The sequence below is a fragment of the Lycium barbarum genome, chromosome 2 (genome assembly GCF_019175385.1).
Source record: "Lycium barbarum isolate Lr01 chromosome 2, ASM1917538v2, whole genome shotgun sequence".
Classification (NCBI taxonomy): domain Eukaryota; kingdom Viridiplantae; phylum Streptophyta; class Magnoliopsida; order Solanales; family Solanaceae; genus Lycium; species Lycium barbarum.
The window spans coordinates 143686504-143758592 of record NC_083338.1 but is presented as its reverse complement, the minus strand read 5'-3'; the positions used below and the strand labels follow the sequence as shown (position 1 = coordinate 143758592).

Below are 72089 nucleotides of genomic sequence, written 5' to 3'. Positions count from 1 at the left end.
TTGTGCCTAATATCACATTCTAAGGCTTGGAAAAGCTTAGAGTGAAATTCATTGATTTGGTTGGAAGACTTTCAATGAGATTTGAGAAATCATTATTTATTGACACAAACCCGCTCTTAGTTGTAAAATCATAAAATACGTTGGATCGTTACTTGAGTGTAATTTCCTATTATCCAAACTTGTGGCCATTGATCATTTTACTTGCTTTCTAGGTTAGTTTATATTTCCGCTTTAGTCATATTTTTCTCAAACAAAAACCAAAATACCATTTATCGTTTGGCTTTAGCTTAGATGGTGAAAGTTCCTTACTTTCTTAATCGCCTAGCATATTGTTCCCTGTGGGATCGACCCCGACTCATAGTTGGGTAAATATATTGCATACGACCGTGTACACTTTCTCTTTGAGGAGTGTATTTGGACGTTATCAATCATCATCATCATCGCCGCATCACCGCTACCCTATTCTCCACTCACTTCTGTTCCCCACCACGTCTGTTTCTCCACTTCCCCGTGTCCCCCCACGTTCTCTGTCACCCACTCACCTTTGTCCCCACGCGCCTCTGTCTCCTCCATCCCTCTCTGTCTCCCGCTCCTCTCTCTCATATGCTCCTCTCACCAAACGAAGTCCTATAAAAATCTGGGGGAATTGAACGAAAAGAGGACTCTGGTCTCTGTTTTTTTTTATCTGGTTTGATTCATAAAAAAGGGATAATTCACTATCCTCAACATTTCTACTTTACCTACTCTAAATCTGGGATTCTGTTTAAATTTCGCTCTGTTTTTCGAGTTCGTTCGAGTTCGAGCGTGGATTCGAGACATCGACACCCATTTCACTGTACCCACAACAGGTCAGTGCGCTCTTTTTATTCCGAATCTAAAGTCTGTGATGTGCTCATGTGTTATTGTTTCAGTCGGGTTAATTTCAGTTTAGTAGCTTAATGATGTCATGCACGTTCATGTTTAGTGGGTTCAGTTTTCGATTTAGCGAATATTCTTTCTTTAAGTAGTTTCATTTCAGTTTCAGTAGCTTAAGAAATAGTCACATGTTCTTGCATGTTTGTTTCAAGTGATTGAACTTCAGTTTAATGATTTGTAGTATTGGGTGTGCTCAAGATTGGTTAATTTGGTTTTGGTTTTAAGTATGTTTGTATGTTCATGTCTTAATTTAGTCCGGTTCTTTTCTTGCAGTTTAATAGTTGGTACAATTTATATGTTTATGCCTTATCTAGGTTTGGTTTGATTTCAGTTTTGTTAGTGTTTAGATGTTCGTATGAGCTTAAGGGTGTACGATTATATCGACAGTGTTTAGTTTCTCTAATTGAACATAGTCACACTTGATAAACTTGTTGGATTAACTTAGTCATCTGCTAGTTTTCAGTTAAGATAATTTCGTGTCTAAAATAAATATATCCTTCAATCAAGTTCATGTTGATTCAATCCAAATAACTTGATATCTATCTACATGTGTGATCATTGCGTTGTGGTTACCCAACTCTGTTTATTTCCCTACCCTTTTGAATCTGTGTGCGTTTATTTTTCCTGCAAATTTGAATAATATGAGACTATGTTACCATTCCACATATTTAACTCTCAATCGAGTCTGAAGGGTTAAAGAAATAACTGACTTAGGTAGAGTACAATATATTGGTTAGTTAGTGCAAGATTTTATTAAGCATAGGGTTAGTTTATGATCATGTTTAATCAGTCAATCATGTCCTAATCAAAATCATGCCATAGTTGTCATGCTCAGTTGGCATCTGAGATCTATCTGCACTGTGAATCTGTTGAACATGCTTAGCCTAATGAGCTATGAGCTGTCTACTTATGCTGTTCGAGAGGGATTGGAGTTTGTCACAGAAGAATATTATGTCAGTGTGGTTTCTGTCCCGTCTCACTTTCCTTAAAACTGTTTGTTTCTATGCTTGTGTCATTAGCAGTATATTTTGTGATTTGATAATATTATGCTTGCTCTCACATGTCTGCTGTGGTTAAAGTCCCTTGTTGAAGTGGTTTAGCAAATATCATATATACTCTGTTTGAAGTGCTGTTGTGAATAAGAACTTAAGATGTGCTTTACCTACCACCTGAACTATGTTAAGAAGGATATCTGATCACATTACTTGACTGAGAGCATGTTAGTTCGTGGGCTCTAGGCTATGTAAGTAAGGACTGCTGAGTCAAAAAGATTTTAATCACTTGTTGGTTTGCTGTAAAAGAATACTTATAAACACCAATAAGGCCCAGGTCAACCTGCATTCTTAACATGAACTTGGCTTTTTGTTATTTTTAGTTTGGGCAGCCAGCTACTGGTTTTGGCTGTGTAGTTGCAAACTGAGGCAATGACTGTTAAGCCTGTTTTGGCCATTTTCTATTGATTTTTCTGGGACAAATGTTCTTGTTTTAACTGTAGTTTTGGGGTGTGGATAGCACTTAAGCAAATGCAATTTTACTGGGATTCTGGTGCTACATTCTTGAGCTGCTATTTTGTTACTATGTTGTCGCCAACAGTTACTGCACTTTGGCGATCTCTTAGGCCTTTGCTGCCTGCATTTTGGAAATCTTGCTGTTCTATTTCGGGCCATGAATTGCTGTTGTGTTCTCTGAGAAATAATGTTATTTGTTGGGTTGAGTTTCCATTACATTTTGATGCCACATAATAGAGTTAACATAAGCTACACTTGATAAAGGGTAAAACAACTACTGTTGTCATTGTGTTCTTTCAAGGGACAAATTGCCTATGGATATTTGACAATGCTATTCGGGAAAAAAAAAATAAGAATCAAGCTTATCCACAGAAATTTTCTTTGTTTGCTCGTTTGTCGTGTTTGATAAGAAACTGAACTGATCGTTCTCGCCTTATATACTTGGTCATGTATACATTTGCATTGTCTTCCCTGATTTATATGTTGCTGGGAATTAAACGATAACATTGCTCACTTTGTTTTACTCGTGTTATATATATATGCAAAGAATCATACCGCTATTCTAATCTTTGTTACTTTTCTTTATTTTGCATGTACACCGGAGCTGAAGAGTTTCACTTTGAAACTCAACGGCATCACTTACGAAGCCCAGCAGCAAACAGATCACAGCAGTCCAAATGGGCCAAGCCCATTTACATTATATCTGCCCTTCTATTTTTATTTTTTGTGTGCATTTAACTTGTATTGTATGACTAACATTTATGCTTGTTAATTAAGATAAACTTTAGTAACATTAAGGGTTTTAGTTTAGTAATGGGTAGTTAATTCCACAAATTACATTCACTTCTATTTTTAAAACTATTTATAGTATCTATAACATTTATTTGAGTAATTGATTTTTTTAAAATAGCATGACTACATACTTTGAGAATCAAGATTCACTTTTACTATCTTAGCAATTTAAAGCGTTACAAATTTTGCACTGACGTTAACTTATTTTGAGAAATAAGGAAAACTAACTATTTTCATGGATAACTGTTCTAATTTAAGCTACCTTCCCAACACTTGAAATACGTATTTGTTAAACAATCTTTTCACAGCTTATATTGAACTAATAAGTCTTCCTACAAAACCTTTAAATTTTTATTACTATTAATCTTATAATAACTCTTTTAATTTGTATAACTTATTTTCTCCAATGTTTATAAAATGCTATACAATCCCACACTTTCTCAGTTTACCTACAACTAAACCCTTTTATGCAAATCATTATTTTCTACCAGTCTTACTTTAAATAGTGTTCTTATACACCTATCCAAACTATAACAATTCTTATAAATATGTTTTCTTAGCCTAATTAATTAAGCCCGGTTGGTTAACAATTGTTAATGGGTCTTAAAGGATGCCTAATACCTTCCCTTTAGACTAATTGAACCCTTACCTGGAATCTTAAGTTTCGCAGACCTTAAACAGAGTTAACTTTAAATGTAACTTTAATAAACTTTAGGTGTCCTAATTCACCATAAATAATTAGGTGGCGACTCCTTAAAACATAAACAAAAACAAGAATCTCCAATATGTCGTACTTCTAACTCTTAACCCGGTTAAAAAGGGGTATGACAATACATGTTTGGTTTTAATGGATCTTACAGTTTATCTGAAAATGTATGATTAGTGTATTAATATTGTATGAATAATGTATTAAACATACTGAGTGTTATACTAAATTGACTGATATGCGTATGAAAACTGTCTGTTATTGTATGACTTAATAAAAACTGTTTGTTGTATGAAATCTGTATGGACACAGAAATATATGTAACAAATCCATGAATATTTAAGAAACATAATTGCATATCAATACATCTTATATTATACACACACCAGTGCACTGCCCTAATACAAATATTTAACTTACATTCTGTTAATCATACAAGAAATAAGTACAAAGTATATATAATCTTGTGATGCCAAATTTTATGCAATTTGTATCAAATGTGATTTATTAAACTCAGAAATTCATGAATTACAAGATTTAAATAAGAAAGAAAACAATAAAAAGTTAAGATAGAAGCAATTAAAGTGTAGCATAATAAGGTCAGCAACAAACTATCTTTTTACATCAAACACTACAATTAGCTTACTAAATTTTATTTTTTATTTTTGCACTTGTCTTTTGGATCTAGATAATAACTCTCATTGCGAGATAAGGTCCTTGCAAATTCTTATACCATGTGATGTAATTTACTGGTAACCATTCCAGTGACTTCACTTTCACTAACGGCTCCAAAATCCTACTTTTGCCTTGCGTAATCCCACATCAAAGCACCATACCTACTAACGGTGAAGACTATGATCGAAGTTGTCCTTCAAAATTTCCGAAATGTCTTGGGCTGATATTCAACAAATGAACATACATAGACTCTAGAGTCACTGAAAAGAAAGTGAAGATAGAATGTAAGAGATATTTCTTTTTTATGTATGAAAACTGCTAACACATAAATATCTTATTCCATAGAAAAAAAAAAAAAGCATACTTGGATTTAGGATGTTGTTCTAGCAAAACATTTATCAAGATGCATCCCAAAGAATCACAAATGCCCTTCTCAATGTAGGCTGATTTAGTATTCTAGTCTATGCCATTCCTTTTGCATAACATTCAGTACTGTTGAATAAGACGGGTATGATTTTTGTCAATTTGTCAACAAGTTCTCTAACCACATCAGTGTGCGCAACACCTCCCGATAATGAATCATTAATATAAAGACACATGCTTTTTATAGACAAAACACTCAGTACTCAATGATATTCCTTGCCTACATTAATCGACATAATTTATTATACAAGAACTAGGATTGAAAATCAGTCAAAATTAGTTCAAATCTTACCCAAAAAGCCCCAAATTTTAGGTTTGATCTCCTTTCAACATTCTAGTTCTTTTGACATATCACCCACTCAAAACGAAGTTCATTTGCTGCAAATTGATTTTTCAAACTCGTGCTTCGATCTCCTTTAATGGCTGACAATGGAGTTTTTTTTAAAAGTTGATTCTTCTATTTTCAATTTCTTGAAAAAACTTAAAGTGAGAACTGAATGAAATCATGGGTGAAGTTGAGAGATCTTTTTTTTAGATTCTTCGCACAACAAATGAAACCCAAAACAGAAATAAACTAGACCACTGTTGAAAGTGGACTCTTACTAAACTGAAAATGGGAGATGACGTAGCAACGAGGAATTCATGGGTTGATGAAGATGAATTCATGGTGAAGTTCAAATCTTTTTGATAAAGATGGGGGAATAGAGAGAGAATGAAAGAGAGAGATAAATCTTTTTGATAAAGATGAGGGGAAGAGAGAGAGAGAATGAAAGAGAGCGAAAAATCTTTTTTAATAAAGACCTTGAAAGTAGAAACTAAATTGTACTAAATTAATCTTAAAAAAAGAAGAAGGGTACTATGCTATTATTAAGCCAACAATTAAAATCCAGATTATCTTCCTAAAAAAGGGCCTAAAATCATGGAAAGTCACATTAATCTCAAATCTGGTATGTTTAGTAATTAAGTTGTTATATTTTGTAAATAAGGAAAAGTATCTTCATGTTTGTAATATATAGTCTTAAAGTAGTATTATTAGGTCATTTTCCCGTAAAATATTGAGTATGTTGTTGCTCCTTCTAATGGGTTGATACGCATGTAGCAATGAATCCATCATTATTGATTTAATTGTTTGATTTTCTAAGCACTTTTTTTTAACATTATTTTTTTTAATATGGGATTCACTTTTTTTTCTTAATATTGCTTGATTTTGTTAATATGGGGTCCACTTTTTTTCCCTTGAGTTTGGATGTGGTGGGTTTCACTTTTTTTTTTATTGGTTGGTGTTTAATATGGGGCATGGTGTTTAATATGGGGCCCACATTTTTTTTTTAAATATTAGTAGTTGTTTAAAATATACACTATAATCCAAAGCTTTGCTGCGCACGGGCCCAACACTTTAGATTATAATGCATCTATGTATATGTAGTTGTCTTTGAATAGTGATTATATATATATATATATACATATATAATGTTCAAAACACGATTAATATAACATTGTAGTTTGTGCTCCGTATCTAAAATTTTATTATATTAATGTTTGCTACGAATACAAAATCGGAAAATTTATTAATATTTTTTAAAAGAGAAGACTTGTTTTAATGGAAACTATTTTCCTCTCTTTGAGATAAAATAATAGCAATATTTAAGCATTAGTTGCTACTTTCTATTTTAATTCGATTAATTTAAAGGTGTAAAATAGTTATTATTTTTTATCAAATTTTGATTTGGATAATTCTAATTCAAATTATTAAATTAATTTTACATGTTTAAAACAAAATAAAGTAGAAATTGATTTTCTATTTAAACGAAGAAATACTATTTTTTAATTTTTGGTAAATATTCTCGGTTTAGCTCATTTTACTTGTCATGTTGTCTTTTGTATGGTTTTTTAAGAAAACGTCGATTAGAATTATAATTTGACTAATTTACCTTATTCATTATTTGATCTCCATTTGATATTCTTTTTACGACATTAATGTCTTTTCACATTTATTAGAGTAAGAATAAAAATAAAAAAATAATTAAATTCTATCTTATTTTAAAATATAAGTATTTTAAGTATATTTATTTTAGTAAACATAACAAATAAATGACATGGCGGAATAGCAGAAACAACAGTTTAATATCTAGATTAGATCTCAGGCTAATAAAAAAAAAATCGTATGGTTTGACTACTTAATCTTTTGAAGAAAAATAATTTCATTTGCTCCCACTAATGGATTGATACATACGTGGCAATGAATCCATCATTATTGACTTAATGAGATACTTTGAAAATTACATGAATATTGTTTAATTTTTTAATATGGAGTGCACTTTTTCTTTGGACATTATTAATTTGCACTATTTTTATGCATATATATATATATATATATATATATATATATATATATATATATATATATATATATATATATATATATATATATATATATACAAAACACGATTAATATAACATTAGCTTGTACTATTTTTATGCATATAATATATATACATATACTATGTTCAAAACACGTTTAATATAACATTGTAGTTTGTGCTCCGTATCTAAAACTTTATTATATTAGTATTTGCTACGAATACAAAGTCAGCACTTTTTTTTAACATTATATTTTTTTAATATGGGGTTCAGTTTTTTTTTTATATTGCTTGATTTTGATAATATGAGATCCACTTTTTTTTTCCCATGAGTTTGGAGATGATGAGTTCCACTTTTTTTCTTCCTTTTCTTTATTGCTCGGTGTTATTTAGTATGAGCCCACTCTTTTTTTAAGGGACAACGGAGGACGAAACATCGGTCTAAACCCATGCTTTATATAGTTTTTATTTTATTTTTTTTATATTGCTTGGTGTTATTTAGTTTGGGGCCCACCCTTTTGGACATTATTAGTTTGCACTATTTTTATGCATATAATATATATATATATATATATATATATATATATATATATATATATACACACACACTATACTATACTATGTTCAAAACACGATTAATATAACATTGTAGTTTGTGTTCCTTATCTAAAACTTTATTATATTAGTGTTTGCTACGAATACAAAGTCTGCACTTTTTTTTTATATTGTTTGTCTTTTTAATATGAGATTCACTTTTTTTTATATTGCTTGATTTTATCAATATAAGATATTATGTTCAAAACACGATTAATATAAATGAGACTTGGGTGGGACGAACACTGCATTCATTCATGGTACCAAAAGTAATATGAATGGTGCTTTTATGTTTGGCCCATCTATTTAGTACATATCTTTGACCTATTTCTATTAAACACGTGTATTGCTCTTTATTTTTTATCAAACCACACGTACTACTCTTCTGTTGGTGCTCTAAAAAGTGAGCTTAGTGTTGACGACGAAAAAGGACGACGAAAAGTGCCCAACCCACCTTTCTATATAGTACTAGATGGCCTATATCCGTGTTGCGCACGAGCCCAATAATTCGGATTATAGTGTATCTATGTATATGTAGTTGTATTTAGATAGTGATAATATATATATATATATATATATATATATATATATATATATATAGACACACACACATACACACTGCGTTCAAAATACAATTAATATAACATTGTAGTTTGTGTTCCGTATCTAAAACTTTATTATATTCATGTTTGCTACGAAAATTTATTAATATTTTTTAAAAGAGAAGAATCGTTTAAAAGAAAACTATTTTTCTCTCTTTGAGATAAAATAATAGCAATATTTAAGCATCAGTTGATACTTTTAATTTTAATTCGATTAATTTAAAGATATAAAATACTTATTATTTTTTATCAAATTTTGATTTGGATAATTCTAATTCAAATTATTAAATTAATTTTACATGTTTAAAACGAAACAAAGTAGAAATTTATTTTCTATTTAAACGAAGAAATGCTATTTTTTAATTTTTGGTAAATATTCTCGGTTTAGCTCATTTTAGTTGTCATGTTGTCTTTTGCATGGTTTTTTAAGGAAACGTGAATTAGAATTATAATTTGACTAATTTACCTTATTCATTATTTGATCTTCATTTGATATTAATCTCTTTTCACATTTATTAGAGTAAGAATAAAAATAAAAAAAGTAATTAAATTGTATCTTATTTTTTAAATATATAAATTTTAAGTATATTTATTTTAGTAAACATAACAAATAAATGACATGGAGGAATAGCAAATACAACAATTAAATATTTTGAAGAAAAGTAATAATATGGGGTCCATGTTTTTTGCTTGCAATAATTTCATTTGCTCCCACTAATGGGTTAATATGCATGTGGCAATGAATCCACTATTATTGACTTGATGAGGATACTTTGGGAATTACATGAATATTGTTTGATTTTTTAATATATGGGGTGCACGTTTTTTTTTTTTTTTTTACGTTGCCTTTTTTTTTTAATATGGGAATCACATTTTTTTTTTATGAGTTTGGAGAGGGTGGGGTCCACCTTTTTTTTTAAGAGTGACTCACGACGAAGCATGGGTAAACCGATACTTCTATATAGCAGAAAAATAGAAATATAATAAAGTATTTCTATCTACCTTTTAAAAGAGTTGGTAATATAAAATATAAAACGTCATTTTTTTACCCTTAAATAAAAAAGTGGGTGGGACCATAAGGAATTTTTTTGCCCTTAAATAAAAATGTAGGACTGAACACCAACCTTTAATACTGGTTGGTGTTTAATATGGGTCTATGAAGAAATTCTATTTTTTAATTTTTAATAAATATTTTTTGTTTAACTCATTTTACTTGTCATGTTGTTTTTTACACGATTTTTTAAGGAAACGTCAATTAGAATTATAATTTCACTAATTTACCTTATTAATTATTTGATCTCCATTTAATAGTATTTTTTCTTTTATGACATTAATCTCTTTTCACATTTATTAGAGTAAGCAAAAAATAAAAAAATAATTAAATTCTATCTTATTTTAATATATAAGTATTTTAAGTATGTTGCTGTACAATAATTTCATTTGCTCCCACTAATGGGTTGATACGCATGTGGCAATGAATCCATCATTATTGATTTAATTGTTTGATTTTCTTTGCTTGATTTTGTTAATATGGGGTCCACTTTTTTTTCTCGTGAGTTTGGATGTGGTGGGTTCCACTTTTTTTTTTTTTTTTTTTTTTTTTTTTTTTAATACTGATTGGTGTTTAATATGGAGCCCAATTTTTTTTTTTTTTTTTTTTTAATATTAGTTGTTGTATTGGCCCATAATTTTTATGGGGCCCATAATTTTTTTTGGTGGAAAACGGACGACGAAGAGACGACGAAGCATGGGTGCCAACCCATGCTTTTGATGGAAAACGGACGACGAAGAGACGACGAAGCAGGGGTGCCAACCCATGCTTCTATATAGTAGTAACTAGACGGCTTATGTCCGTGCTGTGCATGGCCCAACACTTTAGATTATAGTGCATCTATATATATGTAGTTGTCTTTGAATAGTGATTATATATATATATATATATATATATATATATATATATATATATATATATATATATATATATATATATATATATATATATATAGAGCATATGTTATGTTTAAAATATGATTAATATAACATTGTAGTTTGTGCTCTGTATCTAAAATTTTATTATATTAATGTTGCTACGAATACAAAATCGGCAAATTTATTAATATTTTTTAAAAGAGAAGACTTGTTGTAGAAATTGATTTTTTATCTAAACAAAGAAATACTATTTTTTAATTGTTGGTAAATATTCTCGATTTAGCTCATTTTACTTGTCATGTTGTCTTTTGCATTAAATTCTATCTTATTTTAAAATATAAATATTTTAAGTATATTTAGTGAACATAATAACTTGATTTTGTTAAGATGGGATACTATGTTCAAAACACGATTAATATAACATTGTAATTTGTATTCCGTATTTAAAACTTTATTATATTAGTGTTTGCTACGAATGCGCATGGTGTTTAATATAGGGCCACCTTTTTTTTTTTTTTTTAACATTGTTTGTTTTTTAAATATGAGATTCATTTTTTTTTTAATATTGCTTGATTTTGTTAATATGGGGTCTACTTTTTTTTTTCCAGTGAGTTTGGATGTGGTGGGTTCCACTTTTGTTTTTAATACTGAATGTTGTTTAATGTAGGGCCCACAATGTGGGATTTTTTATTTTTTTTATATATATATTGCTTGATTTTGTCAATGTGGGATACTATGTTCAAAACACGATTAATATAACATTGTAATTTGTGCTCTGTATTTAAAACTTTATTATATTAGTGTCTGCTACGTATACGCATTGTGTTTAATATGGGGCCCACAATTTTTTGTTTTTAATATTGATTGATTTTGTTAATATGGGGTTCACTTTTTTTTCCCGTGAGTTTGGATGTAATGGGTTCCACATTTTTTTTTAATACTGGATGGTGTTTAATATGGGGCCCACATTTTTTTTAATATTAGTTGTTGTTTAATATATATAGGGCCCACAATTTTTTTTACAATTTTTTTTAATGGGCCTGTTTAATATGGGGCCCAATTTTTTTTTTTATATATATTATGTTCAAAACACGATTGATATAACATTGTAATTTGTGCTCCGTATCTAAAACTTTATTATATTAGTGTTTGCTAAGAATACAAAGTTTGCACTTTTTTTTTTTTTACATTGTTTATTTTTTTAATATGAGATTCATTTTTTTTTTATATATTGCTTGATTTTGTCAATATGAGATACTATGTTCAAAACACGATTAATATAACATTGTAGTTTGTGCTACGTATTTAAAACTTTATTATGTTAGTGTTTGCTATGAATACGCACGGTATTTAATATGGGGCCCACAATTTTTTTTTAACATTGTTTATTTTTTTAATATGGGATTCACTTTTTTTTTTAATATTACTTGATTTTGTTAATATGGGGTTCACTTTTTTTTTCCCGTGAGTTTGGATGTGGTGGGTTCAACCTTTTTTTAATATTGAATGGTGTTTAATATTGGGCCCACATTTTTTTAAATATTAGTTGTTGTTTAATATATATGGGGCCCACATTTTTTTTTTACAATTTTGTTTTTTTTATGGGCCTGTTTAATATGGGGCCCAATTTTTTTTTTTTTTATATGTACTATGTTCAAAACACGATTGATATAACATTATAATTTGTGCTCCGTATCTAAAACTTTATTATATTAGTGTTTGCTACGAGTACGCATGGTGTTTAATATGGGCCCACTTTTTTTTTTTTTTTTAACATTGTTTGTTTTTTAAATATGGGATTCACTTTTTTTTTTTATAATACTGGTTGGTATTTAATATGGGGCCCACAATTTTTTTTAAATATTAGTTTTTGTCTAATATATAGAGTAAATGTTATGTTTAAAACATGATTAATATAACATTGTAGTTTGTGCTCCGTATCTAAAATTTTATTATATTAATGTTTGCTACGAATAAAAAATCGGCAAATTTATTAATATTTTTTAAAAGAGAAGACTTGTTGTAGAAATTGATTTTCTATCTAAACGAAGAAATACTATTTTTTAATTGTTGGTAAATATTTTCGGTTTAGCTCATTTTACTTGTCATGTTGTCTTTTGCATTAAATTCTATCTTATTTTAAAATATAAATATTTTAAGTATATTTAGTGAACATAATAACTTGATTTTGCCAATATGGGATACTATGTTCAAAACACGATTAATATAGCATTGTAGTTTGTGCTTCGTATTTAAAACTTTATTATATTGGTGTTTGCTACGGATACGCATGGTGTTTAATATGGGGCCCACATATTTTTTAACATTGTTATTTTTTTAATACGGGATTCACTTTTTTTTTTTTAATATTGCTTGATTGATTTAATATGGGGTCTACTTTTTTTTCCCGTGAGTTTGGATATGATGGGTTCCACTTTTTATGGGGGGCCCAAAATTATATTGCTTGCTTTTGTCAATATGGGATACTATGTTCAAAACACGATTAATATAACATTGTAGTTTGTGTTCCGTATTTAAAACTTTATTATATTAGTGTTTGCTACGGATACGCATGGTGTTTAATATGGGGCCCACAATTTTTTTTAACATTGTTTATTTTTTTAATACGTGATTCACTTTTTTTTAATATTGCTCGATTTTGTTAATATGGGGTCCACTTTTTTTTCCCGTGAGTTTGAATATGATGGGTTCCACTTTTTATGGGGGGGCCCAAAATTTTTATTTTGTTACAATTTTTTGAAGGACGACGAAGAGTGAGCAAAACTCACTCTTCTAAATAGTAGAATGTTTTTTTGACATTGTTTATTTTTTTAATATGGGATTAACTTTTTTTTTTATATATATATATATTGCTTGATTTTGTTAATATGGGATACTATGTTCAAAACACGATTAATATAACATTGTAGTTTGTGCTCCGTATTTAAAACTTTATTATATTAGTGTTTGCTACGGATACATATGGTGTTTAATATGGGGCCCACAATTTTTTTTAACATTGTTTATTTTTTTAATACGGGATTCACTTTTTTTTTTAATATTGCTTGATTTTGTTAATATGGAGTCCACTTTTTTTTCGCGTGAGTTTGGATACGATGGGTTCCACTTTTTATGGGGGGCCCAAATTTTTTATTTTTTTTACAATTTTTTATTTTTTATTTTTGTGGGCCTGTTTAATATTGGCGGGGGGGGGGGGGTAGGGGGATTTTTTTATTTATTTATGAGGGGCCCAAATTTTTTTTATGGAGGGCCCCACGACGGCAAGAGTGAGCAAAACTCACTCTTCTAAATAGTAGAAAAAAATACTAAACTAATTTGCATGATCTACTTTTTGTTATTTCTTACATTTATCACATAATTTCCACAATTTCTTCCAAAATAGTTAATTCTTAAGTTGATAATTCTTCTAAATTTAGCTTATTGCTGTTGAAAACAATTCCCAGTTCTTAATTTCCTTTTTCATTTTTTCTAGTGTCATGATCGTGTTTTTAACTTGAAAGTACTAATAGTTTGTACCAAATGCTTTACCATATTTCAAACTTCTTGTTTGTGCTCTTTTTCTTTTAAAACTTCCAGAAATGCATGTAAATAAACCTCTATTAATTAAACAAAACTAGAGGAATTTCGCAAATCATTAGTTCATTGTAGAATAATAGAAAACACACGACTCTTCTTTTCTCTCATACCAATTGTATGCGCCCACGACAAAATGTCCAGAATATACATCTTTTTTTGGGATGGAGGCACGTGTGCTCAAAAAAACAGTACTTGAAAACGCCATACATAGGAGCCGTTTGAACATGATTTGAAACGAAATCATGGTTTGAAATCATGTTTGAACATGTAATTTGGATATCTTAAATTGGATTTTCTCTTATAGACATAAAAACCCATAAGTTATAAAACTATCAGAACATTTACAATTCTTGTACAATCTTACCAAATGAGCAAGTCACAGTTCATAACAAAATTAATACGCTACTAGAAGGCCTTTCTAAAAAATACAATATCAATTAATCAAAATTTAGTTCAATAAAAACGAAAATTTAATATGAATAGTAATGTAACTCCTCTTTAATATAATCCTCCCACGTGATAGACATAAATTAAAGTTGGTGGAAGTTAATGAGGTTGGTAAACGGCTGGTGGGAGTAATTTGAGGTTTCAAATCATGATTTGAAACCACGAGATGAAATATATGTCCAAACGCTAATTTCATCTCATAGTTTCAAACCGCATGTCCAAACGCCTACATAATATAATAGTAATGAAAAAGAATGAATTTACGGGTTCACCTTCAAGTTGCCTTATATTGCACCCAACTTTTTGGTGGTAATCTTAACAACAGCTTAACACAAAAGATGCAATCACATTTCTTCTAACAAATGGTTGTCCTTCAAGTCACATCACTTGAAAAACTTATCAGTTATCAATGACGCTCGACTTGGACCTCCTAAAGTCTTTGCTCCTGCGAGATTGTTCGCCTGATAATGATTTACTACCATCCGAAGGATCTCTCATATGTCGCAGCCTGAAAGATGATTTTCCAGAACTCTTATGATCAGCAACCTCAAACATCTGATTCAGTGAATCTTCTATGTACTCGGGTGAAGGATAGGACTTGACATGTAAAGAAGACGCGAAATTGTTCAAGAATTCGGTATATACAGGCACGACAAGTTTCACAGTGGCCTCTCTCATTTGCTCTCTTAAGTCTACATCAGGGATATGATAAAAGCTTTTATGCCTTTGAGTAATGTCATCAAATCCTTTAGTAAACGCCTCCATTTTCCCTCGTACCATAGCAGTAATTCCGTCTTTGTCAACTCTCTTAATTTCTTCTCTATCCAGCAGCCTCACTAGAGGACCCCATGCTTGTTTTTGATACGAATAAGCTGATTCTTCAGCCACAATTTTGTATGCCTTCTTCATATACTGATCTCCCATGAGCTTCCCGAGTTCTGTATTTCTAGTCCTCATGTAAATGTACCAATAAGTATTCATGACAAACACGTGAGGCAATACTTTATCTTTATACCTCAATCTTTTAGATTCAACATTCCTCCGTATGGCGTCCATGATGTTGAACATTGCATCTTTGAGCAAGTTTTCATCCGTTTCGGGTGTTGAAAGTATTCCAGCTTTCCATATTTGTTCAGTCCTGAGGACTCTGATCATTGTTGCGCTATAGGCAGCCGTTAGTAGGTATTTGAGATAGTTAATGGCATAACGAACAAGTTTTGGAACTGAACCATCTTGAGGGGGAAAAACATCTTGATTAGCCTCAATTTGAAGGCCAAGCTCGAAAAACACTTTGGTAGAGGAATGTACTAGAAGTTTCTCAAGTTCTCTATATCGCGAACAGACACCAGCAGCAGCTTCATCAGCGAAAATCTCTGAGAATTCGTGTTTCAACTTTTCCAGCGATTCGAACATGTCTAAGAGCTTGAAGAGCTTTTGGGGTTCTTTCTTGCTTCGTGCAACTCCTTCGCCAAATCGAAAGAAGACAGCCATTATCTTGTCGGCTATCTTGACGAAACACTCAGGCCATATTACTCCATCCATTATTGTGCCTAAAACTTGGCAGCAGAGTTTCTTTTCTGATACAAATACATTCTTGATAGCAAGTTTAAAGTGTTGGATCCAAAGGGATATCGCTGTCTCCAGGCTCTCCCATTCAATCTCGTCGATTTCTTCGGGGCTGTATGTTTTTAGGTACTCTGGATTCAGTCTCATCAATGCTTTGGCTGCTCTTTTATATCTTACCTGTGGGATGAAGCAGAACACCATAATCATTATTAGTATCCAACAACAACAACATACCCTGTTTGATCCCACAAGTGGGGTCGCACAGACCTTACCCCTATTTTTGTGGGATAGAGAGGCTATTTCTGATAGACCTCGTCTCATAATTAGTATCCGTATACATTAAATCTTAAGCCATTGAGAAAACTGGAAAACTGTTGGAATGAAATTATAATAACTATCATCAGATAGTTTTGTTGAGTCATTCTTGATGAAACAATCTCGGAGAATGTAGATAGTCCCTGTTGTAATTCATTGGATCAGGAAATATTCCTATTTATTTCACTTTCTCAGTTCATGCTTATCGAAAGAGCATAAGTAGATAGAAAAAGTGATCAATGATAAATCAAGCTAATATCTACTGAATAAGACATAAGTTACTAGAGCTTTTTAAGTATGATTTCAAGGCCTATCTTTAGTCCAATAGCCACCGAAAGGAATCGAGTCATATATATAGGGTTGAAGACTTAGTTAAGTAAGAAAAATGTGTGTTCTCTGTAACAGATTAACCCTTTAGATGAGACGATCACATTATATAACATATAGACATCAAGGATCAATGGTTCTGTGAGATAGCAAAAGGCTAAAACTACTACAACAACAACATACCCAGTGTAATCCCACAAGTGGGGTCTGGGGAGGGTAAGATGTACGCAGACCTTACCTCTACCTTTATGGGGATAGAGAAGCTGTTTCCGATTGACCCTCGGCTCAAACAGCAGAAGGCTAAAAATGCTGCTAGAAAATAAAAAAAGATTTTTTTTACCTTCACAAAGATATCAATACATATGTCAAGACAGTTATTTGCAGCCAAAGTCTCAGAGATTCTTGTAAGCACTTCAACCTCTAATTCACTTCCCAAATCTGTAGGCACCATATCTGCAGCCAGATCATCTTGATTATCATCACAATCACTTTTTACCTCCATAAAACTCCTATGCCTCATTTTATTCAACAAACTCTCATATTCATCTTGCAAATTCAACAAAGCGTCATCAAGCAGTCCATCAAATCTCATAGCATCAACTTCAGTTTCACAAAGAGCTTTAAGTGTAATCAAAGTCTCTCTCAACCGATGCGTCCTGAATTGATCAGTAGCTTTAGTCCTGCTTAAAAACTCCACCACTTCTTGCAACTTTTGAATAGCTGGTTCACACTCTTTGCTTATTGAATTAATTGCCTCATTCAAATTGTCCACTGTGTCCACATACTTGATCAGTTTTTCGAGCCTTTTATTCGATGATTTCTCGTTAGCTAATTTAGAAGCAAGTTCAAGAAGCCTACGCTGGAGGGATTCAGAGAGTTTGAAACTTTCAAGAAGTGAAAGAGCTGGAGAAATTGCTCTGTTGATCCTTGTATCAAGGGCCTTGTTGGCAATAGAAAGAGATTGTAATGGAGCTATTCTTCTTGAAGTTATTGATAGATTTTCTTGCATACCATCAAATTTCTCTTCTATTTCTGCTAAACTTGTTTCGACGTTGTATGAGAGTTGAAGAAGGTTCTTGAGATCAGAACAAGCTTGTTTAAGTTTGAAAAGGATTTCATCATCTTCTTTTAGCTCATCCATTGACATTGTGATGATTCTTGATTTGTGGGGTGTAATTAATTTATTCAAATTACTTGGGCAGCTTTGAAATGGAACATTGAAGGTATCAAAATGGTTGCAAAAAGAGGAAGAAGACAGGAGAGAAATAACCGAGGACCCAGTCTCGATGAGAACGAAAGAACAAATGGCAATGAGCAGGAAGATACATATGACAAAAGCGACACAATTTGGACATTCCTAATTGAATTTGCCGTCTGATCATATTCTATATGTCTTTGCTTGTCGGAAGTGAACCTTTGGTGACTTCCTTTTTCTTTTTAATAATAATGGTGTCTAAAATCAGTTTGCATACACTTCATGATTTTACCAATACTTGTCAACACCCACTAGCAAGAGACCTGGTTAACTATCTCAATTAATCTTTTTTTTTATTTTGTTTATAAATTCTGGTGGATCACCAGAATTTTCTGATGGACGGCTTGCCATAAATCCTCTCCCAAGGAGTTTAGTATACCCTATGTCGTAATTTTGAAACAAGTTATTTATAATTCCTACCGGATCAGCAGAGGTGATTATTTACAGGAAATGACGTGGCATCCCCAAAAATGTGCGGGTCTTGAATTTTTGTCTCCACTTAACAAAATCTTTAAAAAATAACTTTAACTTGAAAAATTTGTTGGGAAGAATTTTTGTTGCTCATTAGGCATATATGTTCTAGCTTTTGTCTATAAGTAGAAGTTGTGATTAATTGAGCAGGTTCACTGTCTTGGAATATCCTGAACTTCTGCCTTATAGACAAAAGCCGAAACTTATGCCTGATAGACAACAAAAGCTTTGCCTCTGTTGTTCATCAGGCATAAGTTCTAACTTTTGCGTATAACACAAAACTTATGGTCAATTGAGCAGATTCACTATTTTGAAATATCATGAACTTCTTCCTTATAGATAAAACTAATTTATGTCCACAAACAATAACTTTGCTTAGCAAATTTCTAATTTTAGGGGCCAAAAAATCAAGAGCACTCCTTATGGAGACCATTTGTGAACGGGTCATTTGCACGATTTCCCTTCAAGGGCAATGGTCCTCAATTTTTGCCCCTCAAATTGGTGGTGTTTAATGTTTGCCCTTCGCAAAAAATCCCTTAGTTTCGGGTTCGAACACCGCTCAGTCAATTTTTTTTTTTTTTTAAATCGCAAGGTAGAGTTTGTATTCGCATGCAAAACTCTGCCTTGCAATTTTTTTTACTGAGCTGGGGTCCGGATCCAGAACCGCGGGTAGTAGGCGAAGGACAAAAAAAATTAAAGACCAGCGCCTTTGACGGATAATACGCACAAAAATAACTGGATTATTTATGAATTTTACCTGAATTTTTTGCTTGGCCCAAAACACAGAATAGGCCCAATTGAAGCCCAAAAGCAGCTAAAACCGTTTTATGCCACCAAGTATATCACCTGCCAGAAACTAACTCGCCCATTTCAACAGTTTCCCACTCATTCGTAGCGCTATTTCACACAATTCTGATTTGGGTTATGCTATGGCGAAAACTCTCTTATCAACCTTATGCCACTGCGAATCGTTGATGTTGCTCTTTATTCGTGCCGAATATATCTATATTACTCTTAATTGTTTGTACGGCCGTTACCCGTTAGAATTTCAACTTCAACAGTTGGAACTACGTACTTAGGTCGTTTTATGATGATAATTCTAGATTAAATTAAACTAACACAACGAGTATTTTATGTTTCATTGAGAAGAAAAAATGTGACTTGCTTTCATGAGCAGATACTGAGCTAATTGACCACTAATCCTTATACTCTTTTTACTACACTTTTCAAGTATTTTATATAGTTTTAAATATGTTAAAATTATTTTAAAAAATTAATGTCTGAATGTAAACAGAAAACTGACATACTTTCATTCTTGTTTATTCTTTTTGAGATAGAAGAAGTATTATAATTTGAGTAGTTAGTAACATCAACCTGTACATAGATTTCGATTTCATTTTAAGGAATAATTAAGGGCATATTCTATATTACATATCAAATTTCTCTAATATGTGCCTCAATCAAGAATGAATAAACACTAAAGACTCCACGAGAGTTGTACAGTTTGTTTGCCTCAAGTTATACCCCGTGCCGTCAAGTAGAGAGCTTTATAGACTAGGAATGCAGCGATCTGAGTTTTCTTGATTCAATTAACTCACAGTAGCTAATGAGGAGATATTAAATTTTAAGGGATTTACAAGGTCGAATCACATATAAAAGAAGCGTAGTGGATGAAGACGTTAAGAAGTTAGACTTGGTACACTTTTTGGACCGATGTTGTATGTCTCTCTAGTATCTATAAGGTGCATATAAAATGTACGGAAAATGGCCTAAAATACCATCGAACTATTAGAATTGGTACAAAAATACCATCCATCCACCTTTGAGCCCCCAAATACCCATGTCATTCACCTTTGATCCCCCAAATACCCCTGACATTCACCTATGGAGTCTAATATATTATTTCTAACAGTCCCAAGTTGACGCCCAATTTTGTCCATCCTTTCGTCCAATTTTCATCGTTGAGCTTCTATTTTATTAGAATATTAATTATATTTTTTTATCACAACCTATAGTTAAATTTCTTGATGATCTCTATTACTATTGTTATTATTATTACTACTACCTTTTCGTTTTACTAGAAAAAAAAATCACTCATGCATTTATTCTCCTTCCGGCTTAATTGCAGTGTTAATCCTATTCGTATTCTCTATAAATATTTATTTAAACATATTTTTTGTATTAGCGTCACACTATAGTTGTTGTTATGTTTCTATGATTACTTTACTATTACAAGTGATAAAACTATTTATCAAAATATTTTGTCCCTCTACTTTTATTATCATTATGAAAATCGAGAAAATCTATTTAAAATTACTATATTCCCCAAATAAACCAAATAAAAATTTTCACCCATTTTCTAAAGTTTCTACCCAGCCCATAATCCCTTTCTAACTAAAAATCCCCAAAGGCATCAGGATACCCCCAAAACAAAATATACATAACTCATTGTTATTTACTCAAAATTCCTAAGACCCCGTCATCTCTAAATTTCCTTAAAATCAAACATTCCCCGATTCTCGTCGAAATTCCACGGCTACAAAATCCATTTCTTTGTGCCGTTTATATTCCTTCATTTATTCTAGTTTGATTTCTCTTCTCTTCTCTTTTCAATTCCACTTTATTTCCTTAATTCATTCACCTTAATTTCTTGCTAGTAATTGTAAAAATCATAGCTTAATATCCGCCTTAATTGCGAAATCAAAACTTTCCTCTTTTCATCTAATATGCCAAGAACAAAATGACAGAAGTTTGGACCAGAATCTATTTGAAAAATACGTCCAAGTTCAAGATTAATAATAATAATAATAATAATAATAGTAGTAGTAGTAGTAGTAGTAGTAAAAGTACTAATAGTAATAGAGATCATCAAGAAATTTGACTACAAGTTGTGATAAAAAAAAATATAATTAATAATCTAATAAAAATAGAAGCTTAACGATGTAAATTGGATGAAAGGATGGACAAAATTGGGTGTCAACATGGGGCTGTTCAAAAAAAGGGTATATTAGACCCCATAGGTGGATGAAAGGGGTATTTGGGGGCTCAAAGGTGAATGACAGGGGTATTTGGGGGCTCAAAGGTGAATGACAGGGTATTTTTGCACTAATTCCAATAGTTCGAGGGTATTTTAGGCCCTTCTCCGTAAAATGTATAAGAACAAGTTTTGGGTACTGTTGTATGGGAGATTATGATAACCTTTTGCACTGGAGTATATCTGTAACTTGGATTAATTGACAAACTACATTTCCACTAACCTAAAAGCCCATAACGGAAATGTCAAGATAAAGTAGGCAGGGATATAGAATTTTGCATATATTTATAAACTTCATTACTTACATAGCTTGATTTCTTCAGATCTTGGAATCTTCCATATAAAAGTATATAGATGATGCCAATTGTGCCCTTCTCTTAATGTGGATCAGGATGCTTTCCAGAAACATAATTAAAATATTTCATGTTTGTTCTTTATTTCTTCCTTTTTCTTTTGACAAAATAGAGAAGAGATTGGGATGCTTATTCTCAGAGGTTTTTTACGTTTACTATGTTTGAATGAAAAACATGGGAACACTGTAATATTTTACTAAGTATTGTTTACTGTAAATTACTGTTCTTATTCTGCCAGATGATACTTATGCCTTCTAAAAAAAAATGTGAATGAAGGATCCCGCTGAATTGAATTGGGTCCATGAATCTTAGAAATGGTGAGACTTCTTGATCTCAAGGTGATTTGTGTATCTAACCCAACGATAGTATTGTTCCGTACTGTAAGAGAATGTTTTCTTTGATTATTCTGTTCCCTTGAATGGGTTGATATACATGATTTACAACATAATTGTAGGCTACAAATTAGGAACTAATTTGACTAAATAATTCTAACATATGCTATCCTAAAATAAAAGATTACAAAATATATTTGACTAAATAATATTACATAATCTAACACACCCCCGCAGTCGAAGCGGGAGGTTTACGAACGGTTAGACTGTCCCGAAAGTCATCAAATAGTACGCGCGGAAGACCTTTGGTGAAGATGACAGCAATCTGATAATGGGACGGAACATGTAGGACACGAACTTCGCCACGACTAACTTTTTCACGAACAAAGTGAATGCCCATTTCAATATGCTTGGTACGTTGATGTTGTACCGGATTTCCAGACAAGTAAATGACACTCACATTATCACAATAGACCAAAGTTGCTTTATGAATAGGACAATTGAGTTCAAGCAACAGATTACGAATCCAACAAGATTCAGAGATAACATTAGCAACCCCTCTGTATTCTGCTTCGGCACTTGACTTGGATAGAGTAGGTTGGCGCTTGGAAGACCAAGAAATCAAGTTATCCCCAAGATAGACACAATAACCCGATGTGGAGCGTCGAGTGTCTAGACATCCTCCCCAATCAGCATCTGTATATGATAGTAGTGACTGTAGAGAGGATTTGTATAGATGTGTGCCAAAGTCAATCGTACCCCGAATGTAACGCAAGATGCGTTTTAATGCTTCCATATGCTGGACTTTGGGGTCATGCATAAACAAGCAAACCTGTTGAACGGCGTATGATATGTCCGGCCGAGTGAATGCCAAGTATTGCAAAGCACCGGCCAAACGATGATACTTCGTAGGATCCTCATACGGGGCGCTGGAAGAAGCGCTGAGTTTGCCTTTTGTGTCAACTGGAGTGGGGCAAGGCTTACACTGTGGCATGCCTGCTCTGTCAAGAATATCCTCTGCATAAGAACTCTGAGACATAAAGAGACTATTTTTGTCCCGGGAGACAGCAATCCCAAAAATATAGCTCAACGAACCCAAGTCTTTCATTGCAAATTCCGTAGCTAACTTGGACATAATACCGAGTCTGAGAGAGTCTGAAGATGCAGTTAGAATAATATCATCCACATATAACAAAATGTAAGCAATATCTTTTCCACGACAATAAGTGAAGAGAGAGTTGTCAGATGTACTATGCGAGAAACCAATAGTTGCCACATACTCAGCAAAACGCTGATACAAAGCCTGTGGTGCCTGCTTCAAACCATAAAGAGACTTACGCAAGAGACAGACATGATCAGGACGAGCCGGATCCCGGAATCCCAGAGGCTGATACATATAGACGGTCTCATTCAAGTTTCCATGTAAGAAAGCATTCTTTACATCAAGCTGGTGAATGGGCCAAGAATGAGATAAAGCAATAGTAAGAACCACACGAATAGTTGCCGGCTTGACCACCGGACTGAAAGTCTCGTCACAATCAACACCTTCCCGTTGAGACCTGCCATCACCTACAAGACGGGCTTTATGCCTCTCAAAAGAACCATCAGATTTCTTTTTATGCCGAAAAATCCATAAAGACCGAATAATATTAGCATTTGGAGGACGAGAGACCAACTCCCAAGTCTTACTATCAATAAGAGGAATGGGTGAGATGGAATTGTTGGTGACACTTAAGGCTTGATTATGGTATTTCAAGTTCGGCTTAAAAATCCCATGTTGACTACGTGTAGTCATGCGATGGACGGGTGGGGGCTGGCAGGGAGGGTGCTGCTGCCGTGGTGGGGCAGCGTGGGAGAGGGAGGGGCTGGCAGTGGGGGGACTGCCGTGGGGGCCGTGGCAGTGGGCTGAAGGGGCTGGCGGGCAGCTGGGGCAGTGGAGGTGGACTGTTGGGCAGTCGACGATGACGGAGAGGAGGTGAGGGGGGGGTGTCGGGTGGTGGGTTGCAAGAGAGGGAGGGGGCTGCATTGGCGGAGCAGTGGCCCGGTCATGCAACAATTGGATTCTCAATGGGGAATTATCATCATCCAAAAATTCATATGAGGTAGGAGATGGAGTGTTTATTTGTGAAAATGGAAAGGAATTTTCATCAAACCACACATGCCGGGCTATGATTATTTTTTGGCTTGCGAAGTCATAGCATTTATACCCCCGATGATTGGGAGGATATCCTAGGAAGACACACGAAGTGGACCTAGACTGTAACTTATGAATTTGTGTGGAGGGAAAGAGAGGAAAGCATAGACAACCAAAGACTCGGAGATGAGAGTAGGATGGATTCTTTTGATAAAGAATGTGAATGGGTGTCTTATATGCTAAGAGTTTAGAAGGGAGAATATTGTGGAGGTACGTTGCCATGGCCAAGGCGTGATGCCAATAGGAAGGGGGCATAGATGCATGGGCAAGGAGTGTACGAACAATATTATTGATGGATTTAATTTTCCGTTCCGACTTACCATTTTGGGGGGAAGTGTGGGGACAAGAAAAGCGGAAACGCATCCCGTTTTGTTCACAAAACTGATGAAAGGACCATTGTCAAATTCACGCCCGTTGTCACATTGAAAGGTTTTGATTTCTTTTTCAAACTGAGTGCGAATGAAAGTCCGGAAAGACAAGAAGCTATTATAAACTTGGGACTTTGTTTTGATGGGAAAAGTCCAAAGAAAATTAGTATAATTGTCAAGAAATAAAACATAATATCTGTGACATGAAGAGCTAAGAATAGGTGAAGTCCATAAATCACTGTGAACAATATCAAAAGGCATAGTAGTAGTTGAAAGAGAGTCATAAAAAGGCAATTTAATTAATTTCCCCAGAGGGCAAGAATGACAAACATTGTTTCGAGCCTTATTACATTCAATCAAATTACTACTACGTAAAGAACTAAGAATAGCATCCCCTGGATGACCTAAACGGGAGTGCCATATATGAGGAGAGATGACACTAAAAGCAGATGGTGCGGAAGACGAGATGGCTCAAAATTTTTTGAAGAATGGATAAAGGTCACCCGAACTCTCACATCTCATGAGTTTGCTCCCCGTCCGTAAATCCTTCACATAAAAACCAAAAGGATCAAATTCAACAGAAACCATATTATCGATAGTAAATTTACGAACGGAAATAAGGTTTTTGATGAGTTTAGGTGCATGTAAGACATTTTTCAGTTTTAAAGAGGGATTTTCTTGAAGGGATGTATGACCATAACCACGAATTGGAATCATGTTACCATTACCAACAACAATGCCATTATTTTTGCTCAATTGATAATAAGACGAGAGAGTACCTTGGGAGTTGGTCATATGAGATGTGGCTCCGGTGTCCATGTACCAGTTCTTGTCATCAGGCGGATTCAACGACATTGTGTGCATAGCTTGATCAATATCTGTGGGCGCATACCCACCATGTGATGACGAGGCTGACGAGTAGAACGACTGTGGAGGACGAGGACCAAGAACTCCCTGCTGCGAAGGAGCTGGACGCGACTGCTGCCAGCCGCGGGGCTGCTGCCACCCAGCCATGGGGTACGGGCACGGTGGAGTGGCCTACGGCTGTTGCCCCCAAGCTGCCCACGGTGGAAAATACCACGACGGGGCAGCGGGTCCCTGTTGATGTGCCGTGGCGGGCTGGTATGCCTGTGCATTGGTGCGGCTGCCCCCACCGCTGCTTTGTCCATTGCCGCTGCGACCACGGTTGTTGCGGTCGCCGCCGCTGCGACCGCGGTTATTTTTCTTTCCACGATTGTTGAAGTTATTTGCAGAGTTATTGGGTTGTCCATTTCCTGAGAAATTCTGAGGAGTAACATTGTGGGAAACAAGAGCAACATTCGAGTCGGAGTCGTGAATGGCGTCCTCGGCATGGCTATCCTCCTCAAGCTCAAGCATCGACCGGACAACGTCAAAAGATGGGAGAGGAGTACGGTGCTGCACCGTCGTGCGAAAAGTTTTATATTCCTCCGACAATCCTCGCAGAAGACGAAGCACAAGTCGTTCGTCGGAAACTTTGTGACCGACGTTGGCGAGATTGTCTGCAAGAACTTTCAGCCTGGTGCAGTATGCTTTCACATTCGGAAAATCCACTAATTTTGTGTTGGTGAATTTTGCATCAAGAGCAAGAGCCCTAGCCGATTTGTTGTCCTGAAAGAGATGAACAAGCCGGTCCCAAGCTTCGGCTGCGGTGTCTTCTTGATGAATGATCGTGTTGAGAAGATCATTCGATATCGTACCATATATATCCATTGCCGAACAATGTCATCCAGCCGTTCCCATAGGGCCTTAGCGGCAGGTTTTTCGGCTGCAGTTGCCGGTGGTGGCACGGTGGGGGAGGCAGGAGGTAGGATGTGGTCAATGACCAAGTTTGCACGATAATGGAGCTTGAAGAGGGTAGCCCAGTTATTGTATTGGCTTCCTTCGTAGTCAAGCACAATAGGAATGCATGATTTGATATTGGTGACGGTAGTCGCAGGATGCAACTTGGAGGTGTCAACCATGGAGAAGAGGAGAGGGAATAGCCGAAGAAGAGGAAAACGAAAAGAGAGGGGGGGGGGGGGGGGGGGTCGGCGGCCAAGGGGAGGTTGGTGGCCAAGGGCTAGGGTTTTAGGATGCTAGGGTTTTTAGGAGAACCTAGTCTGATACCATGTAAGAGAATGTTTTCCTTGATTATTCTGTTCCCTTGAATGAGTTGATATACATGATTTACAACATAATTGTAGGCTACAAATTAGGAACTAATTTGACTAAATAATTCTAACATATGCTATTCTAAAATAGAAGATTACAAAATATATTTGACTAAATAATATTACATAATCTAACACGTACCATTATGGAAGAAGATCCGGGCAAGATATGCACCTCTTCAGGAATGAAAAAAAATAAATCAATAGTTATCTATCCTCTTTTTTCATCCAAAGAAGTCTATAGGTCATACCTCGAGTTCATTAACAAAGACGGTTAGTTCTTTTTCAGGATAGACTAACTTTTTGCTGGGGATATTTGTACATTGCATCTTCAGGTCATTATTTATTCACCTGCAAGAACTGCAACTCAACATGGCTATGGAAAGGTAGGAAAGTGGAAAATATATTTCTTGTCTACTCAGAAGTATGCACCACCCTTTACCTTTTTCATGACACAAATCCTCGCAACTTGTATTTCTGTATGAGAGAACTTATTTTCTAAGTTCGTTTTGGACAACTCGTTAGCAGTTCCAGCATCTCAGATACCTGAAAAGAGCAATTCAGAAAACTGCTTCGTTTTTGCCAATGTAGATTTTTTATTTCTGATCATTTTTAGTTAATACAACAGCAGTCAAGCATTTCTTTGATTGCATCTTTTAGGTGGGAAAATCCATTGATGGGATGGACATCTATTGGAGACCCTTTATCATACGTTGGTGAGGCAGGGTTATCATTTGATAGTGAGACGCAGCAAAGGCGTTTGCTGAGAAACATGGTTGGGAGTACACTGTAAGTCCTTCTGAGAGCTACTAGTCTACTACTGTCCATTTTTTTTTTCCATTAATATATTGCATCGTAGCTCCTCTTATGCTGTTAGACAATTTGTTGCTATTTCCATCTAACAAACATGTTGCATGCATGCTTACAAGATTATGATGTAGAAAGAGTACTATATTATGGATAGTACTTCTCTTTAGAGTTCCTGAGGTATTAGTTAAATTAGTGAAAGAGAAACAATGGTAAAAGAAAAAAATGATCAGATTTATAACAAAGAAAAAGAGAAGGAACCGAAAGAGAGCTGGCCAGGACTAATCTTCTGTAATGACTAATAACTTTAACGCTGAAGTACTGATTGCATAGAGGTTGGCTTCACTGGAACTTGAACATCACATCGGTTTTCGTACTAATTGTCACTACATGATATGCAAGCTTGACTATGTTCCATGGCCAATTTTGTTGGTCTTGTTTGCAGTCTGATGTACAGAGCTTTGTTTAACATTCACATTATAAGCAGGCATTGTCACTACATAATACACTTGCTCGACTATGTTCCTAGGTCAATTTTGTTGGTCTTGTTTGCAGTCTATTGTACGGAGCTACGTTTAACATTCACCTTGAGAACTATAAATGTTATTCATTCACAGGATTGACCGCTTTTTAGCCGTAGCTGATACCTCCCCTGTTCACTTCAGCATGAAAGGAACAACATTTGGGAAGAATCAAATTTTTTCTAGGCACACTGTCACTACATGATACACTAGCTTGACTATGTGATGTGCCGTGAATTTTGGCACATTTTATGCCTTTGTAACTAGAAATATTGCTTGATTTTAAGTGTTTTTATATTGTTTCTTATGTTATTTTTGTGTTTTATAGGGTTGATTAACTAAGGATCGGAAATGAGAAGTAATGCTGGAAAAACGGACAAATTTGAGCTAAGCGACGGTCCGTAACTCATGTTACGGACCGTAACGGTGTCCGTAACTCATGTTACGGTTCGTACCTTTGAACCGTAACAAGGCCTGAATTTCCAGAAAGTTTCATTGAAACCATCAGTGTTACGGTGAAGTGTTACGGTCCGTAACTCATGTTACAGTCCGTAACATGTCACCGTAACATGAGCTAAATTTCCAGAGAGTTTCAATAAAATCCTCAGTGTTACGGTTTAGTGTTACGGTCCGTAACTCATGTTACGGTCCGTAACCCTTCACCGTAACATCATCCAAAATTCCAGAGAGTTGCCAAGTAATTGTCACCACTTACGCTTCAGAAGGACGGATCGTAACACAGGGTACGGTCCGTCGCATGGTGGCCGTAACGTCGAAGTGGTCAAATGACGAAATGAAGGACGGACCGTAACCTGAGTTACGGTCCGTAACAATGCGGCGTAAGGGCATTTTTGTCCAGAAACTTGGCGCGATTTTTGGCTCTATAAATACATAATGTAGGGTTTTAATTCATCATTCAGATTTTATTTTAGAGGCATAAACCCTAGATTTTTAATCTTGAAGTGATTGGAGCATTTAAGGCAACAACTTCACTCTCATTCCATCTTGTATTAGTATTGTAAGTGTATTATGTTAATCTTTAAGCTTTTTCTGTCAAGAAACATTATGAGTAGCTAATTTCAATTCTAAGGTTGTGAATCCCATGATGGGTATTATGTGAATGGGTTTCTATTATTGATATATGCATAATGGTTGTTGTTATTTATTCTATCTTTGTGTTGTAACGTTGGGTAATGATTGCAAGCATTAGCCGAAGCCATTATATTGACTTTTCTTGGGAAAGAGAGTCAATATTGGTAAGATTGAATAACAATGACTCGAGGCGTTAACCCTCGTTTAATAGACTAACTTAGGAATAAGAATAAATCTAAATTGGCATTATTGGTCGCTCTTCGATTGTAACTCTTTTATATTCGGAAGAATCATAAAGAGGAAATACTGCTTAACTGTTGGGAAACATTAAGAAGTCTTTAAGAGATCAAGTGCATATTCTTAGAACAACCATTAGAAGTATATCACATTGAAATCTGAAGCATAATATCTAATCAAATTGGGAAACACAACCTTAGTCTCTCTCTCATATTAATTACATTCTAAGTCAAAGTATTCAATTACATTATTCAACAATCAATTCAAACTATCCGGAATAGGATTAAAGCATTTAAAGATTGGTATCGCATACGATTAGTACTCTTTTCTCTCCATATTCCCTGTGGGATTCGACCCCAACCTTGTTGGGTTACTATATTTGACAACATCCGCTTTACGCCATTAATAGGTGTAATTTGAGCGTATCAAATTTTGGCGCCGTTGCCGGGGAATACGGTTCAGAAATTACTAATTGTTGTGTACTATTCTTTAAAACTTTTTCTATTCCATCACACCTCGTTTGCTGTTTTAGTGAACCAGGTGAACATGGCTGGAAGACCCCATCGCAATCAAGGGAACCAAGGGGGGATCCAAGTGAACCATCCTGCACCAGAAGAAGAGGAGGATGAGAATGTATTTGCAGAATTCATCGACGAAGCTGATTATGCTTCTGCTGTAGTTCCCCCGAGAACAGGAAATGCTAATTTCAAAATTGATAGTTCTATCTATCAACTATTGAAACTTGAAGGCTATTTCTGAAATTCTTCGGAAGACTGTCCACTTCAACACCTAAAGAATTTCGTGCATGTATGTTCCCAACAATCTCAAGGTGCTGTTCCTGCTGATGCACTGCGACTGCGGGTTTTCAAATATTCATTAGCTGGCCAAGCTAGGGAATGGTATGAAAAGCTCCCGAGCAATACTATTCATACCTGGAATGAGCTGGCCAATATCTTTCTAAAAAAATGGTTCCCACCCAGCAAAAAGGCTGAGCTTCGGGATAAGATGTTTGGGTTTAAACAACTTCCAGGGGAACAACTATATGCTGCATGGGAGAGGTTCAAATATTATCTAGCTCAATCTCCGAATCATGGATTTCCAGATGCAATTCTCACAGAGAAGTTCTACAAGGGGCTAGATACAATGAATCAAATAGCTGTCAACACTGCAGCTGGGGGATGCTTTATGGACAAAACCTTTGTCAACATCACCCGGTTGCTCGACAAGCTTACTACCCATAATCAAGCCTGGAATTCGACTGATAGCGAATTCCTATCATATGGTAGTCCCTCTGTGGCCGCGGTGGCCAAAGAAAATCATGAGCGAGATCATGCGTTCGCTCAACTGCAAACCACCGTGGATTTATTATCCAAAAGGCTTATGGAGAAAGAGGAAAAATGTGTAAACGTTATCGATGAGATGCCACCTCATGCTCCCGGAATGTATCAAGTTTCTGACGAAACTTATCTTGAGGGGCAGCCACAATATGAGGATGCGAATTATGTCAATAACTCGCAAGGGGGTTATCAACGGTAAAACTACCAAGGTTCCGGTAATCACCCATGGCAAAGGCCTCAACAAAATTACCAAGGACAGAATTATGGAAGAACTGATCAGGGTAATCCCAATCAAGGGAATTGCAATAACAATAATTATGGCAACAAGAGCTCTAACCCCTACATTCCACCTAGGGGGCAAGCATCCAATTCCCAGCCATGGAAAGATAATTCAGCTACTAACTCTGCTGGTAACACGTCTAATGATTCTGCAGAACTGAAGAGTATGATGCAGAAAATGCTGATGAATCAAGACAGAACAGAGAGCACAATCAAGGGAATGTCCCAGGTCCAACTATCGCATTCAGAAGCTTGAAGCGCAATTCAGAGACCTTTCCCGAGAAGTGCATACTCCTCAACGGGGACAATTACCGAGTGATACAGTTCCTAATCCAAAAGGTAGTGGAGTGAACTCTGTGGAGAATGTACTTGCCATTAGCACCAGAAGTGGAAAAATACTTCAGGGTGACAATAAAAAGCCAATTGATCAGGAACCAATTGTTGAAAAAGAAGCGCAGCCTAGTGTATTGGAAGATATTGTCGAGGAAGAAGCAGGCGAGGAAGTCCCATTGTAGTTGAAGAAGAGCTGAATCTTAATAAATCAAAGGAACCGGTGGAAAACCAGGAAAAGGGGAAGGCAAAACTTTCCGGTGCTCTTCGCCCTTTGAGCCAATTGTTTAAATCTTCACCGCATTTTCCTCAAAGGTTGGTGAGAAAAACAGAAGATGAGAAGTGCTTGAGATTTTATGATTAACTCAAGCAGTTGACGATGAACATTCCTTTCATGGATGCTGTTAAAGAAATGCCTGGCTTTGCTAAGTATTTGAAGGATCTTTTAACAAAGAAGAAAAAGCCATTGAAACACGACACTGTGGGTATCACTCACCGCGTTAGTGCCATTCATTCCAAAACCACTGTGCAAAAGAGGGAAGATCCTGGAGCATTCACAATTCCATGCACCATAGGGCAGCAAAATTTTGCCAGGGCTTTGTGTGATAACGGGGCTAGCATAAATCTTATGCCCCTGGAAATTTTTAAGAGATCGGGGCTAGCTATGCCAAGGCCAACTACCATGAGGTTGCAGATGGCTGACAGATCGATAAAAAGGCCAGTTGGAGTAGTTGATGATGTGCTGGTTCAAATCGGGGAATTTCTACTGCCGGCAGATTTCGTGATTCTTGATTGTGCTATTGATCAAGAAATTCCTATTATTCTGGGAAGACCTTTCCTTGCCACAGGGAGGGCTCTTATGGACTCCGAAAAGCACGAAATAAAGTTCCGGGTGAACGATGAGGAGGTGACTTTTCACGCTAGCAAAGGCATGAAGTTACCTAGTCCTTATCAAAGCATTTCAGTCATAAACTCTGTTGACAAGGTGGATGAAGCAGTGGAATTTAAAATGGAGGAAGAATGCTTGAGCGAAGCATTGTTGGCCATCTTGGTGAATTTTGATGCCGACCAAATGGAGGGATATAATGAGACAGTGAATTCACTCACAGGTCTGGGGTCTTACTCTTATGAGCCCAAGAAATTGTCTCTTGATCTAGAGAAACGAACAACTCCTCCAGCAAAACCATCAATTATTGAGCCACCGAAACTGGAACTCAAGAAACTGCCATCACATCTTAAATATGTATTTCTTGGAGAAAATGCTACTCTTCCAGTTATTGTGTCATCGCTTCTGAATGAGGGCCAAATTCAAAGACTCATCGTAGTCTTGAGAAAGCATTTAAGAGCTCTGGGTTGGACTATTGCAGACATCCGGGGGATTCCCGCCGGAATTTGTGAGCACCGAATACAGTTGGAGGAGGAAAGTTCACCGAGTGTTGAACATCAGAGAAGATTAAATCCACCGATGCAAGAGGTGGTGAAGAAGGAGATTATTAAGTGGTTAGATGCTGGGGTGGTTTACCCGATTGCCAACAGCCCTTGGGTAAGCCCTGTTCAGTGTGTGCCAAAGAAGGGGGCATCACTGTTGTCCCTAACTCGAAAAATGAGTTGATTCCAACAAGGACTGTCACCGGTTGGAGAGTGTGTATGGACTACCGGAAGCTGAATACCGCATCTTGCAAGGATCACTTCCCTATGCCTTTTATTGATCAAATGCTTGATCGGCTAGCCGGAAGATCTTATTACTGTTTCTTGGATGGGTACTCAGGATACAACCAGATCAACATTGCGTTGGAAGACCAAGAAAAGACTACTTTCACTTGTCCCTATGGGACATTCGCGTTCAGTCGAATGCCATTTGGTCTTTGCAATGCACCAGCTACCTTCCAAAGATGCATGATGTCCATATTCTCTGATATGGTTGAAAACTTTCTTGAAGTTTTCATGGATGATTTCTCGGTGGTGGGAGATTCATTCGATGAATGTTTAGGTCATCTTGATCGGGTGCTGCAACGGTGTGAGGAAACCAACCTCGTGCTCAACTGGGAGAAGTGTCATTTTATGGTCAAGGAGGGCATTGTCCTTGGCCATAAGATTTCAAAAAAAGGGATTGAGGTTGATCAAGCTAAAATCGATGTGATTTCACAACTCCCTCCGCCCGTTTCAGTAAAAGGAGTTCGGAGTTTCTTGGGGCACGCCGGATTCTATAGAAGGTTTATCAAAGACTTCTCAAAAATTGCAAATCCCATGTGCAAACTCTTAGAAAAAGAATCCAAATTCAATTTTGATGAAAAGTGCATCAAGGCGTTTGACGAGTTGAAGCTGAAATTAACCTCCGCACCGATTGTGGTGTCCCCAGATTGGTCACTTCCCTTTGAATTAATGTGTGACGCCAGTGGTCTTGCAATTGGTGCTGTGCTTGGTCAGCGGCTAAACAAAATCCTACACCCAATTTATTATGCCAGCAAAACATTGAATGGAGCCCAGCTGAACTATACAGTAACGGAGCAAGAATTACTTGCTATTGTTTATGCTTTTGAAAAGTTCCGGGCTTATTTGTTGGGTGCCAAGGTAGTGGTTTACACTGACCATGCTGCATTGCGCTATTTGATGGCGAAAAAGGATGCTAAGCCTCGGTTGATAAGATGGGTGTTGTTGCTACAAGAATTTGACTTTGAAGTCAGAGACCGGAAAGGGTCAGAAAATCAAGTAGCTGACTATCTTTCCAGACTGGAAGCACCAGGGAGACCGAGTGATGTGCTAGATATTGATGACACTTTCCCGGATGAAAGAGTTTTGGTCATTTCCAATGATGTGGCACCATGGTATGCCGATATTGCCAATTATTTGGTAACTGGCATCGTTCCTGAAGAGTTGAAGACATATCAAAAGAAGAAGTTCTTGCGAGACTGCCGACAGTATTGTTGGGATGAGCCTTACTTATTCAGAACGTGTGCTGACAATATGATCCGGAGATGTGTGGCGGAATCTGAGGTGATGGACATCTTGAAAGCGTGCTATGATTCTCCAGTTGGTGGACATCACAGTGGAAATCGAACAACAGCCAAGGTGCTAGAGTGTGGCTACTACTGGCCAGCCATTTATCGTGATGCAAATATGTTGGCACGCTCTTGTGATAAATGCCAACGCCAGGGCACAATAGGTCGGAGGCATGAAACTCCGATGAACTTTGTTCTTGAGGTGGAGCTATTTGATGTATGGGGAATTGATTTTATGGGGCCCTTCGTGAGCTCCTACGGCCTGAAATACATTCTTGTCGCAGTGGATTATGTCTCCAAATGGGTGGAGGCGGTGGCCTTGCCTAACAATGATGGCAGGAGAGTCAATGCGTTTCTCAAAAAGAACATCTTTACTAGATTTGGCACTCCTAGAGCTATTATTAGCGATGGTGGATCTCATTTCTGCAATAAACCATTTGCTGATCTTCTTGAAAAATATGGCGTGCATCACAGGGTTGCCACTCCATATCATCCTCAGACGAGTGGTCAGGTTGAGGTCTCAAACAGAGAAATAAAAAGCATCTTGGCAAAGACGGTCAATGTGAATCGCACTGACTGGTCTAAAAAGTTGGATGATGCTTTATGGGCATATCGCACGGCATTCAAAACGCCTATAGGGACTTCACCGTATAAGTTGGTATTTGGGAAGGCATGTCATTTGCCTATTGAGCTTGAGCATAAAGCCCTTTGGGCATTGAAAAAGCTGAATATGGATTGGCATGAAGCAACTAAGCTGCGGTTGTTTCAAATCAACGAGATGGATGAATTTAGGTACAATGCCTATGAAAGTGCAACACTGTACAAGGAAAAGATGAAATACTATCATGACTCGAAGATCCTAAAAAGGGATTTTCAGCCAAAAGACTTGGTCTTGTTGTACAATTCACGCCTGAAGTTCTTTCCAGGCAAGTTAAAGTCTCGTTGGTCTGGTCCTTTTGAAATTGTGAGTGTGTTCCCAAATGGAAGCGTCATTGAGGTGAAATCCGAGGATGGCACTCGGACTTTTAAGGTGAATGCACAAAGAGTGAAGCATTACCATTGGTGTATTGATGATGGTAAGGTCGTGGATAGGTATCGTTTGAAATATGGCTCCTGAACTCGAAAATGAGGTACCACGTCGAGCCGTGACGTTAAACCAAGCGCTGTATGGGAGGCAACCCACATTTACCGCTTTGTAAGTAGTTTAAAGTTTGTATTTTCATTGTATTCTTTTGTGTTGTTGATGTGCTAATGTGGTGGGATTTTGAGAACTGAAGGGACCAAATAACTACCAAGTGATCCAAGGCGAGACGCTCCACGTTACGGCCCGTAACTCTTGTTACGGTCCGTATCATGAAGCGTAACAGGCAAAAAGAAAAAAATAAAAAATCACTGAAGGGTGAGGAAGAGTGTTACGGTACGAGTTACGGTCCGTCGTACGTGCTACGGACCGTAACACTGTGTCGTAACTTTGATGCAAAATATGGGCTTCACTGGAAATTTTCAACATGTTACGCCAGGTGATACGGACCGTAACACGAGTTACGGTCCGTCGATTGGACTGCCAGGTCATTAATGAATAAACGAAACGGGGTCGTTTGATGAACCGTAACACCAGATACGGACCGTATCCTATGATACGGTCCGTAACAGGTAACGTAATTGTCGGAAATGTTTAAATACATTACCGACGGTTCCCATTCCAAATTATAACGATTCTTCACACGTTTTTCAACTCCCTCTCCCTCATAAATCCTCTCTTCTCTTCTTCACATCCTCCTCTCTTCATCCTCCTCCCATTCTCCCCCATATTTCTCTAAAATCTCATTACTATTTTCTTATCCACAATCACTGTTTTAAGTTGAGTTTCATCCTTACAATCGCCAACGATCAGGTATTACATGTCTTTACTCTTTTCTTTTAGCTATCAATGCGAGTTCTATGATGCTCATGAGTAATTTCGTATAATATGTGTTGAAATTCGTGTTTTGGGCTGTGTTGATTGAGTTTGCATTTAAATTGATAAGTTATGGGGGATTTGACATTGGTTGGGGGTTGGGATTGGTATTGGTGCTGTTTAAAAGATTCGTGGGTACAAGCAACTGCTTCCCACTGAATTGGAGGGCAAATCCGGTTGAAGGTTTCATTCGTGAAATTACTAAATCGGTTTGCCCACCAACTGTTCGATACAAGTCCCCAATGAAAACTTTAATAAAATCGGGTGAAGTTGAGTAACCCGAGGCATGTGAGGGGATATAATATTGTTTCACAACATACCCATGGATCATTAAGTCGAAAATCTTGGCCTCGTGCTTAAAACGATAAAATTTGGCCAAGCCATTTGTTTGCTACTCTGTTGCCCGTCATTATGTGTTACGGACCGTAACATCACACCGTAACATCGATGGATTCCATGAAAGCCTTCTGGAATTTTGAGAGACGTTACGGTGAGGTGTTACGGACCGTAACACGAGTGATGGACCGTAACATCATACCGTAACACCTCTCAAATTTCCAGTAACTTTTCTGGAAATTTTGATCACGTTACGGTGCGACGTTACGAACCGTATACTATGATACGGACCGTCGACTGTGTTACGGTCCCTTTGCTTAATTGAACCATTTCAGTTACGGATGAAGATACGGCCCGTAACACCATCGTCGGTCCGTCGACTGTGTTACGGTACCTGACCTAATTAAAGTCTTTGGCTTAAATTCATAAGGTGTAAAATTTTTACAACTTCTCGTACATCATATCTAACTTTTCCTTCCACAGGTATGGGTAAGCCACGACAATCAAAGAAGGCTTCACCTAAGGTCGCGCAAAAAGGAAAAGGTCGTGCTGCAAGCAAGGTAACCTCACGGCTGCGCGACGACGATCTGATCAAGGACGCCAGGCCTAAAAAGAAGCCGGTCGCACCCAGCAAGCCACCCCCACCTGTTGCACCCAGCCAACCAGACCCACAATCAGAAAGTTCCTCCTCGACTGAGGAGTTAAGAGAGTCGAGCTCGTCGAGTTCGTCGAGCCAAAGTGAACCCCAGCGGGCTATCACACCAACACACCGACCTCAACCACCCATTAGACAGTCTACTGCGGAGGAGCGCGAAAAAGAGCGTGAACAGGAAAGAAGGAAACTTGACATTCGGCTGCAAACTATGACTGAGAAGATCCTCCGGTTTAATGTGGAGGGATCTGAAGATTTGTATAACAAGGGGTGTGAGCGGGTAAAAGGTGAGGGAATGGACCCAAGGCGGAGTATTTTCGAGGAACGGAATGTCATCTTCGATGGAATCGAAGGATATCCCGGCATTAGTGATACTATCCGATTCCACAAGTTGGAGTTTTTGAAAAACCCCGTTGGGTCCTACATATCGGTTTTTGTTAGGGAATTCTACGCTTCATATGGGGCAGCTGTATTCAAAGTAGTGAAGAAAGGGCAGCGAGCAACTCAAGTACCGGCAATGAATGAGGTTGTATTCCGGACAAAGAAGATAGATGTCTCTCCATCGGCTATAAATAAAACACTATTCGGGGAAGATTATATAGAGCCTACAGCAGCGGAAGAAGGGGAGTTTGCCTACAAAATTGAACAGAAGGATACAATCCCCGTCCGAAAATGGGTAGCTTCTGTTATTGCACGGACAACAGATCCTGAATGGGCCATAGTGCCAAAGTTGACAGCCACCACGCGGATTTGGAAAAACACCCTAACGCCAGAGGCAAAGTTTTGGTGGCAAATTGTTCTGTTCCGAATCCGTCCTACCCAATCAGATAATTATTTGACTCCAGACAGGGCTGTTCTTGTGGCTTCCATAATGTCGCGATATAAGATCAACTTCGGGCGACTGATAGCCGAAGACCTCCGAGAGAGAGCCACCCAGCCGGCCACTTCCCTCATTCATCCATGCCTGCTTACGCTACTATGCTTGCGTGCAGAACCAGAACCCCTACCCCATATCGATCACAGTGTGATTGCCAGCCATATTTATGACATCACAAAAGGGAAAGATGAGGTGTTCAGCCAGGGTTCGTTTCCCTCTGCATCGGTTTCTGAGGTGCCGGAGGGGCCTACGGGATCAGATGTTATACCCTTGGCTATCATGGGTGAAGAGGGATCTGCTGCGGATCAGCACACAGATTCTGAGGCTCCACCGGCTGATCATGCTACACAGCCTATGCCACCTCCAGCCGCACCTACTTCGGGTGGTCCTACCTCTTCCACTGGAGCAAGCCCAGCACCACCGCAGGCAACACCAGGAGTCCCACCCGAGCTTGCGAGAAAAATGATGTTCAACCGGGACAATTTTGGGGCGGTGGTCTTACAAGCGGATCGCACAGATAGGCAGGTCAAGCAGATCATGACTGAGCTAAAATTATACACAAAAAGGGCTATTGATGCAGCGCTGCGACCGATAAAAGAACAGATAAAAGAACAGATGGCTGCGGACCACCTACAATCATTACAAATCCACTCCCGGATAGATGGTATTGAGCGCAGGATGACTGAGCTGACTAGGACACTCCCTACTATGGAATTGGGCGCTATTCGGAGTGAGTTGCGGTCTGTCAAGGATGATGTGCAGAAATTGAAGGCCCAGGAAGTGGCTGTGGCGACAGACCAGCTTCCTAAAGTACACACGGAGTTGGTACAGACCCTATACCAGCCGATTCAGAGCTTACTAGGGGATGATGACAACGATGACACGGTTGAGGAACAGCACGACGAGGAGTTGGAGGAGGATATCCCCTCTTTGGACAAAGGGAAGCGAAGCAGAGCCTCGCCAGATCTCGAGCCCATTCTCCAAAGTCTTGATCCATATGCTGAGTTACGCCCACAGAATGAGGAAGAGGAGCGGCGTACTTTGAAAAGAATCCGCCAGGAGTCCCGGTTAAGTTCCGACACCGCAGGAGCTACTTCTAGCTCAACTCAGCCTACAGAGCCGGCTCACCGTATTTCTCCCCCATCCACTGCTCCACCCCATGATGCTGCGACAGATCCAAGTGCCTAGTGCGCTCCAGGGAGGCCCTCCAAATTTTTTACTGCGTTATATTGATGCTTTGAGGGCAATGCATGCTTTTAAGTTGGGGGTGTGGTATTTGCTGATTGGTTGTTGGGATTGCTGTTTTAGTATACTGGATATTGTTTTTATTGTTTTGTTTTGGTAAATATCTTATCAAAATTGTGATAGTAAGCATGTGTTTAAGACAATTGTTATTGTTTTGTTTTGTTGGTATTGTTTTTATTAACAAGTATGTGTTAGGACGTTCTTCGACTGTTCTTTGCTATGTGTTTCTATTCCCGAATAATGTTGTGTGTATGTTGAACCTAGCATGTTTAGAATGTTTAATATAGAAGTAAAGTAATGCTGACTTAAGTGGTGGTGGTCCGTGTTTCTAGCATAGATAAAAATGGTTTTTACAAGTTCAATGATATCCCTCCGAAAAATAATTTGTGATGTACATCAAAACTGAGTTGTTGATATTGACATGTATGGTTCTTTTAATGACATTGCAAAGAAAGGGTGTTTATGTATGTGAAATCTTCAAACGGAAATGAAGTCGGAGTATTTAAACAATCCTTATGCCATTGTGTTGTGAGTTTTTAGCTTCTATTTGCATATGATGCCTGCAATCTAGAACTTGCCCGGTTGGTCGTGCGTGAATTCTAAGGAGAATTAGATTGTGAAGTGATCTTAGGCTTTCTTTGTATTAACCCCAAAGTATCTTAAATGAGCCTGGCCCGTACAGAAAATGATCCCTAGTCTCCCATTTTTGAGCCTATAGACTTTTTCTTCGAATAAACCCATTTGGCACCAAGTCCCTCCTTGACACAGAAGATTGACAAATGAGGCTAAAAGCCTAAGTTGGGGGTGACAAGTCAAAAATGCGGAAAATGAGGCTAAAATCCTAAGTTGGGGGTGACAAGTCAAAAATGCGGAAAATGAGGCTAAAAGCCTAAGTTGGGGGCGATAAGTCAAAGATGAGGAAAATGAGGTCAAAGGCCTGTTGGGGGTAATCACGAATATAAAGGGACATAATTCAGCGTGGATATATATATAAAAAAAAATTAAAAAAAAATTTTGTTCAAAGTTCTAAATAAATCCACGCTAAAAATGGAGGGTCGGAAATGATAGGAAGAATGGTGAATGAAGTCAAAAAGAAGTGTCGAGGAGAGTGAGTCACCGATACCCAAATATTCATCCTACCCGTCCCTAAGCCAATGTTACAAGCCCAAAAAGTCCTAATGTGATCACGATCAAATTGTTCAAAGTTGAATGCATGGAAAATAAAGGCAAGCCTATGGTATGTGCACGCATGGTATGCAAATTTCTTTGTGAGTGTGAGTGTTCTTCTGTCTCTTTAGTCTTCTGTCCCATTTATGTCGTAAATGTGTGTTGGGACATTCTTTGGTCTATGTGAGGGCATAAGGATTGTAGGTTTCAAAGTAACTGGCTTTCCGGAAGTTGAAATTCATATGCATAGAGGCCCCCGTACTATGATTATGTCATTAATTGAGGTTGCATAGTGAATTGACATTTTTCCGAAATGTGCATCTTGTGTCACAAATAGGAGATGGATAAGAGCCTAAATATTTTTCTTAAATTGAAGAGTCCGTGCTAGGAACACATGCCAAAACCACAGTAGTCATTCTTATTTTGCTAAGATGTCGTGTGTTAGTAGTGAGTATTGTTGTAGTTGCTTGAGGACAAGCAAAAGCTTAAGTTGGGGGTATTGATGTGCCGTGAATTTTGGCACATTTTATGCCTTTGTAACTAGAAATATTGCTTGATTTAAAGTGTTTTTATATTGTTTCTTATGTTATTTTTGTGTTTTATAGGGTTGATTAACTAAGGATCGGAAATGAGAAGTAATGCTGGAAAAACGGACAAATTTGAGCTAAGCGACGGTCCGTAACTCATGTTACGGACCGTAACGGTGTCCGTAACTCATGTTACGGTTCGTACCTTTGAACCGTAACAAGGCCTGAATTTCCAGAAAGTTTCATTGAAACCATCAGTGTTACGGTGAAGTGTTACGGTCCGTAACTCATGTTACGGTCCGTAACATGTCACCGTAACATGAGCTAAATTTCCAGAGAGTTTCAATAAAATCTTCAGTGTTACGGTTTAGTGTTACGGTCCGTAACTCATGTTACGGTCCGTAACCCTTCACCGTAACATCATCCAAAATTCCAGAGAGTTGCCAAGTAATTGTCACCACTTACGCTTCAGAAGGACGGATCGTAACACAGGGTACGGTCCGTCGCATGGTGGCCGTAACGTCGAAGTGGTCAAATGACGAAATGAAGGACGGACCGTAACCTGAGTTACGGTCCGTAACAATGCGGCGTAAGGGCATTTTTGTCCAGAAACTTGGCGCGATTTTTGGCTCTATAAATACATAATGTAGGGTTTTAATTCATCATTCAGATTTTATTTTAGAGGCATAAACCCTAGATTTTTAATCTTGAAGTGATTGGAGCATTTAAGGCAACAACTTCACTCTCATTCCATCTTGTATTAGTATTGTAAGTGTATTATGTTAATCTTTAAGCTTTTTCTGTCAAGAAACATTATGAGTAGCTAATTTCAATTCTAAGGTTGTGAATCCCATGATGGGTATTATGTGAATGGGTTTCTATTATTGATATATGCATAATGGTTGTTGTTATTTATTCTATCTTTGTGTTGTAACGTTGGGTAATGATTGCAAGCATTAGCCGAAGCCATTATATTGACTTTTCTTGAGAAAGAGAGTCAATATTGGTAAGATTGAATAACAATGACTCGAGGCGTTAACCCTCGTTTAATAGACTAACTTATGAATAAGAATAAGTCTAAATTGACATTATTGGTCGCTCTTCGATTGTAACTCTTTTATATTCGGAAGAATCATAAAGAGGAAATACTGCTTAACTGTTGGGAAACATTAAGAAGTCTTTAAGAGATCAAGTGCATATTCTTAGAACAACCATTAGAAGTATATCACATTGAAATCCGAAGCATAATATCTAATCAAATTGGGAAACACAACCTTAGTCTCTCTCTCATATTAATTACATTCTAAGTCAAAGTATTCAATTACATTATTCAACAATCAATTCAAACTATCCGGAATAGGATTAAAGCATTTAAAGATTGGTATCGCATACGATTAGTACTCTTTTCTCTCCATATTCCCTGTGGGATTCGACCCCAACCTTGTTGGGTTACTATATTTGACAACATCCGCTTTACGCCATTAATAGGTGTAATTTGAGCGTATCACTATGTTCGAGGCCAATTTTGTTGGTCTTGTTTGCGCACTACTGTACAGAGCTTTGTTTAGCATTCGCCTTGTAAGCAGGCACACATTGCTATAAAGTTCCTTGAATCATTCAAGCTTTTATAATGAAGGGATGAACACTTCTGGATTATCAAGAGTGAGTTACTAGATTTTAAGCTTCCTTTTAACTTAGAAATAATCTCACGTGTTAATTAAGAACTAAATACCAAAGTACATTTCATTGTAAAGATATAGCACTATAGCTAAAGGGAACACAAAACGTACATGTTTTGACTGTGGACCAAGGGAAGGTTTAGCAGTATGAAATAAGCCATATGCAGAATTGGTGTATCTTACTAGGACAGAGATACTTGGAAGCACAATACTTGAAGACCTTACGAAGTGCATTTTCTTTGGATATATCGACAATGCCCCCAAGAGAAATTCGAGGTTGGAATGCAGGACTGGTCTTTACTCTGTTTAGTGGAGTAGCTCTTTAATAGGAGTATTATAGATATACTGCCAGCATTTTTACCTTCTGTAGGACCTTTTAGTATTCAAAGACTGATCTATTTATATACACTATCAAATAAAATTTTACGTGGCCATTACATTTTAACATGTTACCTCAGGTCATTTACTTTTTCTACAATGCCAAATTAAACTTATTATAGGGAGTTAGTTACCTATTGCTCTATGTCATCTTTATTTGATTTTTTTTTTCAGAATAGTTTGACAGAAGTATGATTTCTTTACTTTTCTCTTGATTTGTAGGTTAAGTTTTCAAAAACCATTACTGAAGGTATTGAATTTTCTCTACACCATATGTTATTCCACGTATTGAAGTAGAGTCTTGTTGTGGTCCAGCTAATTTGAGCATTTACGAGGTACAAATACAATGAATCTCTTGTCTATCCACTCTATTTCTTGCTAGAGCCAAAATCATATGCAGACAACTTCAAATGGAAAGGACCCCACCAGATTCCAAGGGAGATTAAAATGGATATATTTTGTACTACCGCTGCCTTCCAGAGATACCACTTCTGACAGGTGGAAATCCTTTTATCATTGGAATTCTAACACATATTCAGCCAATAATATCCCTTTGCTATAGAATTTATCATCGTCCAATAAACAAAGTGTATTACATTAACATGGCCTTTAAAACTTGTATGTAGTCTATCGTTTGTTTTGTTTATTGATTGTGTGCTGAACTAGTAAAATATGTACAGACAGAGAACAAGAAGCAAGAAACTAAGAAACATACACTTGACAATAGGCACATAGCTTTGTACATGTAGGATCATTGCAGATCTACCATCTTGCATGTCGTACTTAATTAAGCTGGAAACAACTACTAAACATAATTAAACTACACTCATTTCCTACTTTCTCTAGGCTTCTACTATATTGCATAAGGTTTAACCGGCACTCTACAACATTAAACTAGTTAAACTGTATTCACAATTTGATCATAAAAACTGTTTAATTATGGGAAGCAGCTGATTCAGGAGCATCATCATCTGTGGTGTGGAACCTCCACTCAAAGGCATAATCTTTGGACTGGCAAGCCAACTTCACAGCATTACAGAAGGCTTTGACAGAATTCTTTTTCCCTTGAGCATCAGCTCCCCATTCTATCTTCACCCAGCAAGTAAATCCATCTGATGACATTGGCACACTGCAAGAATCAGAGAACTCAAGCATCACTTCCCCACCAATTCTCTTGCATGCATTGCCAACAACCATGTAATCCAACCAGCAACATTCAGGTTGACCCACCATCTCGTTATATGCTGAATTTGTTAGCCTTACTTTGTTATTCGAATCTGATATGAAAGCTGGCAAGGCCTCTGCTTCAACTTCTTCCTCCACCTCCTCTGGTTTCTTCATAAATTTCTTGTTAGTTCCGCCAACATCTGCAACCTCTTCCTCATTGATACAACCAATGGAAATACTAGACCCAACCGGGCGAACTGGTTGTGGTGTTATAACTCCAGGACTCTTTGGACCTTGAAATTGGGACATGAAATCTAATTCTTCAGGGACATCAGCTGCCAAATTCAAATCTATCCCTCTAAGTTCCTCTCCACTAGCGTTATTCTCCACTAGCATAGGAAGGGTAGTAGTAGTACAAGAAAGAAGAGGGAGTGTTATGGAATTTGCTGGAGTAGTAACAGGGGTACCCAAACCACATTTAAGAGGGACAAGATTTGGGATCAAAGTAAACTGAGGAACCCCATTTTGTCTATGAGCAGGAGAAGCAGTCATTACCTGATGATACGTAGGAAATTGGCCTGCAGAAGGGAAGTAATTAGCCCTGGCTCTTTTCATAGAAGGTGGGCCAAGAGTAGTCCTTCCTCTCTTCCTAGTCCTTGTAGGCCTTGCTTGCAAGTGAGGCCATACATTCCTCAAGAAAGGAGACTTTTGAATATTTGGTGGCAATCCACTTGGATTATTCTCATCAGAAACAGGACTTGTTGGAGCCTCTGGTTTTGGTGCTATGGGTCTGTATCTAGCCATGATCTGAGCTGTTTTTGAGGTTGAAGGGTAAGGATTCAAAGCCTGCATTATTTGTGAAGGAAAAAAAGAACTCTTTTAAAACTCCTCTTAACCAAAAAAAATCCCAAATTCAGTTACAGAGAGGAGAGTTGGGGAGAAATTTTGGTGGGGCTGAGGTAGAGGTATAAGAAGGATGGTATAAGCCAATGAGAGAAGGGCAAAACATGAAGGTAGAGAAAAGCAAGATATGACACTTGGAAACATACGGTGGGTACGTGTTTGGGAAACTTAAAAAAGAAGGACATGTGGGATTACAAGAGGGTTTTGAACTTGCATGCATGCTTTACACTTATCACACCCTAAGCCTTAGTCCTCACTTACTCCTTCGGTTATGAATGTAGGGTAGTAGTATCAGAAGGGAAAAGACACTTTCTTAAAAACTTCATTGATAACTAATTACACATTTGTTCCAATCATTCATTCATTTGCCCTACTTTTTTTCATTTTTTAAGGATAAAAAAAAAAAAGCATAACGGATGTGAAAAAGGATAAGTTTTGGTTAAGTAACAAGTAGAGTAGAGGTGAGGCAGATGCTGTGGGTGCAGTGGGCAGCTACCAATCAGGCGGTGGGCGCTCATCTCATTGCACCGAAGAGAAAGGACCTTTTGTAGGATAACGCGTGTGGACGTGGATATCATGCATGAATACACCTATCAAGAATTTGTTGTTTTTGATTCACTCTTTGCCTTTTGGAAAAGAGAAAGGTTCAACTATAGATACATATTCACTGTACTGACTACTAAGTTTAAAAAAAAAAAAAAAAAAAAAAGGAGTATATATGCACTGTTGTGACGACTGAGTTTTTTTTGAAAAAAAGGGAGGGTGGGGGGAATATATGCACTGTAAAAACATATTTTTAGGAGATTATTTATTCACTTTTTAAGATTATTAATCTTATATCTGTACTCTTCATTTTATAAGACAGTTTGATTGATGAGTACTCTTATAAAGTTTAAGCAACACAACAACGACAACATATCCAATATGATTTCACACGTAAGGTCTGAAAAGGGTGGCGTGTATCCAAACTTTACCCCTATGAGATAGACAGGTTATTTTTGATAGACTCTTGGTTTTTAATTTTTTTTTTTTTTTGAAAAAAAGATATGACAAATACAAAAGTAAAAGCTATGAGTATAAAGTTTAAGCAACAAATTAAAATATATATTTTAATTTTAATAAAAACATTCTAATGACCCTTAACATATGCCGATTGTCGTGTCATTCTAGAAGAAAGTGTGGTTGAATACAATATGAAAAGGTCAAGACTAAAGAAATTAGTATAAACAAGTGAAGTGTATCCTTTCTTGAAATAGATTTGAAAAGAGTAACATGTTAATGAGACATAGGGAAACAAGAGTTAGGAATTGTGTTTTTTAAGTGATCAGAGGTCGAATGGAGGAAAAAAAGAACCATCAGAATTCAGAATGTGTGGGGGGAAAAAATATTGTATGATTCATTACTGTTAAATGATTTACAAAATAAACCCCCCGTTCTGATTTTTTCTACTACGATTCTTCCGTATGTTTTAGCTAGCTGTTGCTGAAGAGAGAAGTTAACAGTTTGGAGGACTGGGTTTGAGATTACCCAAGGATGTTACACGTGCCACCACCTCACTGAAAAAGCTAAGTTCCTTTTGAATACTAACTCCATATAATAATACTTGTAAAATGTGCTTGCTTTCGTGATATACCTTTTGGTGGTGTGGTTTTAGACTTTTATACTGTAAGATGCCGTTGTAAATTACGATTACGATCCTATCATGAAAGTTATTACAAGAAAGCGTTTCATACTATTGTTAGTGGGTACCCAACGAATATTATTTATATATTTTATGAATTTCTCAATATAAATATAAAGTTAACATAAATATTATTGGGTTCCCGAAAATCTTCATCCCTAACTCTAGATTCGCCCCTGAATGTAAGTTTTATCTATTATTAGTGAAGAAAATATTTACATTATCAGGTTGATTGTTTAAAGAATATGTATAGATACTTGATACGATAAATAAAGATGACATAAAATATATTTCTTTTAAAATTAATGATGAATATAACTTAAGCTTATATTAGAATTAATGGCGACAAAAGAAATGATATAGTATTTTGTTTGAACCTTAATACTTCCTCACAGTGACTGTGTTAGTTCACTGGTTTGTCCCTAATAAGTCCAATGTCTGCCGACTTATCCTACGTAGATAATACGTCAAATTATCGAATCAAAATGGAAAATAAGATTGATTGTAGTGAATCTTGATCGAGAGATATTTTTAGATCAAATTTATCGAGTTTGCGAACTTTTTGGAGGCACGAATGCGCTTTACATTTGTCCGTGTAAAAAATTTATACTACCAAATGACTTAAATAATATTTACATAAACTTTCTTAAAATAAGAATTTTTGATCTTCAAAATAAGATAAAGTATTTGTCATAAACAAAACAACAACAACAACTTACCCAGTGAATCCCACAACGTGGGGTCTGGAGAGGATAGAGTGTACGCAGACCTTATTCCTACTTTAGGTAGGGAGGCTGTTTCCGGAAGACCCTTGGCTCAAGAAAAGGCATATGAAAGGTCAGATACGGGCAAACAAATCAAAGAAATTATGAAAATGAAAACAATGAAAGTAAATAAGTCATTATAAACCAACAGATACTCGCAGAAATCAAGAGACAAGAAACTATAGAGCAATATAACTACTCGTAAGAAAGGATAAACGCGACTACCTACTAGCTTTCTACCCTAATATGAGTCCTCCATACCCTTCTATCTAAGGTCATGTCCTCGGTAAGCAGGAAATGCACCATGTCATGTCTAATCACCTCTCCCCAATACTTCTTCGGCCTACCTCTACCTCTTCTGAAACCGTCGCTAGCCAGCATCTCGCGCCTCCGCACTGGGGCATTTGCATCTCTCCGCATCACATGCCTAAACCATCTCAGTCTCGCTTCCCACATCTTGTCTTCCACTGAGGCTACTCCAACCTTGTCTCGGATGACTTCTTTCCTAATCCTATCGCTCTTAGTGTGCCCACACATCCATCACAGCATTCTCATTTCCGCCACATTCATCTTCTGAACATGAGATTTCTTGACTGGCCAACACTCTGCCCCATACAACATAGTTGTTCTAACCACCACTTTGTAGAACTTACCTTTAAGTTTTGGTGACACCTTCTTGTCACACAACACTCCGGAGGCAAGCCTCCATTTCATTCACCCTGCACCAATACGGTGTGTGACGTCATCATCAATCTCCCCATTTCCTTGTATAATAGTAAAAATGATCTATTAATATAAACTTTTCTTACACTAAAAATAATAAATATAACTTACAAGATGCTCCTTCAGACATCAAGTTCTCAAAGATCCAAATGAACACAAGTACTAAGGTGATTTTAAAAAGAAAATGAGTGATGCTTCATTTGTAGTAATTGCAAAGCGTTAGCTCTTCCTGATGAGACTCTAAAACATTTTAAGGAGAAAGTGATCAAAGCACTGTAGAGAAATATAGCAGAAGAAAAGTAAATTGAGGAGACCTTCTGCTAGCCCAAGATTGTTAACTGAGATCGGAAGATTAAACTAAAGAAGAGGAAGCTTTGAAAAGGAGAACTTTGTAATGGAAGAAGACTCACTTGAATTGGCTTGAATTGAGTTACAATTGAGTTTTGTATGGGTTGATTACAAATGCCTAATGTCACCCGTATTTATACTTGTCTAGGAATGCTTCTAGATATTATTCTAGATACATCCAAAAGAAAAATCTAGTTACTCTTATCTCCTACCACTATTCTAGACTATCATGATATTATTCTAGATACAAAAGGATCTAGATAATTCTATCCTCACACTACTAAAAAAACAGGGATTTTCGACCAAAAATTTCGACCACACGAGGTCGAAAAAGCCTTTATTTCGACCAATTTTTCGACCACACGCGTAGGTCGATAACAGCTTGGTCGAAATCACATTCTACCGAAATTAAGGGAAAAATTGTTTTCGACCACATGTGGTCGAAAAAATTATTTTTATATTAAATTATATTTAACTTTTTCGACTACGTGTGGTCGAAAACATTATTTATATTTAAATATAAAAAGAAAATAAAAATTCAATTTCGACCACATGTGGTCAAAATCTGGCAAGAATCTTGCTAAATTTCGACCACATGTGGTCGAAATTGAATTTTTCTGGGTACAATTTCGACCTCATGTGGTCGATATTGTGAAATATCTGGGCTGATTTTCGATCACCTGTGGTCGAAAATCTGGAATATTTTTTCCAGCATTTGCCTGCTTTTGGCAGCCCATCTGCCAATTTCCAAATAGTCAAATTCATCAACCAAAACAGTCATCCAATTTATCAACAATGCAATACAACAACCATAAACAATGTTCAAACACTTGAACACTTAAACATTGTCTATTCAAACACTTATAAACAATCAAATTCAACCTCAAAGTACTTAAAATTACAACTGCATTCAAATATTTAAACATCATAAACTACATTCAAACACTTAAACATCATTCAAACACTTAAACACTATAAACTTAAAAGTACTTCTAATTCGAACTAAAACTACATTCAAACCCTTAAAGATAATATACATATCCATTTAAACATATCCATCATAAACTATTAATTTGGGCTTGCATACCCAACATCTACATGTAATACTTGGATACATAATTTTAGATAGAAATAAATAAGGTTTAAGACTTGAGTCCTATTTGCCCCTTTTCTAGTTCTTCGGCCAAACATGTCGTGCTTCCAAATTTCTTCGCTTCAACTTTTGGTACATCTTTGTTCTACTGCCTTGCGTTATTTGTACCTCGCAAAAATATGAAAGGAAAATGTTAGAAAAAATGATACGCCACCCCATAGGGTGACGTTTAGGAACATAAATAATATCCCGCGGACTCGTATCAAACTTTGAGAGCTTTGATTACGGAGGCTCAGACTCACGGTTTCGAATATGGCAAAGGAACCTGAATCATGTCGCGGCTACAAACTAGTGGCCATTCAGTTCCAGGTGCATAACAACATATCCATAGAGAAACAATAGCAATCAATGATAGCAGATGTTTCCCTCAAAATGTGGTAATAAACTTTGACTCCAGAATGGAGCATCTGCTTGCCTGAAAGTGCCATAACACTTTGGCTCAGATGCAGCATTCCTGTATCTTTGAAATAACATGTCAAGATATAGTGGCAAGCCCAGCAAAGTACAGCAACATAGTCAGCCAAGTATGATAGCAGTTCCCCTGGCTTAATAGCTTAAAGAAATAGCATCAAGTGTAACATATTATGCCTTAAAGTGCAGCAACCAATTCATTTCAAAAATGTGGTCCAAGAACCCACAGCAAGCAGCAGATACAGTTTTGTCAAGATTTAGTAACTCAAGTGTAGTGTCACCTCTTATCAAAGTAACACACCATAGCAAAGAAGCAATGGAAGGACTACTTGACCAAGGCAGCAAAATGAAACAACTAAAATAAGAGACTACTTACCTCAATTTCATCCATTTTGCTTTACTTTTAAAATGTGGAAGCAAGCTCATCTAGGTGTGTTTTCAAATATAGCAGCAAGGCAGCAGCCTCAGAGAAACAACACAAGACAGTGATGTGATGAACCTCTTATTCATTATGCCTAACGCTAATATAAGGCATCCGAATTCATCATAATTAAACAATCTATGTTTTATAAAGGTGGCATCCAGACCAATTTAATTTCAATATTTCATTCAATTTCAATTCAAAACCCTAAAAAAATAACATGATATAAACCCTAAAAAAATAACATGATGCGGCATATAGATTTCTATGTAAAACTCTACTAAATTGCAATTAATAGTAGGTCTGATCCCATAATTTTAGAAATACAATGAGTTCAATGCTAAGACTTTAAATATTGAACCCCATAAAGTTTAAATCCTGAATCTGACTCTAATTAAAAGGACAGACAGCGATTAGAGAGTAATAACAATGGATAAGCTGCAATTTAGCAGGGTTTTGATTCAATATCTACAACATCAAAGTACAAATTCTGCTACATTTAGAAAGCAGATCCAACAAAGGGATAAACTGTTGAGATCTTTCAATTAAATGACCAGATTCACAAGTGGGTCTTCAACAAAGTGGCCAGATTCACAAATGGGTCTTTAAGTAAGTGATTATATTTTAACAAGACATGTCTCTTTAATAACCATACCCCCAAATGGGTCCTAACCCAGATTCACAAATGTGAAAATTCTTGACAGTTAATGGCACATACAAAATCAGATCAGGCAAGATTAAAAACAGAATATAAAGAAGCAAATGTAAGTAAGTATACATACCTGGAGGAATGAAAAAAAAATACCTGAGCTTGTCGAAAACAGCAGTGGCGTCTGGTTGGGATTTTCGACTGCTGGTCGGAAACGGCGGTGGCGTGCGGCGTTGAGGTGGGGTGGTGGGCTGCGTAGAGAGGAGAGGGAGGAGGAATTAAGGAGAGAGAAAGAGGAAGGAGAAAAATAAAAAGAAAGTAACCCGATGGGGTCTAAATCTGTTTGAATTTTTGACCACATGTGGTCGAAAATAATTAAGTCATATTTGACCAAATTTGACTTAATTATTTCGACCACTTGTAGTCGAAATTAGTTTTTTTTTTTTTTTTTTTAAATTAATTGTTTTATGTTTATATAATTTAATTATGTATAAAATATTTTTTCCCATTTATTATTTGTACAAAAATTAATTTCGACCACACGTGGTCGAAATTCACTTTTCCAGTTAAAAAATCGACCCAGTGTGGTCGAAATCCTATAAAAAGTTTAATAAAAATTAAATTCTGCAAATTTCAACCACCTGTGGTCGATTTTTTTCCGACCAAAATTGTGGTCGAAATTTTTTGATCGAAAATGCCCCTTTTTTTAGTAGTGTCAACTATAAATATCTAAGCGTCTAGAATTTCTAGACATTTCCTAAGTATATATATCAAAGATATTACAATATAACTTTCTAGAAACTCTTCTAAATATCTATGATATTTTTCCTTCCAAAAAATTAACTTTAATTTTTCACAAGCACATCTAGGTGATGATATTAAAAAATGCTTTCACTAAGAGTTGAACTACCTGGACTTCTACAATTAACAAAATGACTTGTAGTGCGACACAATATTTGCAGAAAATTTAGACCAACAAACAAGAAATAAGAGCGCGGGCAAAAAACTTATGCGCACTTTGTGCTCATCACGAAATCATTACTGCAAGACATTTTTTATATATATTTATATATAGAGTTGTCACTTTAATTTACCAATATGGTTAATTAATATACAATCTTATTTTAATTTGTAATTGATAAAATTAATAGTCCGTTTGGACAAACTTTTGAAAGGCCAAAAATGTATATATTTAAAAATAAAAAGCACTTATTTAGAGGAAGAAGGAATAAGTGTTTTTGACTAGTTGATATAAGTGCTTTTGATTTTTCCGGACTAAGATTTTGATTAAGGAACCGGGATTCTGGGTATCAGGGATGAAATAATCCGTATCCAATTAATAATCTCATTTAACCTTTACAAATTACAGAGAATTTAGAGGATTTTAACATTGAAATTAGTCTTTAGTAGGAGCTACAGCACGAGATACGAAGCACAGGGCTTTTTTCATACATGAGGGTGAGTTGTTTTGGTATCAGATATTAAATTCATATCTTTCACTCTTTAAAACTAAAGAAAAAATACTGGTAACGGAAATATACTCAATTAGTTTCATATCAGTATGTCTAATTATAGCAACATATTTGTAACGTTCATCTTTTGTTTGCTACAAAACAAAACAAAACAAAAAAAAAAGTCATGCAAGAAATATATAGAAGCATTTTCAACTTTGCCTAATAGCCTTCTCTAAGTTTCAATCATGTCTAGTGGCAACAATGGAAGTGGTGCTAATGGAGCTAAAAAAACTGAAGAATTACATCCTCATCCAATTATGGAGCAACTTAAGAATGTCCAATACTGTGTTAACAGCCCACCACGTTGGGGTACGTGAAAATTTAGAAATTAGGATTTAAATTATATATAATGACGACAGTTCTTACACTACTGTCAATGTAATTTAACCAGTTATATTTTCCTTTTTCAATTGTTGTTAATAAAGATTTGAAGTAAGTGTGATTAATTTATGATAATGCAGGGGAAGCATTGTTCTTGGGATTTCAGCATTACATACTTAGTCTTGGTAATATTGTCTTAATTCCAAGTATCATAGTTCCTCAAATGGGTGGTGGCAATGTAAGAATTTCTCTCTTCTTAACATTATGACTAAGTTCTCTTTTTTATCAACTAGTTAATTGATCTTGTATATTACTACCTTTTTGTTGATTCAACTGATCTTGATCAAGTCTTACATTGTAGGATGAGAAGGCAAAAGTAGTACAAACATTGCTTTTTACTTCAGGTGTGAATACATTACTACAGTCCTTACTGGGGACCAGATTGCCATTGGTAGTGGGTGGTTCATATGCATACTTGATACCAATTAGCTCAATTATCCAGGCTAATAGGTTCGCAGTTCTTCAGGATCCTGAGCTGGTAATGTAACATTATTATCTCTCTCTTTTCAGGTGGGAGGGGTTTGGGATCAGAGGCGGATCCAAAATTTAAACTTGATTGGGTTCAACCTTTAAGTTCTTACTGTTTAATCCATTTTATGGGTTCGGAAAATAATATTTGTTGAAAGTTTAGTGATTCTTCACATATATATATTTACGCCCTATGTGGAAGATATTGGGTTCTGGTTGAACCAGACTCCATCCACGTGGGCTGTGACTCCATTAAAATTGCAACAAACAGCAGGGCTGAAACCATAAATTTTAAAAATATCGAGGGTTCAATACTAAAAACTTTAAAGATTGAACCTGTAAAACTTAAATCCTGAGATGATGTTCATTGAATTTGTTTTCATGACTGATATGCACAGAGGTTTATGCACACAATGAGGAGCATACAGGGGGCCCTTATTGTAACTTCTGGTTTCCAAATTCTACTGGGCTTCCTTGGCCTGTGGAGGAATGCTGTAAGGTGTGTGTTAATTATGTTCTTTTTTTTTCTCCAGTCTTGAGCATATATGGAATCAACTTTAGGTCATCTAATTTATTTGCTGCATAATTCTGTATTTCTCAATTTTATTCTATAATTTAGGTTACTTAGCCCTCTATCTGTGGCACCACTTGTTGCCTTAACCGGACTGGGGCTCTACCATCTTGGCTTCCCATTGGTAAGAATTCTAACCGTAGACTTCTCTTATATTTATATGCTTTTGATTTAAAATTTGCTCTCCAGAAAGATGAGAACATCAGATTCCTGAAAACAACAACTACACCTCTGTAACAAACAAGTTGGGGTCGGCTATCAGATTGCTGAAAACATGTTCACTGATTATATTTTGTATCCTTTCTTTTGTAGATTGCAGAATGTATCGAAATTGGGATACCACAATTAATTTTCATGGTGGTCATCACACAGGCAAGTAATGCCATTCACTTTTCAATATAATTATGTTTGGATATCTTTTTTTATGAGCACCTTGTTCTAATTCATGGAGTTGTTGTAGATTAGACTATAGTGTATTCTCTTTGTCATCACACTTCAACTTTTGTGCATTAAGCTTAACTTTCTCTTAACTTATAGATTTCTCATATGACATGTCGTGGTAACAGTATTTCTTGTCGTTTATCCTCTTCCAACTCACACTTGATTCCCTTAATGTAATAATGTTCTTGCAGTATCTACCAACATATCTCAAATTAAAGAGGCCCATATGTGACCGGTTTGCAATGCTCTTCTCTATAGCAATTGTATGGTTTTATGCAGCAATCTTGACATGGAGTGGTGCATACAAGAATGCAAATGAAGCAAATTGCCGCACTGATAGCTCTGGACTCATTTCTGGTTCTCTTTGGTGAGATTTCTCACTTATATTCACGTTAATAACGGCAATTCCTATTTCGTTATTATTTATTTATTTATATGTAATCTTATTGAGTTTGGTTTGAAGAAAATTTATTCATAGGACTAGTGAACACTGTCTTATGCTGCCACTTGCATCACTTTATGCAGGATCGACATGCCATATCCGTTCCAATGGGGGGTTCCAACTTTCAATTCTGGAGATGCTTTTACTATGATGGTCGCTTCTTTTGTTGCTTCTGTGGAGGTCTGTTCTATGAACCTCTACTTATCCTGTTTGCTATTGCTATATGTAACACATAGTCTTCATAGTTAATGTTGTTAAAAAGAAACTGGCTGCTAGAAATAAGTTCTGAATTGTTTTGGCACACTGTTCTTCCATTTGTATAGTGAAACTTACTCTTGAATTAATTTTGGCTTTGTAGTCAACTGGTGTATTTCATGCATCAGCGAGATATGGAAGCGCAACACCAGTGCCACCTTCTGTCGTTAGCCGGGGTGTTGGCTGGCTGGTGAGATCAAATTAATGTTCTCGGGTATCATCTCTGCATCGATTTTCATTTACCTCATGAATCTTAATTCTTCGCAGGGGATTGGGACTATGCTAAATGCTTTTTTTGGTGGTGTCACTGGTTGCACTGCTACAGCGTAAGAATCTCCTTTCTTTGTAACATTTTCTAATCTAAAATCTAAATTTCCTCCTACTATGACTTAAGCACGGACGGATACAAACAGTCTCATCCGTGCTTGAAATTTCATGTGAAATGAAATCAATTAACTATGACTCACAGGGAAAATGCTGGTCTATTGGCAATGACAAGAGTTGGAAGCCGAAGAGTCGTGCAGATATCTGCTGGTTTTATGATTTTCTTCTCCATATTAGGTATGCTAATCTAACGCATTGATTCAAAGGACAAGAATCTAGTGTTTCGGATTCATAGTTTACTTATCCTAACCGGTATACATAAAATATACACCGATTATACATGGATATACACATATTATACATGGATTATTACATATCGTATACGTCCGTTGGCTATTTTTAGTTTAAACAGTTGGATAGGTGGCTATTTAGTTAATTCTTTGAATCTTCTATCTTATTAGTTGATGGAGAAGGACTGACTAGTTGTATTTCTACCAAAATTAGACTCTTTTTCTCTGTTTGCTGGCTAATGCCAATGTATCGATTCAATTTTTATTGTTTCTCAGGAAAATTTGGAGCAATCTTTGCTTCAATACCTGCATCAATCATGGCTGCAATATACTGCATCTTCTTTGGATATATCTGTATGTATCTCTTAAAAATTTTACCATTTGGTTAATGTAAGTTTCCAAATGACATTTGGCCCACCGGTTGAATTGCAGCATCAGCTGGTCTTGGATTTCTCCAATTCTGTAATCTTAACAGCTTTAGAACAAAGTTCATATTGGGATTCTCACTTTTTCTGGGATTGTCCCTACCACAGTACTTCAGAGAGCATCGCTTATGTTCTGGATTTGGTCCTCTTCATACACATTCAAGATGGGTAACCACAATTTTTCATCCACTAAACTCGGTCATTTTTTGAATTGTCATTACAAAACAAGCTCCTACTAATGTTTGTTTTCTTAAATTGCAGTTTAATGACACAATGTCTGTCATCTTCATGTCACACGGCACGATAGCTGTTGTTGTTGCTGTATTTTTGGATAGGACTCTTCCGTTTAGTAACGATGAAGCTCATAAAGATAATGGCTCGCATTGGTGGGACAAGTTTGTGGTATACACTAAGGATGTTAGAAATGATGAGTTCTATAAATTACCATGCCAACTTAATACGTTCTTCCCACCTTATTAGTCAAAAAAAGATATGCCATCGCAGTTTTGTTGGTTGTTTCTTTCACAAACAATATGTTTTCTGTCATTGTAAAATTTCATTACTTGAACTCTTCCTTTGCTTTGTTCTTCTTCAAACTATATGTCATTTCTGTTGCCTCAAAGATGATTAATATATTGTATTATTGCAAAAACAGTGTCCAAGTCTTGTTACTTCATTCAAAGAATGAGGTTCCATATATACATGGATATATGAATTTCTGGTTCGTAGAGAATGTCTTGATGTGATATTCATTTCATTGCTGAAACTATAAGGGAATGTTTGGTATGAAGTATAAGCAAAAATAGTCCTAGAATAAAAATTTAGTACCACCTTATCACTTGTTTGGTTGCTAATCCTGAGATAAGTTATCCTTGCATTAAAAATAGTACCGAGATAACTTATACCCATCAGAGGTACAATAATAATCCTAGGTTAACTTATCCTACGATAAAACCGGGAAATTGACTAAAATAGCTTTGAGGGGAAATTTTAGCCTAAATAGGGTGGAGGGTATTTTTGTAAACAAACTTCTTCTTAAAAATTAGGCAATGCATGTTATTTCTAATACAACATACCAAACAGTGGATAGAAAATAATACCAGGATAACTAATCCTAGCATAATTAATCCCAGCATTACTTGTCTTCAAACCAAACGACCCTAACAGTCACCAGACTCACCATCTATAATAGTATTTCACTAAAACATGCAAGTATTTTTTGAAATCGTTTTTGTTATAATTTACCTCTATAATGCTTTTTACCTATAACACCAATACTAATTATTACTATATATAAATACTCTACAAAATTACCTCTCTATAACAAAAAAGTAATCTACTGATTATATCATTGGAGACGTAACTTATAATTAACTTTTTAAGTTCAAGCGGGAAATCTGTAATGTTAGAAACTCAATCTTTTATAACATTAGAAAAGTTGAAAAAAGAATTTTGAATCATTCTTGTATATAACAGTTAAATAAGATTAAAATGTCAAATAGTGTTATTCGTTTATAACATCCAATTGCTATAACAAGCAAACAATGGTTCCAAAAAAATGAAACTGTTAAAGAGAGGTTTGACTGCAGTGAAAAAACACTGTGAGTCGACCTCAGGCTCATTTAGGCCGACAAACAGAAACAAGAGCAAGTTGGAACTGTTTGGAGGAAAAGTTTTTTCAAATCTAAATATCCAGTGGAAGATTTTTACAAAAACTAACACAAATGTTCCTCTATTTTCAAGAGAATTATTACAAATACACTTTAGGTTTGCCACAATTATTTCCCAAAAACTAGTAGGAGTACAAATATTCTCCAGAAAAGAAAACATTTTCTCAAACCTAGTTTTGTTAAACCATTCTATGTAAACTCAACCAGAGCCAAATCAATTGCGCCATTATTTTCTTTAATTTCCCCATTAAACAATGTTTTGAAAAACTTATTTTTTTCATGGGGGATAATATATTGAATATAGGAATCCAGATTCCGGATATCAGGGCCGAAAGCATACGTATCCATTAATTGATTTGGGGTCATTTAACTGATTCAGAGAATTTTGGATATTTAATATTGAAATTAGTATAAAGCAGAGAGTTAAATGGAAAATTTTAGTTGAAACAAGATACTGATGCACATGGCTTTGGAACAGCACACGTGTGGCCATGGACTTAACCAAGTCAGTATCCAGTACGATGCTGGTCCACCTCAGTTTTTACAAAAAAAAAAATTGGCTGTACTATCTCATTATCCTTTTTTCTTTTTCTAAATTTTACTAACAAACCAGAAAAATAATGAAATAATTGAAAAGAGAAAAAAATCGAGGAGTAACGGGAATTGACAGATTATATTATGAAATGCTTACGAGACACTTCATTCATCACAAAAGAGTTATCGCAACCGTTGTTTTAGTAAGAGAAAAGGGTCAAATATATCCCTCTACTTTAGTTTAATGGTCAAATATACCCTCCGTTAGTCAAAGTAGATAAATATACCCCTTCCGTTAAGCAAGTAAATAAATATACCCCTCAGTTGACAAAATCCCCAATTCCACCATTAATTATCCGATTTAACTTTAAAAAACTCATGTCCGACCCGACCCGACTCGCAAATTAAATTCTTTCCACCCAAATATACTCACCACCACTACAACCGACCCAATATAACAACCACCACCACTTCCACCACCACCGCCACCACTGTTTAGCACTCTCCTTCCCCCTTACCTCCTAAACAGTTCCGACAACAATGATAAGCTTCTCTACCACTATTTTTCCTTCATTCTCTTTTTTTTATCCACCTTAGATCTTAGTTATTGAAAAGTTAAAGAAAAAAATGAAAAGAAGTCCTGACGTTTTTCTTGGAAACAGACAAGGAAGTACAAAATAAAAAAAAAATAAAAAGATTAAAGAAAAAAACAAAAAAAGGTAAAAGAAAGAGAAAGGAGAATATTACAGAGGAATTTCATGCGATTCGATTTCGTCAATTTGGGGTTGATAGATTCATTCTTTTTTACTGTGATTGGGTTTCTATACATTTTTTTTAGATTTTAAAGGAGAATAACTCTATTTTGAATGTATTTTAATTCAACTCTCAAACAAAAGGAAAAAGGTTAGATACATCTCTTGTTTACATTTCCCGAATTGTTGCCGGAACTGTTTAGGGGATAAAGGGGAAGGGGGAGTGCTAAACAGTGGTGGCGGTGGTGGAGGAAGTGGTGGTGGTGGTTGTGTTGGGTCGGCTGTAACGGTGGTGGGTATATTTGAGTGGAAAGAATTTAATTTGCGGGTCGGGCATGAGTTTTTTAAAGTTAAATCAGGTAATTAATGTTGGAATTGCGGATTTTGTCAACTGAGGGGTATATTTGTTTACTTTCTTAACGGAAGAGGTATATTTATCTACTTTGACTAACGGAAGGGATATATTTATCTACTTTGATTAACGGAAGATATATTTAACTATTAAACTAAAGTAGATAAGTATATTTGACCCTTTTCTCTTTTAGTAAAGTAGATCTAGTTCGGCTTGTACTATTCTTTGTCGGTCCCAACAATTCAAATTTCGACACTAGAGTTTATAGCCATGTGCTTGGCCAAGTGATAAGACAACGGAGTTTGGTCCCGTAATCAGATATCCAGTTACTAGTAGTACGATAAAAGTGATTTAGAAAAATATGTTACAACTCTTCAACTACTCTCATACTAATAAATTAGAATATGAGATGGTACAAGATTTTTAGACACGGCGACTAATCTTGACCTTTCATAACTGAACCTCGATAGATACCAAATGTCCTTTAACATTAGACACGCATCAGACTAGTGACAAATTGTGACTGTCCTTGTAGCAATTTTTTTTTTTTTTTAAAAGTACATGGTAAAGTTCAATAAGATAAAAAATGACAAAAGATTTTACCCTTTTACTAGCAAAACAGTTACTATTAGGAAAAAAAGAAGTTTGCATATATTCCGTAGATAGAAAGGGTTATACCGATTAGATAAACAGATTAAAACTGGGGTTAGAAAGAAATTAAAGCGAAAGAAGGAACGTACGGTGAAAATAAGTGGATTCTTTGTGTTATGAGGGCAAAATAGATGTTTCAAAAACCATAAGAGCGAAGCAAGAGATGCAGCGATGCTAAATCTAGACATTTTTCCAATGTAATATCGGTGTATTAGCGATTAAGAGCAGCTTCGAGCTAAAATTGTAAAGGCGATGACATGGATAAGGCAAACTTCGAATTAAGAAGAAATTAAACCTTTTCGCAAAGTACAAAAGTAAATTTGAACCTTTTCCATAGAAGATTAATAAGTAGTAATTTGAAATATTTTGATAATGTTTGTCAAATTGAAACTAACAGAAAAATCAATAGTTATGGTAGAACCAATTTTCTGTTTTTTTTTTTTTTCCAAATTCTACTTTTCCTAAAGGACATAAGGAGATTCTTTTGTGTGTAAATGGTGAATTTGGCTGTCATTGCGAGAACGATAGTCCTACACCGTCTTGTTAGGTCCACTTCCACATTTATTGTTCAGATGCATCTATACCCTTCTTCATTTAGACGCACAGTGCTAATCCAATTGTGATTATAACTATAAGTTCCATGTCTTTTTTTTTAAAACGATAAATATTAATTAATTAGAAAGTAGACCCTTTGAATAAAGGGGCTTGTTGTTTATTGGTACGTCACTTTAAAGATTGTGCACTCGCGGAATATTCATAACCATGAATTTTTTGTATCAAATCTTGTCCCCCTAATGTCGAGAAATCATTTGGATTTGCATATTCTAGTACGTCATTGAAATAAATATTCTAGGAGAATTGTCTTCAAGTATGTTGATGTTGAAGATTTCAGGTGATTATTCCTTGGAGATTGAAACAGACTCTATGGATGTAATTAAATTTTTAGAATAAGGACATCCAACATATGATCACATTATTCATGATTATTGATGGTTAATGCTCCAGATGAAGAAGCTGGTGATCAAGCATAATTTCAGGTAGGGTAACGAAGTACATTCACCAATTGGCTAAGGAAGCTCCCAAGCAGAACAAACAAATTAAGTATTAGTATAAATATTCTAGTATCTTCAACAAAAAAGTAGAAGAAAATAAAGACCTTCCCTAATATAATGCAGTTTTAGACATGAAGGTTAACTCCTTGGGGATATTTTCCATTTTTCCTCGGGGAAAAGGAGACTTTTACATTTAGATAATAAGGCATGGGCGATTTGACTCCATTGATGTGGACTTTGATGTTTGTCTTTAGCTGGCTCCATTGATAGAAAGAAATATGTTAAAAAATGTCTTCTTGTGAGTTGTGACTTGCTAGAGTGCGACTCTTACATAGGAGTATAAAATAATGAGGCAGTGAGTGACAAAATCTTAACCTTTTCAACGGACCACATAGGATTGGCAAAGGCAAGTCTCTTGCTGCATTGCCCATACTTTTCATCATCACTCTTTGCTGGTTAAAAGTCAACGATATGTGGAAAAAAAGCTACAAAACGACCATTCTTTTAGCTTTGTAAAATCAATCATCGTAGAGCATTCTTCCAAATTTTTTTCTTACTTATGAAATTGAAGTTGTACATGCTCATGTGGAGTAAAATTGGATAAAAGACCAGGTCAACAAGTCGATCCCTCACTTAAAATTTGAGCAGAATTTCACCTCAAAAGTTAGCTTGTGCGGTGAAGAGTTGCGGACCAATTATAAGTTATCGTATTTCCCTTGCTAACTTCAACCCCAAAAATTAGCTTACAAGATATACGGCTGCTAACCACTTATAAGCAGTCTACAGAGACAGACCCATGCTTCTAACTTGATAGATTTAAAGTCCTTAGAACCAAACTCACTATACTTCTAAAATTATTGTATTTGCTGAAAATCTTGTTGCTAACCAATAGCGTCCACTTTTACAGGGAGTTTAAAACTAGAAAGTTGTTATATGTTTAATGGATTCTGAATATAAATACAGGCCTGAGCAAAAGTTAGTGAATTTTCGAAAACGCGCACCCCATACTCTGGATCCGCCCGTGGTCCATACCTCCCTTTCTCACATGACAATAGGACTCTTGGGTACTTCACCCACTTGATATCAAAGTCCTACCCTTGTGTGGCGACCACACTTTCTCAATAGGCGTACACTATTATTCAGTCACATGTGTAATGTCACGGGCCGCCTCCTTTATAGTGTCTGTGGTACACTAATGGCCCGTGCGGCGCCCGTAGTCCAGGCGGACTACGAGCCAGCCTAATGATAGTCCCAGGACTCATGGCATGATCTTATGTCCATGGCTTTGGAGGCTTAGCTTCAACGGTGCTGCTGAGACGATGTCAAGGCTTTGGCCTTGCCTTGCTAGAATGCCCCTGTGGCAGGTTTCATATGTCCTGTCTTTGCCTACACTCACACTTGGGGTTGGCTATGGACATGACAGTCCCTCGCCAGGAGCTGAGCGTCGCGGGTGCGCGCACAGTCCAATCCTCTGGCTTGACACTGGTCGGGTGCCTGTACGCCCGAGCGGTGCGACGCCTGAGTAGGGCAACTCTTGAATCCTTGGCCTATGTCATGGGTGTTCTTTGTAGTATGCCTATGATGCGGCTTTGCTAAATGTAGCCCTCGCGACATACTTCCATCTTGCACGGTGCAGCGTCGCCCTACGACTGCACGTCTAGGCCAACGGACCCTTGCTCGCTAGGCTGAACCTGAGCCAAGCTCACAAGTCAACACACGAGGCTCTTAGGATAGATGTCTCGAGTGTTCAATCGGCACGGAGGGATTTCTTATTCTCAAGGATAGCCCGCAGGGCATAGTCGGTCCATACGTCAAGCCTCCGGCCCTCGTTGGGCGCCCAACGCTGGCCTGTGGCCGAGCGCCGCCCATAGAGTTGCGTGACTCGTATGGGTACCTAGGATCCAATGGGGATGCCTAGGCAGGCCCTTGAGGTTGTTCCCCAAGGATGCTCACTTAGTACGGCTTGATGGTGGCACGTACGGGGGAGGCTGGCTGAGCTGAGACACCTCTGCCCCCCTTATATATGCTTTAAAAAGAAAAGCCCAAGGTTTAGCACTGGACATGATTCTGCCCGAGAATCACACTTGGTCTTTCTTGATGATTCGAACTCCAAATGAAGCGCCGCCTGTTCCTAACTCTTTATCTTGACTTCCTTCACTCCTCCATGAAGTTTCATCTCATTCCCATGCTCGTGGAACGCGATATGGCCTTAGGAGCTTTGACACTGACACTGCTCCTTGGCTAAGTCAAGCCCTTAGGTAAATGATGTTCAAATGACGCCAAACTTGGTAAGCATATTCAATAACATCCTAGGAAGGGTGTGTTCACCCGAAATCCCAAGATTCCATCTGTGGCTCGGAAATGCTCGGGACTGACACTCAGGCTCGCACGGGGTCGCTCGAGCGTCGACAACCCGTGGGCTTATCTCAGATCCTTGCTACACTCCCTTGCTGCTCCTAGGATATGCAATGGAGCATATCTATGATGATTGTGGACTCTCGTCCTTCGGCACCCATGTTGGTGCACGTCGCCCGCACGGCTGACACTGCCTGCGGGCTGACACTGCCTGTGGGCTGGCACTGCCTGTGCGACTGACACTGCCTGTGGGTTGGCACTGCCTGTGCGGCTGTGCGGTTGGCACTGCCAGCGCGGCTGACACTCGTTTGGCCCGCTCGGGGCATGCAGGGTTACGGGCGCCAAGGCACAATGAAGGCAGCCCGTAACAGTAATTTTGATTTCAAAAGTTAACTTATGAGGTAAAAAGTAGAGGATCGACCTCCCTTTATATCCGATGTGGGACCCTTGGATGTTTAACTTACTTGGGCTGAATTAAGTCCCACCCTATGTTGCGACTAGTCTTTCTCGCTAGCTAGGCGTCACAATATATATGCACCTATTTCTCAAAATTGGATAGTTCACTTTACATGGTTGCTACTTGGAATTACTTGGAACTTGTCTTGCGCTAACACCTACTTAAAAATTGCTCGTCTAATGTTTTCCAATTAGTCGTTCCATAAAAGTGGTTAAACAAGTTTTTTTCAAAGGAGAAATATATAGAATTTTTCTTGGAAAAAAGAAATCAACTTAGCAAAGGACTAAAAAGAGTACAAGTGCTAGCGGGATGAATCATACAAAAAGGAGGTTTTGGGCGGGGCAAGAAGCCAGCAAAGGGCATGTGCAGATGAAATTAAAGTCTGGGACCAGACGACTTAAAAAAAGTATACCCTGCATCCTCCCCCCCCCCCCCCCCCCCCCCGCAACCAATTGAACACACACAACTAAATGGTTATATTGGCAATCCCATAATTTAGTCTTATATGAGCTACCTTTTTGCCCTATAATAATGACATGATTTTTGGGACACCTCTCTATCTCCCTGGTGTGAATGAGCAACTGTTTCTTCCTAGGCCGGCACACAGTGTGCTGCTTCGTTATTATTATGTCCTGCCTACTCCAATTATATTTTCACCCTAATATACTACTAGTTTTTTTAAAGTAACTATGGTGTTGGAAGCTACTTGCACATCTCTCATGTTAGATTAGCGTGCTGTACATTGTTGTACTTTGTGTAACTTAAGTTGTAATTAATGTATCTACCCTTACATATAAACAGAGATACTTACCCTGACTAAACTGCAGAGGCGTAGCCATGTAGACTAAAGGATAGGGGTGTTCAAATGAGATTGAGAAATCGATCCGAACCGGTAAACCGAATCAAATCGACTTGATAAACTGAAAACCGGCTTGTTTTGACTTGATTTGATTTTAAATTTTAAAAAATCGATAACATTTGGTTTGGTTTGGTGTTAAACCAAAAAAACCAGAATCAAAACCGAACCAAGCCGATACATACATACACTTTTCTTACCGATATATATATATATATTAAGTCCAATACAAATTCAAATAATTAGTAAAAAAAGTGTAGCCCATTTAAGTTTAAGGTAAAATAAAAAGAAATTTGCTAAAGATAAAATAGAATTTCTCCCTTATTCAGTTTTACTGTTCCCTCATTTACATGGCATCTGAATTACTACTAATAAACTAGCATTTTATCTATAACAAATTAAAGGGAAGAAAACGACACAATTGGAATTTAAAAAGATTTGGTAGATGATTTTGTCTTTCTGTTTATCATTTTTTGTTTTAAATTTTGTGCTTTCTTCTCAATGCTTCATAAACACGATGAATCTAGATAACAAAAATTTCGAAGGGGCTGCGCAATATCAAAAGGCTATATATAGGGAGGTAACTACAATCATGAAAAGTAAATGTTATGCTTCTATAATTTCTATACCCATAGCCCTAAGCCTATACCTATATAAAGTTAATGAATTAATTAAGAAGATTCTTAGATTTGAATGGATCACTGTCAAAGTCGTATTTAGTTACCATTTGATTCAAAGGTTCTTTGTATTAATACATTCTTAAAAAAATCTTTGTATTAATACATTCTTAAAATCCGAAAATACCAGCAAAAACCGAACCAAACCGATAAAACCAATGAAACTGAAACCGATAGAATTTATACTTTAATGGTTTGGTTTGGTTTGAATATTAGAAAAAATCGACTTAATTGGTTTGGTTTGGTTTTAACCAAAAACTGAGTCAAACTGGACCATGAACACCCCTACTGAAGGATGATCAGTTAAACATCCTACATTAAAAAATTATTCTCAATATATAAAAATTATATTATTGTCTATACAAGTCAAAAATTACCTTTATATATAGCTACATGCATATTAAACTTTGAACACCCTCGACAAAAAGTCTTACTTCGTCAATCAGAAAGTTTACAATTACTCCAATAGTCCAATATCTCAACTAGTTCATTGGGTAGTACCTAATAATTCTGTCTACAGTAAAACTTTTCTTTTCTTTGGCTTCTGGATTTTGCAGAAAGGCCAAGATTGTAACTTGCTGTGTTATATAGCTCAATAATCACATGTACGAGTATTACCTAATGATGTGCCACTGACAAAACTTTTCAAGAATTGGCATTTATGGTTTGTTGAACGGGAGATTTTCAATAAGTCAAGAAGACTTGACTATTCAGTGGTGGAGACACCTAAGTATTTGTCTATAAATGTGTGTATAAATCTATGTTTTTAAAATAAAATAATATGTAAATATTCAATAGGCAAAATTGCAAGGTAATATCAATTTGAGATAGGAAACAAAGTTCTAAACTAACATAATCCTAAGCACATATTCACATACAAGTCGAATTGTGACAACAGTATGAGATTGCTTAAATAAATTCTGTGCGGGCTAAGAAAAATTGGTAAACACTAAACAATGCCAAGACCAAGCCTCCAATTATGACCAATTTAGAAAACAAATGAAGTCAAGATGCTTTGTTTTTTAAATGTTTATCTTATGTCAGCAACAAGTGATCCAAGAAAAAGCTTCAATTGAATCTTATTAATAAGTTCATATATAGCGGAACTGCCTGCACTTTATGAAGCTGCTACTGACTCACTTCCTTGTTTTATGTTACTCAAAATCTTGTTATCGTGTTAAGTATTTGGCAGAGTTAAAAAGATTTGCAGACAATTCTGAACTTCAATTCCAATGACAAAGGCTTTTTGACAAAAGTATTCTCACTAACTTTGTCAATACATAATATGAACAGAATCCCACATTATCCACAGTTTGGAAGTTTCTTGCATGTGATGATTTACTAGGATTACTGTTTTATCTCATCCTTTATAAATTGCAATAAATAAAGACCAATTCAATACAGGAATGAACTCTTATTTTAAAGATACTTTAAGGTCCTATCCTACATTTTTGTTATGTTTATCTCATATTCCCTTTGTGTTTTTGCATAATTTTACTTACTATACACTCCCTCACTCCATTTTGATTACTGTTTTGTCTCAAAATAATAATCACTTTAGGAATTCAAGATTGAAGTTAACAATTGCTTCCAATTATACCCTTAACATTAAAGAAGTATGCATAATATTTAAGAGGAAAAATCAGTCTACTGTTATTGAATAGGGTAATTTAGTAAATTATACCTTATACTCATTGTTTTTTAATGGGCGTGAAAAACCTAAAGCAACAGTTAAAATGGGAAGAGGGAGCATGTTGTTGTAGCATTATAAACCATATGTCACTCTTGCTATTTTTCGGAATAACTCTGACCCCTTCACTTGTTCGTGGATCAAATAAATATCCACTTTTAACATGGATGTGGTAAAAATTCAATTATCAGAACTTCAAAAAGAAAGTAAAGAGTGTAAAAAATGGAGTGTGGTAAATAACAAGCACAATATGCAAGGGAATGGTTGGCATTTGCTGGCTGGCTGTTGCACAAATATTGTGGAACATATGATTTTCTTGCAATCACCATGTTGTACCAATATCAATTGCAAGTGGCCAAAAACTCATTCTCTCCCCTCCCCCTCGCCCTCCCCGCCCCCACTCCTACCCCATGACTGCCAACTGGCAAGTTTTGATCCTTCACAAAATTGAGAAAAAAAATAAGGCCAAAGGATAAAGCAAAGGACAAAGCTAGTCTACCATTAGTGTGCTAAGTTTGGTTTTATATACACCGTACTCTTCTTCTTCTTTTCTTCTTCTTCTCTTCCCACTTATAAATACACAACAAATGAACATAATGCAAACCATTTTAATCTTCCTTTATTAAAAACCAAACCTTTACTTTTCTTCCTCTGTTTATTCAAAAAACACCAAGTATTATAAGCCCTTAGGTGCATATTATTTTTCATAAAAATTTCAAGAATGAATATATCAGGTTCTGAATGTAGCAGTGGGTGTGAATCTGGATGGACAATGTACTTAGATCAACTCTCAAATTCTAGAGATCAATACAACAGAAGAGATAATACTAATCATAGCATATATAAAACAGAGTATGTTGATGAAGAAAATCAAGAAGATGAAGATATGTCTATGGTTTCTGATGCTTCTTCTGGTCCACCACATTTTCATGAACAATATTGCTTTGATGAAAATGGATATATTTTCTATCCATCAGCTTCTGAAAACACAAAGGCCAAAGAGAAGAAGAAAATAAAAGAGCAAAAGGGGAAAAATCAGAATCTTTATCTTGATGACACTGCCAGTTCTCCATTCTCTAACTTCCCCAAGGCAAGTCCAATATAACAACATTTTTATTAGTCTCAAATGTATTTTCTTTTTCCTATATTTCATTTTGACATATACCCTTTTTGCATACTTTTATTTTTTCAGGATGACAGATGTTATAATGATAGAACTTCCATGGAGATGGTAACTGGCTTCTCTGAAACGCATTCAAAGGTTACTCTTTTTTTTATTATTATTTTCTTCTTGGATTATTCTTCTGAAGTCTTTTTATTACCTATAGAATTAACAATGAGAATGTGTTATCTATTCAGGGTAAATCTGTTTCAGGGAAGCACTTTGGATTCTTGAAAACATCTGTCAGTGGAAGAACTTCATCAGAAAAATCTAGTGAGTAAAAAGAAACTACACCACTTTTCTTTATAACTGCTGCCAAAAAATCTGAAGTCCATTTACAAAACAGAATAACAGGGCCTAGTTTGTTCTTGATATTAATACAATAACAATTAGGCCTCTGTCTCAATTAAGTTAAAATTGATTGTATAAATCTTTACTTTGTATAAATCTTTCATCTCAATCAAATAGTATTAAAAACTTTTAACTAAAACATTTCTGCATTTTTTACCGACATAACTCTCTGGCAAGATGAAAAGACTCATAATGAACTTTAGACCCAATATAAACGTTCTAACATGAATAAAACTTAATCCCAACTAATTGATATTACCAACATATATTGTTCTCCTTCTATTTAGTTTCTTATTTTTCACTAAATATTTTTCAAATTTTAATTGATTTGGCTTTGTGTTTTTGGCAGGTGGATTGAAGGGAAGGAAGAGGCAATAAGAATTGGCAAAAGAGTATATGTTGTGTGTGTCTGCAGCTGCAGTTGAAGAGAGAGTAAAGAAGATTGATGTTTGAGGGGTGAATAGGGGGCATGAAAAAGGGAAAAAAGGGGCTTTAGATTTCTGAGGATCTTGTTTTCATCCTCTTTTCTTTTTAAATTATTTTTAATCTTCTTCCTAGTTACTATTATTCCTGTCTATGTAGTGGGAAACAACAGAAAAATATAAATGTCAAAAAAAGAAGAATGGAGAAAACTGTCTGTATCTTATTATCTCTCTCCTACACCAGAAAAAAAAAAACATAAGTCAGGAGAAAAAATAATAATAACAATAATATTAAGTCCATTTTCAATTTTTCATCACCTCTTTACAGCTTTACACTATCTCATATTCTTTTATTCTTCAATAAATTAATTTAACTTTACAAACTTGTAACAAAGAATCTCCCAAGAAAAAAAAATGAACTATTATTCTTATTGTTGTAAGTTGTAACTGTGAGAATTGCCAGCCTAGCTGAGGGAATTTGATGAACTGATTGAGTAGGTTCAAATTGATAAAATGTAATATACTCGAAACTAGAACAAGACATTATGAATAATGTAAGATTGATCCCTTTCGAGTTTCATTTTCTACCAAAAGGGACCAAAAAAGCACTACCCCACCTAGTTCTATGATAAACTATCTACTAAAAATATGATCCATACATAATTTTGGGGGTGCAATTATTGGTTTTGCAGCAATAATGGTTGTGATAGAATATTGATAAGTATTTTTTCATCTTTAACCAGGCTGGATACGAAATCGACTTTGTTACTACACGTTTTGCCCCCAATGTAGGCGTGAATTTGGATTTTGTCGGGCCCAATGCAAGCACCAGACACCGAGTAGGAGACTAAAAAAATATTCTTTTTTAATTAAATTTAGTTATATTTTGTACCTTCCCAATATCTTGTATTGAAGGTCTAATGATTCTGAGAATTGCCACCCATATCTTGGAGCATGACATAATTTCAAGAAAAAGACGAGACCTCCAGCTATGTGTTCTGAGTGCTGACAATTTCCCTTCTTGGTACACTAATAATTGTTATACTAATATTAACAGTGAACATTTTCACAAAGTTTGAAATTATTGAAAATGTTGTGTGGATTTGTTGCTCAAATTAGAATGAATTAATGGTAGCTTAATTATTTCTTTCTTCTTTTCAATAATTATTGATCCTGTTGTTGGAGGGTTGATATTCTCCATGTGTTCCATCTTGATCCAACAAATGCACTTGTTACAGAATTGCCACCTGCTGTTACAGAAACAAAAACCATTAAATGAGAAAGACCAGATGTCACCTTTCATATGTAGGTAGATATTCTTGCAGGTTCCATGTGATTGAAGGTGCCCTTTGTCTCTGCTAATTTAATGTGTGGCTTAGGTTTTTAAAGCATTTTGTTAAAACCCTAAATGCATGCTTCAAAATACTTTTTTCTATAACTATCTGATTTTTAAAATTAACCGGTCCGACTAATTTATATATACATCGCATATAACCAGTCCACGTGGCATATAACCAGTCCATTAAAACGAAAAAAACTTTCTTTAACATCTCTTTTTACATTCTCAAAGCTTAAATCTGAAACTATTAATTCATATACACGTCGCATATAGTTGAGTCCTATCAACTTGTGTTGAGTTATGGTTAGACGAAATACAATGGCAATAAAGGGTATGAAGGAATATAATTTTATTCAAAATTCTTCGCTGCATGAAAATAGCTAGAACGCCCTATTTATATTAGCATGAAATTTATTTTAATTAAAATTAGAAAACCTATTTCTATACATCTTATTTGAACATAAATATAATCAATAAATATTAAATCCTTAAAAAATTTGATTTTCTATAACTTTGAATTAATCTTCCAACGGTATTTTCTATAACTTTAAATTATTCTTCCAACGGGATAGTTGTAGTAATGTCGGAAAAAAAAATTGACATGACGATTTCGAAGTTTTATATTGTCTTTTCATAGATAATGAACACACAAATTAGCAATAATTGTGGAGAAGTTGCATGCTTGCATAGTGATATTAGATGAACAGTAGCTGTCAGCTTGATTTCAATGGAAACTTGTGGTGCATATTCTTTAACAAAAATTTGTTGGTTTCTTTACTAACTTGTTCTGTTTTAAGTCAAAAGCTTCCTCAGATGCTGACACAAATGTTTGTACATATTATGTTAAAAAAAGTAATAATAAGAGGAAAAAGGCAAAGAGTTAGGCCTTGCGGTTGCTTACACACAATTATTTTTTTATTATAGAAGCAGTCAATAATTCGTGCGCACACGTGCACGTATATGTCGAAAGACTCGAGGAATTGTGTTTATTTTTTGGAAGGATAAATACAAACTTTTCATGCATATTTAAAGAAGGAAAAAACACTAATCTTCACCAATCTCAATTTATTAATAATTAATACCG

General features: G+C 36.2%; 4 protein-coding genes, 1 non-coding gene and 1 pseudogene across 6 annotated transcripts; 3 read left to right on the top strand and 3 right to left on the bottom strand.

The window, feature by feature from the left end:
* Positions 1-14661: 14661 nt before the first annotated feature.
* LOC132623208 (exocyst complex component EXO70I-like) lies at positions 14662-18212 on the bottom strand. The gene is made up of 2 exons (XM_060337944.1): positions 17097-18212; positions 14662-16291 (listed from the first exon to the last, which is right to left on the bottom strand). Exons 1-2 carry the CDS (start codon positions 17901-17903, stop codon positions 14948-14950), a joined length of 2151 nt encoding a protein of 716 aa, XP_060193927.1. The 5' UTR covers positions 17904-18212; the 3' UTR covers positions 14662-14947.
* Positions 18213-26503: 8291 nt separating this feature from the next.
* On the top strand, positions 26504-43849 carry LOC132629076 (NADH dehydrogenase [ubiquinone] iron-sulfur protein 4, mitochondrial-like; annotated as a pseudogene).
* Positions 30582-30688, bottom strand: LOC132629557 (small nucleolar RNA R71). The gene has a single exon (XR_009578326.1). It is a non-coding gene; the product is annotated as a small nucleolar RNA R71 (small nucleolar RNA).
* A 198-nt stretch (positions 43850-44047) lies between the features above and the next one.
* On the bottom strand, positions 44048-45797 carry LOC132627763 (uncharacterized). The gene has a single exon (XM_060343339.1). The coding sequence runs from the start codon at positions 45371-45373 to the stop codon at positions 44288-44290; it is 1086 nt and encodes a 361-aa protein (XP_060199322.1). The 5' UTR covers positions 45374-45797; the 3' UTR covers positions 44048-44287.
* Positions 45798-53200: 7403 nt separating this feature from the next.
* On the top strand, positions 53201-57337 carry LOC132623192 (putative nucleobase-ascorbate transporter 10). Of its 2 annotated transcripts, none has more exons than XM_060337923.1 (14): positions 53201-53397; positions 53550-53647; positions 53771-53947; positions 54336-54436; positions 54557-54632; positions 54821-54880; positions 55141-55316; positions 55475-55571; positions 55750-55836; positions 55914-55972; positions 56116-56207; positions 56537-56614; positions 56693-56853; positions 56947-57337. In XM_060337923.1, exons 1-14 carry the CDS (start codon positions 53274-53276, stop codon positions 57163-57165), a joined length of 1605 nt encoding a protein of 534 aa, XP_060193906.1. In that variant the 5' UTR covers positions 53201-53273; the 3' UTR covers positions 57166-57337. The 2 variants fall into 2 exon arrangements, with proteins under 2 accessions (XP_060193906.1, XP_060193915.1); XM_060337932.1 differs by having other exon boundaries at positions 56794-56853; positions 56947-57085.
* Positions 57338-68235: 10898 nt separating this feature from the next.
* Positions 68236-69966, top strand: LOC132623188 (protein SOB FIVE-LIKE 5-like). Its single transcript, XM_060337911.1, has 4 exons — positions 68236-68821; positions 68924-68992; positions 69091-69166; positions 69594-69966. Exons 1-4 carry the CDS (start codon positions 68453-68455, stop codon positions 69620-69622), a joined length of 543 nt encoding a protein of 180 aa, XP_060193894.1. The 5' UTR covers positions 68236-68452; the 3' UTR covers positions 69623-69966.
* The last annotated feature ends 2123 nt before the right edge of the window (positions 69967-72089 follow it).

Coding starts and splice junctions, on each gene's coding strand:
- LOC132623188 (XM_060337911.1), top strand. CDS start 68,453: ATGAATATATCAGGTTCTGAATGTAGCAGTGGGTGTGAATCTGGATGG. Junction 68,822..68,923: donor CATTCTCTAACTTCCCCAAG/GCAAGTCCAATA, acceptor TTATTTTTTCAG/GATGACAGATGTTATAATGA. Junction 68,993..69,090: donor TCTCTGAAACGCATTCAAAG/GTTACTCTTTTT, acceptor TTATCTATTCAG/GGTAAATCTGTTTCAGGGAA.
- LOC132623192 (XM_060337923.1), top strand. CDS start 53,274: ATGTCTAGTGGCAACAATGGAAGTGGTGCTAATGGAGCTAAAAAAACT. Junction 54,633..54,820: donor ACCATCTTGGCTTCCCATTG/GTAAGAATTCTA, acceptor TTTCTTTTGTAG/ATTGCAGAATGTATCGAAAT. Junction 55,837..55,913: donor GCCGGGGTGTTGGCTGGCTG/GTGAGATCAAAT, acceptor AATTCTTCGCAG/GGGATTGGGACTATGCTAAA.
- LOC132623208 (XM_060337944.1), bottom strand. CDS start 17,903: ATGTCAATGGATGAGCTAAAAGAAGATGATGAAATCCTTTTCAAACTT. Junction 16,292..17,096: donor GTATTGATATCTTTGTGAAG/GTAAAAAAAATC, acceptor TTCATCCCACAG/GTAAGATATAAAAGAGCAGC.
- LOC132627763 (XM_060343339.1), bottom strand. CDS start 45,373: ATGCAGGCTTTGAATCCTTACCCTTCAACCTCAAAAACAGCTCAGATC.